At 35.3% G+C, this 67,249-nt stretch overlaps 4 protein-coding genes across 4 annotated transcripts; 3 read left to right on the plus strand and 1 right to left on the minus strand.

The window, feature by feature from the left end:
• The first annotated feature begins 1,357 nt into the window (after positions 1–1,357).
• Positions 1,358–22,124, plus strand: LOC131144923 (large ribosomal RNA subunit accumulation protein YCED homolog 1, chloroplastic). The gene is made up of 3 exons (XM_058093884.1): positions 1,358–1,592; positions 4,592–5,338; positions 21,504–22,124. The coding sequence occupies exons 2-3, from the start codon at positions 4,761–4,763 to the stop codon at positions 21,913–21,915; spliced, it is 990 nt and encodes a 329-aa protein (XP_057949867.1). The 5' UTR covers positions 1,358–1,592; positions 4,592–4,760; the 3' UTR covers positions 21,916–22,124.
• A 3,102-nt stretch (positions 22,125–25,226) lies between these two features.
• Positions 25,227–30,604, plus strand: LOC131144924 (ATP-citrate synthase alpha chain protein 1). The gene is made up of 13 exons (XM_058093885.1): positions 25,227–25,538; positions 25,770–25,876; positions 26,289–26,465; positions 26,600–26,761; positions 26,897–26,977; positions 27,144–27,195; positions 27,335–27,449; positions 27,550–27,631; positions 28,822–28,917; positions 29,025–29,126; positions 29,383–29,499; positions 29,968–30,084; positions 30,232–30,604. Exons 2-13 carry the CDS (start codon positions 25,778–25,780, stop codon positions 30,301–30,303), a joined length of 1,272 nt encoding a protein of 423 aa, XP_057949868.1. The 5' UTR covers positions 25,227–25,538; positions 25,770–25,777; the 3' UTR covers positions 30,304–30,604.
• Positions 30,605–32,960: 2,356 nt separating this feature from the next.
• On the plus strand, positions 32,961–34,433 carry LOC131144925 (F-box/kelch-repeat protein At1g23390). Its single transcript, XM_058093886.1, has one exon. It carries the CDS (start codon positions 33,209–33,211, stop codon positions 34,361–34,363), a length of 1,155 nt encoding a protein of 384 aa, XP_057949869.1. The 5' UTR covers positions 32,961–33,208; the 3' UTR covers positions 34,364–34,433.
• Positions 34,434–62,369: 27,936 nt separating this feature from the next.
• On the minus strand, positions 62,370–62,738 carry LOC131144018 (egg cell-secreted protein 1.2-like). Its single transcript, XM_058092360.1, has one exon. The coding sequence runs from the start codon at positions 62,736–62,738 to the stop codon at positions 62,370–62,372; it is 369 nt and encodes a 122-aa protein (XP_057948343.1).
• Positions 62,739–67,249: the final 4,511 nt, after the last annotated feature.

The raw sequence follows: 67,249 nt of genomic DNA on the forward strand, positions 1-67,249 counted from the left end.
AATCATCGAGATATCACTTTTTTTTTTTCACTTAACCATTAAAGCTTATTATGTTTAGTTTATTAAATGTTAATTTTTAAAAATATACTGAAATAAGATGGAATGTAATAAAAATAATATATAAATAAAATAATTAAAAAAAACACTTGTGTAATTGCGTGTATTATTTTATCTAACATGAAATAGGTTGTAAGTGAAAAAAAAAAAAAATCTAGCATGGAATAGACTAATAATAAACATTCCCATGGTTTATTTTTTCATTATACTGTCATAAAAATTTGTACATTATTATTTATTTTATTAGGACAATATAATTTTTTTTATAAGCTATCACATTCTTATATTATCATCGTTACATTATAGGAAAATAACACTCCTATAACTAATTGTAACTTAATTACTCCATTTCAAAGGAGTTAAAGTCGAGGTTTTGGTGAGATTTAACAAAAGAGGTGGCATTTATAAAATTATTAATTATTTTTTTTTTATGAAACTTTCTAAGATCAAGCAACAAAATTTAATAATATTTTTTTATGAAAATTTCTAAGACCAAGCAACAAAATTTAATAATAATGATAAAGCACGATGCTTTTCCCCATGATTGAAAAATCAAAAGCTATACAATTAGTCAATAAGTATTGCTTAACAATCAATACAAATTATTTTTTAATATATTAAACTTTCTTATCATTTCAAAAATACTAACATAAATCTATCATAGTCTCAAATACGCTCAAATAATTACTATTGAACCTTTCAGAATTAGTGCAAAAAAATTTATCATATTTTTTCTATTTGCACATGCCTCGGACAATTGGCTAAATAATGAAAATTAAAGCATATATATGTTTAATTTATCTGAATTATTTGAAAAATTATGCTAAATTAACAATGGAAACTTATTTTCAACCCAACTCAAACACTATGTTTGGAATTATATTCAAATAAAATTCAATTCATCCTAATGAATTTAGAAATTGTTAAATAGGATGGATAGAATTAAAGTAAATTTTATCATTTTTTTGGCACAATTGGTTTGTTTTGTTTTTTTTTTTTGCTTAGTTTATTTTTTGTTTAAAAGAATATTTAAAGAAAAATTTATAAACCAGGATTTATAGGATATTTTTAAAATTTCACCGATATTTTTTAATTATATCCCGGATTTTCATAAAATGATTTTAAAGAAATATATATATTTAAACTAACTTTTTATTTTTTTGGTGCTCCAAAGTCCAAACAAAAATTTAACCAGAATAAAAAATTACAAATAATGTGATTTGTAAATCCAGTAATTCCCAAATTGATGACTAGTAATATTTACACGTGGCAACAAAACATGCATTGATGCACTGATAATGAAAATTAAAGTGTTACACTTCGCATGAGATAAATCAGATTGTCTAATGGAGAAACCATCAACACTCTCAAGCAGAGTCCAGCCACCCCTACTTCTCTTCATTCCTTCCTCTCTTTTCCATCAAATTGCTTTCAAATTAAGGGCGCTGACCGCTGAGCTCTCAATTCCACGCGTAAGTGATTCATCCTCAAAAGGATTCACTCGTGAAGACGACATTTCGCTCGTATTTCTCTCTGTGAGTACCGTTTGTGTTAGTCTTGTCTACCCTATATGATTGCTAAAAATTGGTTGTTTCTCCAAAACAATTGTTGGGTATGCTCTACAGTTCGTGTTTTTTGTTTCCCTTTCTTTCTGTGTGTTCTGTGTGCGTGTGGGCGGGGGCTGAAGTGGGGGTATTCGAATGCCGGGAATGCTCTAAACTGCTTTAACAATAGAATACGTGCCATTCCATTTTTATAATATCAATTCTCACTTACCCAAGAGATATAGAAGTGGGTTCTGTCTCAAACCCATTGTGAAAATGAATGGAATGAATGAGTTTCAATTGTTAACCGAATGTTAGGTGTTTGTAGAAATGCCTGACTCAGAAGTTGCTCTGTTTCTTCCATGATGTATGGTGGATTTTTGTCCTTCCTCCAGTAGAATGAATTTGTGCTTTAGTGAGGTGGATATCTCCTTGTCTATCGGTACCAACACCATTGAGGAAATGGTTCAAAGATCATATAGAATGAAAGTGCGAGTTTGTTTTGGAGCAAGTTGGTAAAAAAACGTAGTTAGTGAATTGTAGTGTAGGCTACCAAAAGAATAACAAATGAAAATCTTCATATTATCCCTCCTGCTCGTGTTTAACCATTAATATTTTGCTTTGAGGCAAAAGTTCAGATGCACTCCCTTCTCCAAGGCAAAAAATCTCTCTCATGACTTGAATTACCAAGATCAAATGCGAGGTGATCAGGCTGCAGGATGGGCTGGTGCAAGGAAGAAAAATTAGGGCAATAGAAACTAACCTCTTCTAAGACTTACCCAAAGAATTGACCTCCCTGCGGTTGAAAGGATCCCATGAACCTCCTTTGACATTTGATTTCTAGTACACTTACACCCACTCCATAAATTTATCACCAAGAAACCGAGTAAAGTTTCCAAAAAAAAAGAAAAGAGAGAGGCTATTTAGCTCCTTCTCCCCCTTGACACACATAAATTGCCATAATTATGGCTTGAAAGTAATCTCTAATAATGGACTTTGCCTTTTTGTTTTTTTTTTGGGAAAGGGGGGGGGGGGGGGTTGTGGTGGGTGGATGGGTGACGGGTGATTACACTGTTTTCTGTACATTTGAACAATGCTTGTGCTATTACCTATCTGTCAAGGCAAAAGAGTCATTTTAAAAAAAATTTACATGGCTCCTTGACGGTAACTTGATAGAGGGGGTCTAGCTGCCCTAGAAATCAAGTGTCGAAGAAGGTTTGTGAGCTTTTTGAGACACTTTTTGAAACTTGGTTGGTCTTATACGACTACTTGAAAAATGTTTCAAAGTGAAGTTCTTGGCTTTGTTCTCGAAAATCTAAGAGGAGAAAGGCACTAAAAAAGGGTTTTTCTATTAGATGATTGGAAATTTATCTAAAAGATGTTATCAGGGAGAAAGCTGCTTGTTCAAATTTGAGGGCACCATTTGGTGACGAGCACTTCAAGAAGATTATGAAGATAAGCCCAATTTTTTGTCTCCTTGGTTTGCATAAGCTAGGTGTTATGAGTCAAGCTTGTTCATGGTATTATGCTTGCCAGTGATCACTTCTATTGTGTGCATTAGATGGTCGCCATAATGTAAATAGTAGTATAGGTTTTGTTAATTGAGCATGTCAACGCCTTAGTGTATAATGGGAGTATGACTCGGTCATTTTGATGTTTCCTCGTACTAGAGCTAAAATAGCATATAAAAGCTCTTTAGGAGAGAGTGTTCATCAATCTTGTAAAACTCTTTTGCATTTGTTAAACGTGTTTAGCCTACCTGCCTTCTTTTCTAAACACACGTTACTTACGAAGGTATTGTTATTGAATTACGTTGCTACAATGTTTACAACATGCTTGTCATTTGCTTTCATGAATTGCTTTACTGCTTCCACTTACTTTTTATTCAAGTGTCATAAATGTGTTCTTGTGGTAAACTGTATTATACTTTGGCTGACTAGTTAAGCAAGAGTGCTTTTGCTAGTGCCCCATTGTCCATCACAAGGTGTGAAGTGTTCGGCCTGTGGTAGTTGGTATTTGAGCTTGGTTAATTGCTACATGAATTGGTAAGAGACCATGTCGACCAATAGGCAATAGAGGCACAAATTGAGACATCATACTAGACCTGACAAAACGGATCGGGTCGGATAATCCGTGGTGTATTAGGCAGATTATTGGGTAAGGAAATTGCAATACATACTTAATTAAGTGTTGAATTTATAGGGGTTCAAATCGAATAATCCATGGCGAATGGCGAATGGTGAATAATCCATGGCGAATGGCGGATGACAAATAATCTATTATTCCCATCCCAAGTATAATTTTTTTTACCATTCGATGAACAATTTATTTTGTTACATAATAACTGAAGTTATTTTTAAAATTATAATACAGTAAATGATTAAACATTTAATAACCAATCATAAAATTTTATATATTTTTTATTTTTTAAGATCATGAATTTAAAACTTTTGTTTTGATCGTAAGAATTGATTATTTGGGCTGGAGTTTAAGTGGGGATGTGAGACAGTCCTAAATGCGCATATAGTAGTGCTAGTTCGAGAGGTAGTTTTGATGTCTAATAAGCATCGACATATGAAATTATCTATGGATTTGGGCATTATTTGTTAACAGATTGGTGGATATCCATTGGATAAAACCTTAATTCCGCCAACTGATTCGTTTAAAGGCAGATAAAAAATTTTAAAGCCATATCTAACTCATTTAATGTGCCATTTGGTTATGAGTTGGCTTAAGAGGGTCAGATTTGGTTTAGATAAACAAATTTTTATCCGTTTTGTCAGGTCTACATAGGAGTACACATCTGTTAATTTCACTTCTTTGAAGTTAATAATTTTGAGCTGAACCTCGTTAAACAAATCATTAGGATGTTGCTGAACATATTTATTTGCTTCTGTTCTTTGTGATCTGTAATAAATTTTGTATTCAAATTCATTTCCTAATTATTCATCTTTCATTACATTTTGTGCCTTTTTTTTTTTCGGCTGCAGGGGCTGGCTGTTACTTTACTTTTTTGTTGTTTTATCCTAAATTACTTGACTTTAATAACTCCCACTGCTTCACTCCAAATCCTGAATATCAGACCCCTACTCTTTCGAGAAGACCTTTATTGCTTCTCTGTCTTAAAAATTCATCTCCTGCCAAATAGAAGATATTAGGATGTCACTTTTATTCATCCCACCCTCAAGGGTCCTCTCTCCTCATATCAACCGACTTGGGGTGTGTAATTCAAAATTTCAAAGAAATTCTCCTTCAAACCTAAACTTTGATTTTGTTCTGCGCAAAATCCCATGGGAAATCTCTTCTACTTCAATGTGTATCCCCACTTTTTTCAAAACCAAAACACCACCCAGCTTGAAGCTTATATCCAAAAATCAAACAAGCACCGATTATCAGCTGACTGATGAAGAAAACGCGGCGGATTTCAATTTGGGGGACCAAAGCCAAGAAGACATTGATGACTTGGGGTCTCCATGGGAAGGGGCCATTGTGTACAAGAGGAACCCTTCAATCACCCATGTAGAGTACTGCACAACTTTAGAGAGGTTTGGTTTAGGAAGGCTTTCAACCGCAGTTTCAAAGTCTAGGGCTTCGATTATGGGGTTACGGGTCACAAAAGCTGTGAAGGATTATCCGAATGGAACACCTGTTCTGGTATCTGTTGATGTGACAAGGAAAAAGCAGAAATTGAGGCTTGATGGGATCATAAGAACTGTTCTCACTCTGGATTGCAATAGGTAATTTTAAATAGTATTTTTAATTTTATGGTTTGTCCTCTGCATTTATCTTATTGCATTGGTGTCCTTGGCTGTATTTTTATTGATTTTGCATTAGTGTTGTATTTCCCATATATTTATTTGTTAATGATTAGGGAAAGAGGAGATTGAATAGGAAGGTTCCTTGGGGCGCCATCCCAAGTAAAAATCACTTTCAATTCAAAATTTTAACCGTATCTAAAATAGTATATGAACCCATTTCACAGTTACTAGAATACCAAAAGTTAAGCTTTTTAATCATCAATCCTTGAGTCAAACAAGAGGTTTCCTTTCCTTGGACCCCCCCTCCCCCCCAAAAAAAAAAAGGAAAGTGAGCAGGATAAGCTGTGTAATTTTTCTCTTTTCTGTACGAACTCTCTACTCTCTAGTGCCAACCAAGCCCACAATTCTGGTTTAATTGGGTCAACTCTAGCACAAGAAAGATCCAAAATAGAAAGTTCCTTGGCACAAGAGCAGTGAAGAAGAAGATGCTTGCAGATTCTCCATCTGACGTGTGCAGGATCATTTTTTCCCCCCATAAATGCGAAGTACCCATGCAAACTTCAAAAAAGAGATTGAAATTATGAGGTGCACCAAAAATGTGAATCTCAAATATTTACGTACATAGAAAAGCCAAGTGTCATGGTCCCCAAGTTTCCTCCTACTCGAGAGGTTTGTGTGGCACTGGTCAAGAGCTCTCCCCTGAGCAAGTCAGCCAATGTTCGCTCGATCAAGTTTGCGAGTACAAACATCTCATAAGATACCATAGCCACGATAATAGTTGCTAAAGCTTGATATACATTGTTGGCCCACAACCTAATGGCTTAAGCTTTTAGGGAAAGTGGTAATCTGACATGGTATCAGAGCGTGATCTAGCCTAAACCCTATCATACCTAGCAGTCGCCTGAAAACACATTCCCGTTGTTGCCCTTCTTAGATCCCCCCCCCCACCCCACCCTTCATTATTTCACAAAATCAACCATATAGCCAAAAACAAAACCCTCCGCAGCCTATCCACAAAAACCCATTTCCGGAAACAGCCCCATGTGCCGGCAGTGCTGACCTCATGTGGCGGCGTGTGAGAGAGTTTCCGGCCACCTTTTTTTTTCCTCTTCCATGTTCTGATTCCTTCTTAAGACAATATTATCAAGTTGTTGGGCATGTTTTTTGCTAAAAAATCCACCCTTTTTCGACCATGCACTCGCGTTTATCCCTTAATTTTTGTTTGGTGTTTGTAAAGGCTTCTTTATGAGTTTCTTGGAGCAGTGGCAGTGTTCGTAAGTTAAGTTGTGAGGCTGTGGCAGTGCTATATCAATAGCTGAGTCGTTCATCTTGTCTGTGGTTGTGTCGGTGCTTCACATAGTTTGTGATTGTCCCAATTAGTTTTGATTGTTCTTCTTGTTTGACATTGGTGTGGCTGCAAGTTTGTGAGTGTTGGGGTAGAGTCGATGAATCCCAAAAATATGTTTCCTACATTGCTGCCATAGATAACGACTCAAAAGTTGGATGGAAAGAATTATGTTCAATGGTCTAAAGTTGTTTTGGTTTATTTAGCAGGATTATAAAAATATAACCACTTTTTTTTTTATTATAAAAATATAACCACTTGCTCCAATTAGATCCTTCTGATGAGAAGAGAAAAGAAGTGTGGATTCAAGAAGATGCCTTGATCATTTCCCTCTTGCGAAATTTGATGGAACCACAGATTGCATGGATGTGTATGCATTTAGATACGTGGAAGGAGATTTGGGATTATGCCAAGTGTCACGGACCCCCAAAATGGGACTCAAGTAAGGGTCGTGTGGCACTCGTTGAGAGCTCACCCTCGACAAATTAGCCAAGTCTCACACGTTCAAGCCTGAAATCATGAGCACATGGTGAGTCTCAATACTCAAGTAAACCAAGGAACAATAGGATATCACACGAGCAATATATTCTTATACACCGAATAAGACTATAACAATCAGAGACATCACAATCCAAGGCAACAAAACACCACAATGAAAAGGACTACTTGTATTATTCGACTACAAGAGAATAATCATACAAACGATAACACAGATAATCATATATTCATTCCAAATCCCTGGAGAATACAATTATAGCAGTATCTCTCTCCCCTTTTCCCCATTACATTGTCACTCCCTAACATCCTCCCCCACTCATTTTATCGACGTCCTCGTCGATGTGTTGTAGAAGGGCTTCGCACTCTGCTGATGTCGAAGTAGATGTCAATGACTACGAATTTCTGAAATCTTCAATCTTCTGTATGGCATGCTGAAGGTTTTCTGCCTTTTCCCAACTATTCTCTTCTTCCCCCAGCCCCAGCCACTGAACCAAAAATTGCCGTTGTTGACAACCTTCTGCATGGACGACTCTATTTGCAATGATCTCCTGGACTTCTTTGTTGACAGGCTGCCTTCTGGAAATTGTTGATTTCCTTAGCTTTTGTTGGTGCGGATTTGCTTCATCTGTGTGGAATGGCTTTAAATTGCTTACATGAAACACAGGATGGACTGGACGTCTGTGGCTTTTCATCCACTCAGGTTGCTCAAGCCGATAAAACGCATGTCCCACCTTCTCGATCACTCTAATTGGACCCTTGTAACGGCGTAACAGCCTTTTATCCTTGCCGCGAAGAAAGCGAAATGTCTCCGGCAGCACTTTTACAAGAATCAAATCTCCAGCTTCAAATTGTTGTGGTCGTCTCCCTTTGTCAGCGCATTTCTTCATGCGCTTCGATGCTTTTTCTAACTGAGCTCGAGTGAATTGGTATGCTTTTGGGCAATATCCTTTGTATGGACCATCCAGAGTGTGCGGGAGAGTCGGTTGTTGACCTGTCACGATCTCAAAAGGACTTTTATTAGTTGCAGAAGATTTCATGGAGTTAAAATAGAATTGTGCCGTGTCCAGTAAAGTAACCCAATTCTTTTGATTGGAGTTAACGAAATGTCGCAAGTATTCTTCTAGCATCCCATTAAAACGTTCGGTCTGACCATCTGTCTGTGGGTGATAGCTGGTGGATAGATTAAGGTTTGAACCCATCAAGCGAAAGAGTTCACCCCAAAATCCCCTTGTGAATCTAACATCCCTATCACTGATTAGGCTTTCTGGAACACCCCAATATTTCACCACATGCTTGAAGAATAGCTGAGCTGTCTTCTCTGTTGAACATGACTTCGAGACTGGTACAAAAGTAGCATACTTTGAGAACCGATCAATCACCACCAAAATTGTGTCATACTCCTACTTTTGGCAACGAGGAAATGAAGTCCAAAGAGACACTCTCCCATGGCCTGGCAGGAACTAGCAATGACTCCAATAAACCTGAGGTCTTCTTTCTTTCTACCTTGTCTTGTTGACAGATCAAGCAAGTTTTGGTATAACTCATCACATCATCTTGCATATTCGGCCAATAGTACCCCTGTGTAATCAATGCCTGAGTTCTTCGCCATCCCAGATGACCCGCCCACAACGTATCATGACACTCTTTTAGTAAGGTTTTCCTCAAGTTTCCAGCTTTGGGCACATAGACTCTCCTGCCTTTAGTCATAATCAGTCCATCTTCTACCCAGAATTGTCGAGTCTTCCCTTCTTCTATTAGTGTGCTCAGGGATTGCGCCTGCTGGTCTGTACTTAAATGTTCCCTGATAAGATTCTTCAAAGATGATGCCATCCTACTAATTGATAGATGACTGATGAGTTTCAATGCGGCCAATTCGGTTTTTCTACTTAAAGCATCAGCCACTTCATTCGTCTTCCCTACTTTATATTAAAAATCAAAATTAAATTCAGCTAGCTTCTCCTGCCACATGCTTGTTTTGACGTTAGTCCAAGTTGTGACAAAAAGTGAGTAACTGCCACATTATCGGTTTTTACCACAAATTTGGACCCTAAGAGATAGTGCCTCCACACCCGAAGACAGTGTACCACTGCAAGAAGCTCCTTTTCCTGTGTTGTATAGTTCCGTTTGACACCCGATAATTTTCTACTTTCAAAAGCAACTGGATGCCCTTCCTGCAAGAGAACTCCCCCTAATGCAAAGTCTGAGGCATCTACTTACACTTCAAACGGTTTTGTCACATCAGGAAGGATTAGCACAGGATCTCCTACAATCTTTTCCTTTAATTCAACGAATGCTGATTGGCACTCTTCTGACCACCCCCATGGTACCCCCTTCCTCAGTAAATTTGTTAACAATACAACTCTTCTAGAGTACCCCTCTATAAACTTTCGATAGTAGTTGGCTAGACCCAAAAAAAAATCGCAGTTCTCTAACGGATGTAGGTGCTCGCCACTCCTTGATAGTTTTTACTTTAGCTGAATCCATCCGTATCTGGCCCTCCTCAATGATATGCTCCAAGAATTTAATACACTTTTGAGCGAAAGCACAGTTCTCCCTTTTTACATATAACTGATTTTCTTTGAATTTTTGAAAAACCTTCCGAAGATGATCTTTATGTTCTTCTAAGGATGCGCTGAAAACCATTATGTCATCAAGGTAAACAACCACAAACTGATCAAGGTACTCCCGAAAAACCTGATTCATTAGAGAACAAAAGGTAGCGGGTGCATTTGTTAGCCCAAAAGGCATGACAAGGAATTCAAATGCTCCATATCGGGTGACACAAGTGGTCTTCGGTTCATCTCCCTCAACAATGCGCACTTGATGATATCTCGACCTCAAGTCCAGTTTCGTGAAATATCTAGTTGTACTTAACTAGTCAAAAATATCAGCAATCAGTGGAATGGGATGCTTGTTGCGCACCGTCACCTTATTAAGAGCCCGATAATCTACACACAAGCGCAAACTACCATCTTATTTCTTCTGAAATAACACTGGGGCCCCAAAAGGTGCTTTTGAAGGACGGATGAACCCTGCTGCAATAAGATCATTCAGTTGCCTTCTAAGTTCAGCTAACTCCGGTGGCGCCATTCGATAAGGAGCACATGCTGGTGGCTTTACTCCTGGAAAAAGTTCAATTTCGTGGTCAATCTGTCGTCGAGGTGGTAAAACTCTCGGTAGCTGTTCTGGGATCACCTCCTTGAACTCTTCTAAAACTTCCTTAATCTCAAGTGGATATTTCCCTACCTCTGCATCTTCTGAGACTATCGGTAGAACCACAAAAGAAGATTCTCCCCTTTTTACTCCCTTTTTGAATTGGAGGGCTGAAAGCAACTTCCTCTCATCGAAATTGTTGTAGGCTGTGGGGACCGCACAAGGTGCACTTCCCATTATCATAAGACAATCCACAGCTGGGATTGGCATTGAGCTGTCACTTTAAGAAAATTCATCCCCAATACCACATCAAAGTCGTCAAGGGGTGCCACAGTGAAATCAATTGTTCCAGACCATGATCCCATTTGGCATGCCACTTTAGGTGCCACCCCCACCGTGGTTAACGCTTGAGAGTTCACTGCTTTTAACTTGCCCACATCCTTGTCTACTTGCAATTCTCCGTTGAGCTTCAGAATTAGCAATGAAATTATGGGTGACCCTTGTATCAATCATGGCCTTGATTTTCTTTTCATTCAAAAGTAGATCAACGTACATTAGTCCCTTCTCCTAAGACTTGTTGTTAATTACTTGACGCTCTAATGCCCCCAAAAATCTCAATGCTCCCACCATATTTGGTTGTTCTTTTGGGGTTGCTGTCGGGGTTTCGGTTTCCCCTCAAAGGGCCTTTATAGCAATTCAAAGCCTTACGTTCAGGGCACTCCGCCACTCGATGTGGTCCCATGCAAAGAAAACAAGAGATCGGTCGACGCTCTCCATCCCCCGTTCGTCCGCCCCTCCACTCCTTAACCATGGGCGCTCTTTTATCTTTCCAAGAACTATTTGTCTCCCTATCCCTTCCCCCATTTGTGGGCTTATGCACTTTACTGGGTCTGGAATCATTATTGGCGGACGTAGGGAAATTTTGCTTCCCAGAATTATCTGAAAAATAATCCAACTGTTCGGCAGCAGCGAGGGCCGAAGAGAGATCACCAGCACCCTGTCGACGCAATTCATTCCTTGGCCATGTCTTCAAACCCCGAAGAAAATGAATTAGTTTGTCTAATTCGGTCATGTCTATAATGTCCAATATCAAGGCTTGGTATTCTCGTACATAGCTCCTTATTGAACCGGTCTGTTGCAATTCCATTACTTTGCACTTTGCTATGTACTCCACATTTTCGGGATAGAATTGAGTCTTCAACGCCTGTTTCAACCCCTCCCATGTGTTGATAACACATCTATTGTGCTGAATATCATTCCATTTAGTTCTCCACCACACTTTTGCATCCCCTACCAGGTATATCGTTGCCAGATATACCCGGTCCACTTCTAGATCTACTCGTGAGCACGTGAAGTAGTGCTCCATATCAAAGAAAAAATTATCCAGCTCCTTGGCATCTCGTGTACCCCCAAAACTTTTAGGTTCTGGTACCTTCAATTGAAAACTCTCAATGGGATCTGCAACCGGCCTTCGGGCTATCTGTGCCACTGCATTCACTTTCACAGTGATCTTTTGTAAATCCCTCTGGACTTGGACCACCGCACTTTGGGTATTACACATCTCCTTCAAATCTTCTTTCAAAGCAGTAATGAACTCCTTAACATCTTCTGCAAGAAAATCAAAATTATCCGTTAGCTCCCGTAAGGAGGCTTCAAGCTCTATTGGCTCTCCCCGTTGGGACGAAAGAGATGGCAATATGCCCTCAATATGTTCCAGCCTACTCTCAAAGGCTTCCAACTGCTCGATACTCTTCTGGAAGGCCTCAAGCTCTCTTGGCCGTTTCTCTAGGGATTTCACACGTGGAATGAATTTTTCAAGTTCCTCAAATCTCTCTACAACTTTTGATACCCCATAGAGATTTTCTCTAGGGTTTTCTTCAGCGGCCTCAAGCTCTGTTGGCACGCTTTTCTTTTTTATCAATGTTGCCACAAACCCTTGGAGTTCACCACACGTTCTCTCTAGGGTTACAAGTTTTGTCTCAAGCGCCTCAATGCGCTCCACTTTTCCTGACTTGTTTCTCATATTACCACTCATGGTGCTCGCATACACTGTGCTCTGATACCAACTATCATGGACCCCCAAAATGGGACTCAAGTAAGGGCCGTGTGGCACTCGTTGAGAGCTCACCCTCGACAAGTCAGCCAAGTCTCACACGTTTAAGCCTGAAATCATAAGCACCTGGTGAGTCTCAATACTCAAGGAAACCAAGGAACAATAGGATATCACACGAGCAATATATTCTTATACACCGAATAAGACTATAACAATCAGAGACATCACAATCCAAGGCAACAAAACACCACAATGAAAAGGACTACTTGTATTATTCAACTACAAGAGAATAATCATACAAACGATAACACAGATAATCATATATTCATTCCAAATCCCTGGAGAATACAATTATAGCAGTATCTCTCTCCCCTTTTCCCCATTACATTGTCACTCCCTAACACCAAGCTTCTATACTCTAGTAACATTACATGTATGTATGATTTATCCTAGGAGTACTTTCAGTTACAACAAGGAGATAGGAGCATTGCAAATTGTTTTGGAGCGATGAAGCGTATGCATGAGGAGCTGAACATCGTGCAACGTATAACTGCCGATGTTCATAAGATGCAGAAGCAGAGGGAGCAGATAACAGTCCTTCGGGTTTTAGTAGGCTTGAGACCCTAGTTTGAGGCAGTCTGGTCCCAGATACTTAGTAATGCTGTGTTTCCATCATTTGCCGATTTCTATTCTTGTGTCATTTGTGCTTCTTTTAGCATACATTCTCTTGCCCTTACATTTGACTTTGAGAGGACAACCTTTGCTACACAGGGTGATTCTAGTTCTCTACCAAACAACTACAGAAGTTATTGAGGTGGTTCGAGTAGTCTTGATTGTAAAGATGGACGAGGTAGAGACACTCCTCGCAAGTACACTTATTGTGGACAGAGTAATCATACTATTGAGTAGTGTTGGGATCTCCACACCTTTGGTGGCAGCTAATGTAGCCACCACCGACTCCACACCTGTGGGGCCAAGTGGGGAGCAACGTACTGTATCCATGTCTGAGGAAGAATATTCCAAGTTTCAGTAGTATCAAGCGTCACAACAAGCTTCTCTTCCCATTGCATCTCTTTCCCAAATAGGTAATCCCACAATACACATGTCATCTAGTACTTCTTGTCCTAGTCCTTGGGTCATAGACTCCATTGCCACTGATTATATCACATGTATACCTAATTTCTTCTTTACTCTTCAATATCCTGCAAATTTTCCTTGTGTTACTCTTGTTGATGGATCCACCATTGCAATCAAGGGAATTGGGACTATAAATCCCACTCCCTCTATTTCTCTTCCTTCGGTTTTTTATATTCTCAGGTTTCCTTTCAATCTTATGTCTGTTAGCAAGATTACTAAATCCATGACTTGTTTAGTAACATTCTTCCATGATTTTGTGGCTATTTAGGATTTGAAGACGAGGAAGACAATTAGCGGAGGGCGTGAAGCTGGTGGACTTTTCACTTTGAGCCATTATCTCCTTCTATAGCCTGCCCTGCGCCCACACCTCTCTAAATTTATTGTCGTCTTGGTCTTCTTTCACTAGACAAGTTGAAACGTCTTGTTCTTGATTTGAGTTCTATGTCTAGTCTTGATTGTGAATCTTGTGGGAAGCACTATCGTGTCCCTTTTGCTTCCCGAGTCAATAAACGGGCTGCAAGCCCTTTCATGTTAGTCCATTTTGATGTTTGGGATCTTAGTTTAGTTATGTCCAAGCTGGGTTTCCAGTACTTTGTAACCTTTGTGGATGATTATTTAAGAATGACCTGGCTATATTAAATAAAAGATTGTTTTGAGTTATTTCATTTATTTTATGCCTTTTGTTATAAAATAAAGACTCAATTTGGTTTGCTAGTTCGAATACTTGGAAGTGATAATGGTAAAGAGTGTTTTAGTTCTCAATTTGCTACATAGATGACTCAGTTTGGTATTATCCATCAATCATCCTGTGCCCACACGCCTCAACAAAATGGGGTTGCAGAGAAGAAAAATAGCCATTGAAATCACTCGCACCTTACTTTATCAAATGCATGTATCTAAAGTGTTTGGGAGTGATGCTATACTTACTGCTTGCTATCTGATCAACAGGATGTCATCCTCCGTTCTTAGTGGTAAAATTCCCTACTCCATTCTCTTTCTTAATTTACCTTTATTCTCTCTCCCTCTTTGTATATTTGGGTGTGTATCCTTTGTTCATCAACTAACTCGTAGGGTGGATAAGTGGGATTTTGATGCTATAAAATGTGTCTTTTTGGGCTACTCATATACTCAAAAGGGATATCATTGTTATAGTCCTGTGCTGTGCTGCATCGCTTCTTTGTTTCTGCAATTGCTACCTTCTTTGAGTCTGCTTCTTACTACACCTAGTCCCTAAGTGCTTCTGAGCTCAATGAGTCTCTTTCTCTGCATAATCTTCTAGATTCTACTTTGTTATCCTTGCCCAACCAACCATTTGAGTCTCCATGTAGTTTGAGTTGTTCTCATCATCTTGATCATCCTAATTTGCAAGTGTATTCACGATAGTGGCTCCAAGGCAAAGAGTCTCCTCTAGCTTCTACTACCACTCGTTTGGTTTCCTCGTTTGATGATCATATTTCCCATGACGTTGATCCTCCCATTGCTATTCGGAAAGGTAAACGCACATGTACCTAACATTCCATTTCCAACTATGTGTGTTATGACTTCTTATCACCCTCCTTTATTGTTCTGTTACTGCTCTATCATCAATTACCCTTCCTAAATCTGTTTCTGAAGCCTTAGCCCACTAGGTGGATGAATGCTATGGTTGAAGAGATGAATTCTTTGCAAGACAATGGCACTTAGGACTTGGTATCTCTTCCTCTTGACAAGTCTATGGTTGGTTGTCGCTGGGTATACACTGTGAAAGTCAACCTTGATGGTTCTGTGGCTCGTCTAAAGGCCCGTCTTGTTGATAAGGGTTATACTCAAGTTTATGGTTTGGATTATTCTGACACCTCTTCTTCGGTTGCCAAACTTACATTAGTACGTTTGTTCATCTCCTTGGCTACTACTTGCCACTGGCCTCAGCATTAGTAAGATGTGAAGATTGTCTTCTTACATGGTGATCTTGAGGAGGAGGTCTATATGGTGCAACCACCTGAGTTTGTTGCTTAAGAGGAGTCAGGCTTAGTATGCGACTCAATAAGGCACTATAAGGTTTAAAACAGTCTCCCAGGGCATGGTTTAGTCATTTCAATGCTATAGTACTTGAGTTTTGTTTTCAACGGTGTGCAGTGGATCGTTCTGTGTTTTATCGTCATACTTCATCGGGTAGGATCCTTATTGTTGTTTATTTGGATGATATTGTTATTATAGGTGATGATGATAAAGTATTCAGAGTCTCAAACTTTTTCTACGAACAAAGTTTCAAACTAAAGATTTGGGAACGTTGAAATATTTTGTATAGAAGTATCTAGATCTCATACGAGAACTATATTGTCACAGAGGAAGTATGTTCTTGATCTGTTGGATGAAATTGAATTGTTGGGATCCAAGCCAGTTGATACACCCATGGATCCTAACAGCAAGTTAATGTTGGATATGGGTGATTTACTGCCTAATCCTAGACAATACTAGAGACTTGTTGGAAAGTTGAATTATCTTACATTCATTTGGCTGGATATATCTTTTGCAACAAGTGTAGTGAGTTAATTTCTAGATTCTCTGAGGACAAGTCATTGGGATGCAATCATTCACATCTTGAGATATCTCAAAGGGGCACCTGGGAGAGGTCTTTTATATTGTGATTAGGGTCACACTCATATTCATGGATATACAAATGCAATTGGGTACTGTATCTTGGTTGGTGGTAATTTGATTTGTTGGAAGAGTAAGAAACAAACTATGGTGGCTAGGTCAAGTGTTGAATTAGAATATAAAGCTATGACTCACACTACTTGTTAACTTGCTTGGTTGAAGAACATGTTGGAAGAACTGAGTTTTTCACATTCTCAGCCTAAAGTTGATGTGTGATAATCAAGCTACTCTTCATATTGCCTTCAATCCGATCTCACATGAGCGGACGAAACACCTTGAAGTTGATTGCCACTCGGGAGAAACTTGTGCAGAAGCTCATTTCTACCGCTTATGTGAAGTCTGATATGCAGCTTGCTGATTTGTGTACCAAAGCTTTAGGGGGGTGGGGGGTGGGGGTTGTAACAAGCTAGGAACATATGACATTTATGCTCCATCTTGAGGGGGAGTGTTAGAGGTTATTTATGTCTTTTAGTATTATTATTATTAAGTGTGTTAGTATGTTAATTAGTGAGAGTTATCAAGGGTATTCTTGTCATTAGAATATATTTGATTTGTATTATAAATAAAGGAAGAGACCAATCTTCAATTTAGGTCATTCATTTTAATCAAAATCTCAACATGGTATTAGAGCTGGTAATCAGGAGGTCTTGGGTTCTAGTCTTGTTGCCCGCATATATTGTGTGGTATTTGAAAAAAACTATTGTATTCCCTACAATGAGTGTTATTATTGTGTATTTATCTCTCTACGTGCTGTCGGGCTGCGCATGCAGGGGAGTGTTAAAGCTTGATATACATTGTCAGCCTACAACCTAACAGCTTAAACTTTTAGGTAAAGTGGTAATCTAACAATAGTAAATGGACGTTGCATTCATCCCACAACACAAGAGGACAAAAGTCACATCCAAATAAGACATTCATCATACAATAGCATCGATAGCAAATAAACATCACAGCACATATGATAGAGAAAGGATCTACTCATATTATTTCAATAACGAGGCAATAGTACATTAATGCTCAATGATAATGTTTACAATAGAAATCCCTGGAGGGGAGATTTTGGGGCACATATTCTTGGAGTTAACATATTGGGTTATTGTTCTGCTCATGTCATCTCCTTACATTGTCACCCACTAACACCAAGCATATACTTCCAGAATGCCAGCTGATAGGGCATATTTGTCTATCTGACAGCTGGCAACTGCACCTTTGTCCATCAATAAGATATTCATTGATCCCAATTGAACCAGAATCTACAGAACTATGGCATTATCCTTCATCTATAGATTCTACTGTTTTCTTTTTGCTGCTGGTGCCTTTAAGGAATTAGTGGTTTATAAGCACTAGCTTGCATATTTCGATAAGTTTGGTTTGTATTCCTGGACAAATTAATTCATTAATTTTCATTAATTTGTCAATGTGATTGTTCACAAAGACTTAAGCTCTTTGCCCTTGATGAATGGGGGTATCGAAGGAAAATTCTCCATTTGAGACAGGAACTTGTTATTGAAAATTATGTATACTTGTCTTTGCTGAATTAATAAAATCTCCCTTCTAATTAAAAAAAAATTGTCACTGAGACTGTTATTGAGCATGAGTTAGAACACTATAGATAATAAAAGTAATATTTCCATCAACAGAGCCTTTGGGTACTGATGCAGAGCAGCATCAAGGTTCTGCAGCCATGGGAGAGATTAGAAGAAATAGAAGAGAGGAAGGAAGGGAAAGGGAGGCGAGAAGAGACACTAGGGGGAAACTCATGTTCAATCCCAATTCAAATTCAAAAATAACTGCCTACATCATGTCTTTCACACACTATTTATAAGAAAGCCTAAACACATAAAATTACACACATACCCCTAAAACTATATTAATTACAAACAAACTCCTATGTTTCACAAATTTTACAAACAACCCCCAAATATACATAATCCTATACTAATTAATGCTAAACACACAATAAACTACTAACTGAACTCAACAATCATCGATCCAATTTTTCTTAAGTATTCCTCAACAAGGATCTTCCCAAGGCCATGCTTCTTGTCCTAATCAACTCTCCCCCAAGTAGAAAAAATTGGGGCTTGAATTTTGAAATGTTGGAGGATTAGGAGCAAGAAGCAAACTTTGAAATCTTTGGAAGCCAACACTTGAGTGAAACAAGGAACCATGTTCCGTTGGCAATATCATAGACTTGAATTGAGAGTTAGCATCAATGAACATATTAGGAATGACAAACTCAACAATTGGTATGTGTGAAAGACTTTGGATGCCTTCAAACACATTCATTTCCTTCCTTGTTGTGTCTTCAAGTTGAGTAATTGTGCCTGATTCCTTGTCTTGGTTGATTGGTAGAGCGGCTTCAAAATGATCTTCTTATTATTATACTGGAAGACTTGTGTTCCCACGTCCTTGAGTAACCTAAATCATCCTATCAAGGAGAACCAAGGAGTACATGGCCAATCTTCATAGGTATGTTATCACGCCAAACATTATCAAAGTAAGCACCCATTTGGTTGGGAACCAAACATCTTACATAAACATGTTAGGTACTGCGATCAATCCAAGACATCTCATAAGGCTCTGCATGAGGTTCTGGACTCCATTTTTAGAAACCATATTCATAGGGCATTGTCCATCAATGATGAATTTGAAAGCAAGTGTGATAATTTGCTATGAGTAGCATCAAGGTTCTGCAGCCATGGGAGAGATTAGAAGAAATTGAAGAGTGGAAGGGGAAGGGAGGAGAGAGGAGATTCCAAGGGGAAACTCACGTTCAGTTCAGATTCAAATTCAACAATGACTGCCTACAACATTGCTTTTTTCACACACTATTTGTAAGAAAGCCTAAACACATAAAATTATGCACATACCCCTAAAACTATGTGAATTACAAAAAAAAACCCTACATTACACAAATATTACAAACGACCTCGAATGCACATAGTCCTATACTAAATAATACTAAACAGGCAATAACTTCTCAAGTAGTCTCCAACAAGGATCTTCCCAAGGCCTTGCTTCTTGTCCTAGATTAGGCACTTCATTCTACTTTTGTGTTTCTTGATTGTAACTATAAGTATAGATAATTAATTCGTCCTTATTCTAACCTAACCATTTACTTGTCAAGCCAAAGGAATCAAGAAGTGTCAATAGAAAAGCTTGGAATTTGCCAAAATAACATTGTGTTCCTATTTCTTTGTTTATGTATCAAATAAAATACTCTAAATACAAGGTTTTAAGTGTTTTGTTTTTTGGAAGGGGAGAGGAGTAAGTTGGGGACAAAAAAAAAGAAGAAGCTAAAAACTAATGGTGGAGTACACACCGAAATCTAGGGCTATACACGGTTCGGTGCGGTTCGGTTTTGGCCAGAACCGAAAACCGAACCGAAATTTTCGGTTTTGAGATTTCCAAACCGAAACCAAAACCGAACCAAAATTATGCTTTAATTGAAAACCGAAAATGTGGCGGTTCGGTTGCGGTTTTTCGGTTTTAAACCGATTTTTTTTACAAAAAAAAAAAAACCTTTATTTTTCATGAAGTTGTTGAAAATTTATTGAGCATTTTAAATTTTTATAGGGACTCATAATTTTAACAAAATAAAATATATTGGGCACTTTTAACAAAAATAACCTTTATTTTTCATAAAGTTCTTAAAAATTTATTGAGGATTTTTATTTTCTATAGTGATTATATGGCTATTCTGCATGCTATCTTATATAAATCGGGTTTTTTTTTTTTCGGTTTCAACATAAAACCGAAAACCAAAAAACCGAACCGTTTATGGTTTCGGTTCGGTTTCAGTCCGGTTTTCGGTTTTTCGGTAATTTTTGTACACCCCTACCCAAATCCTTGAGTGTGCCCTACATACTTTTTTCCATATCCAGGTCACAAGTCCTGACTTCATCTCTTTTATATATATATATATATATATATATATATATATATGTATATATATATATAGAGAGAGAGAGAGAGAGTAAATTCATCTCTTATATATGTAAATATATATATATATATATATATATGTAGAGAGAGAGAGACTCGAATCTTTGGAAAATGTGGAAACTTTAACATGTAAAAACTTGATTTAGAACTGCTAAAAAAAGACACACACACACATACATACAGCACATGCAGCATGAGTGTGCATACACACAAACATACAAGACACAGTAAACTCTTATGAAACTTGGACTCCAGGATTATAATATTTTGAAAAAAAATGACACTTTGACGTGTCAATGCATGCTCAGAACTATAGAAGGTCGCATATTTATGCCAATTTACACAGCTAAGCCTAATTACAAGACAATGCCAATTAGCCAGCTATCGCAGTCCATGATCTTTAAGAAAGGATAATTAGACTTCAACCAAATGTCACTGAGGTTGGTCAAAAGTGTCTTGCAACATGTGTTAAATCAAGCCATCTTTACGTCATTTTATGCTCCTGTAATGGTGCTGCCATTAATCTCAACCAATAGCCCAATTTATGGTCAAACTTTGTGAAGATAAATATAGCATAATCATTCACCCTTTTTCTCCCCTGTAGCCAACCGACGGACATGCATCAGATGAGTAAATTAAGAACACTTGGTACTTTCAGCTTTTCGAGTAGTTGCAGTACATAGAAAGAGACTAGGTGGTCTTCCGACCAGCAGATCTTTGTAAAAGGGAATAATGTTATTGCATTTGAACTGAAAGTTTCCCAGTCTAGCAGATGGAGAAGGGATTGGATGCATCTAGTTTCTCACGCATAATTATTTCCTGATCTTGAAATTGATTGGACTACCGATTGAAAACCTATGCATGTTGAGGCTCTTTATGATAAATTGGAAATTGGTATACTTTATTATCACAGAATTTAAGCTGATATTACCAGTCTAGCAAAGAAGAGAAGAAATAAATGAAATGAGTCTGGTTTGTCACATATAGATACTTGTTTTCCCAAAATTTCAGAAAATGATGGCTGACCTCAATGCCGATCTTTTTTTGGGTTCTGCTGCCCCTGCAGAAGGGTGTGTGTGGAAGGAGGAGGTGACCTTTTGCATGCAAATGGGAGCTGGGAAAACAGTTTTGAATTTTTCCATTTCTAGTTTCCCAAAGAATTACCAAAAAAGCTGCAATGTTTTCCAGTTTTCCAGCATTTGTATAGGAAGCATATTTGATACTCTGAAAACCTGAAAATGGAAAATTAAAACTGTCATGCACAATTGAATTGAAGATTGAAGATTGCTAAACACATTTGTGTGGTTTGTTATGCTGCTTTTAAATTTTGTTTGCCTTGTGTAATCTCACCCAGTTTTCATTTGACATCCAAGGTGTTGTGAACCAGCTGCTGAATGCGTGTTTTCTAGCTTCTCACTTCTACTAACTGAAGAACCTGTGGAAGAACCAGAGTTTATTAATATGGGAGTATTTGGCGAAGGAAGAAACAAGACTTATACTAGGAGGGTTGAGGAGGAAGACAAGGATGATGACGCCTCAATTGATTTTGACGATCGCCTATATTTTCCTCCTGAGGAGAAAGAGATTGACATCTCAAAGAACATCAGAGACACGATTCATGTGGAGATCACCATGAATGCCCTGTGCGATCCATCGTGCAAAGGTATATGTCCTGATTGCGGTGTAAATCTGAACAACAAAAGATGCTGTTGTGTCAAAGACGCGGTTAAGGAGAAAGGTTATGGCCCTTTTGGAAATTTAAGGAAGCAAGTGCGGAAAAATTAAAAATGCAAGCTAACAGACAAGGAGCCTAGTATTTACTTCTCGTAACAGGGTGCTATTGTAGCAATATTTATGCAGCAAGATATTGCTCTTACGCCTCTTTGGTATTTTATTTACCACAAGAGTTTTTATGTCCTTGAGACATTTTGTGTAGTTCCTCCTTTCTTTTTGATTAAAAGCTCTTAAGTGAGATTAAGTGTTGAGATTTAAAATTTTCTGGCTGATTATAAACCCTCTCCCGGAGGGGCAATTGTATTTATTGGTTTTTTTTTTTTAGGAGTTTACTGATTTCAAATTTCCATCACAAAACCTAGAACCCCATTTATTCTAATTCCTCTTCAAGCCTTTTGCATTCTTTAGCTCTCTCTCTTTTTTTGTTTTGTCCGGGATTAACCCAATTCTCATCTCATACACCTTTTCACCAATGACGTTTCAAAAATTCCTCCTAGAGATGGAAATTCGAAATCAGTAAACTCAAAAAATGCATGCGCCTTCCACAAGTAAAATAGCTTTGCTTCCTTCAGTGAATTGAGACACTCAAAAACTCTTCAAAGTTTGCATACGGACATCCGCTAATGACTTTTAAAATTCCCCCACGCTTTCCACGATTTGCTGTTCTTTACTCCCTCTCTCTCTGCGCCACCCCTTTTTCTTGTCCTTTTACGATGCCCAGCCAAAATAAATAAGGAGAATGCGACTCGCGAGTCGCACGCAGCTCATCTTTCCAAATCCGCACGCACCAATTATTTAATTTGATACTAGTACCGAATAACTCCATATAAAATCAACGATCTAATGAGCCGTCCCTTTAAAATAAATTAGAGTTTAAGGAGTGATTCATTGATAAATGGGGTCATTTCAAATCCAATCTAATTAAGAAATGGATTAGTTAGGTTCAGGTTGAGGATCCTTCGTTTTACTTTTTATGAAAAAATATGGAGTCTCCATGTACGTATAAATCATGATATTTGATGCATATATGATGTATCATGTATTTTTTTTAAATAAATAGATATAAGATGTAGTTATATAGTTATATTTTTAAACAAATATTTAGGAGGAAAAATGATAAATGGGTCGTAAGTGCTATTTTTTTAATTTCAAACCACCTTTTCTTAAAAAAAATATTTAAAATGAAAAATAAATTAAATAATAAATAATTGTTATTACTTGAAATATATTGAGTTATTAATGAGAAAAGAATAAACGAGTGTTGTTTTTTTTATAAAAAAAAAAATATTTTACTCATATTTGGTGAAATTTTATGGAAAAAATTAAAATAAATATGTTATATACTTCTTAACGGGTTTTAATTGGTACATTTTTATAACCATTGAGCGAATTTGAATTTATGATCTACTCACCCATTTTTAATTGGATCAAATTAAAGCCAACCTATTTTAGTTTTACTTGTTTATGACCCGTTCCATTGGCCCGTTTTGTCACCCCTAGTTAAATGTCCTTCCAAAAAATCAGATACATATAAAAACTTTTTTTTTTTTTTAGTCTAATATCAAAATATATTTATCATATATTTGTAAGCATAGATTTTGAGTTTGAATTTGAACAAACTGTAATACAACATTATATCGAATTTTTTTCAAATTAAATATGCATAAATTTGAATCTTTGTCTCAAAATTCATACTCCTAAACCCTATCTTAAGATATATTTTCTTTATTATTGATTAAAGGAAGAGATGTAATTTTTAGTATATTGACAATACCCTAAAAATGTCTTTTCATTTTTAGAAATTCTAAATGGTGAAGATTACACGTAGTGGATAACATGCTCTAGGGAAAACAAAGTCTCATACGGGACGGCTCTGCTGCACAGTATTGACTGGAGGGAGGCTGCTTGGGAATATTGAGGCTGACTGCTTGAGTGAACCATTTTTTACTTTGACTGCGTTGCTCATCCCATCTGTTTCTTTCAAATTTCATTTCTTGATTTCTTCTTCTTCTTCTTCTTCTTTTGAGGCTAAATTCTCCTTTCAAAACATTTGTTAACACATGATTCAAAGTTCAAAAAATTGAAACAAACAAACAACTTGACCATTGAGGTTTTGAAATATTTCCAGCAACGACTTTGGAGTTTTAGTGCATGAAGAGGTTGCTTAAAAATGTGGTCATTTGCCCTCACAAATATGAAAAGGCATCAGCATGTAAAAAGGAAGATAATATTTTTGATTCCCGATTAACACACTCGACAAGTTAGCAGTTGATGCGGAACATCATGTCCCGTGGATGGTAAATTGAGATAGGTCACGGGTCTTGGATTTGACGAAATTCCAACTGATAAACGGACACCGTGTCCGCATCTAGACCTTATCCTGAAGCGAGATCTAGGAAAGGCAGAGACGTTGTTTCGTGGGTTTGGTGTCGCACCGGAGACCCAAAGGGCTCGTTGGTGGCTGGAGTTTCCGCGTCATAAAAAAAAAATGGTGGTTATTAGGGGTAGCGGCCCAATTCTCCTAAACTTATATATAAAAGTAATGCTGGTTTTTTACATAGAATTGAATTGAATGCATGTCTTAGTCCCACGTAACAATTAAGGGTCATGAGAGATTGTGACTTCTCCTCTCAGCTCTGAAGGCTTCAACTAAGGAGGCTGCGGACTCTCAATTTCATATACTTATATATATATATATATATATATATATATATGATTACGATGGTATGTTATAGGAGATGAACTGTTTTCTGTCATATAATTTTTATTAATTAAATGAATCACGAAAAAAATAAATCAATATATGAATTGTTAAATTATCACTTTATCGTTATTAAGTTGTGGACTAACAATGTATATCAAGGTTTAAAACTTCCCGTGCAATTTAACAACATGTGGAGAGACAAACATATAGTAAATTTTTAAATATCATAGAATAAATGCGAGCGAGACTAAAACCCAAGGTCTCCTGATAACCAATTTTGATACCATATTAAATTACTATTTTATTTAAAAATTTAAACTACTAGATTGTGAACTAACAATGTATATTAAACTTTAACATGAACAATCATATGTTCAAGTTTAATTTTAGAAAAATATTTTGCATTCTTTTAAAAATTATTAATTTTATGTTTGAAAAAATAAATTTTGTATCTTGTATTCAAATTTAAGTAAATTTAGATAAATTTTTATATAATTTTATATATCATCTTATCCAATTGTTCAACCATGGGATAAGAGTTTAAGTTAACAAAGTTGTTGATAGCATTCTGTTTTACTTATTAGTAAAATCATTAAATTACAGCAATTAATAATACAACTTTAATAATAAAACAAAGGCCGGGTTGGAAAATGAGAGAGAGAGAGAGAGAGAGAGAGAGGAAGCAAGGAAGGGTGCATCGTAGCCTCCAAATGAGGAAAAAAGAAAAAAAGACAATTTGAAGAAAAGGTTTAGGAAACGTTGGTGGTGTGCGTGGGTGAGGTATGGTTAGGTGCGGCATGTGTCCTGGGGTTCCCCCCCGCCGGTAACTCCAACAAAGCCCACCTATAAATAGAGCAACGGACGGATCCACCCTCTCTATTCTGTGTTCAATCTCACTTCCCAATCTCTCTCTCAAGCCTCTGCATCCAACCCCACTTCTGTCGCCTCTCTCTCTCTCTCTCTCTCGCCGGTAATTTCATTTCTTCATCTGCGGAATTCGCTCGAGCTTCGATGTTTGCTTTTTCGTTTTGCATTGGGAGGTTTTGTGGTTCTGATTTCTGATCTGATTGGTGTCTGCATTGGCATTGCTGTTTTTGTTTTTTGCTTTTTTTTTTTTTGGCGAACTGGGTAGATCTGTTTCTTAATGTGAATCTGTGTGTATTGGGGTTCATTTCTTGGTGGGTTTTTTTGGTGGAAACAGGTGGTGAAATGGCGCGCAAGAAGATCAGAGAGTATGATTCCAAGAGGTTGCTGAAGGAGCATTTCAAAAGGCTCTCTGCTTCCGATTTGGCTATCAAATCAGCCCAAGTAAGTGTGGTTTATTGTGGATTCTGGCTTTCCGTTCTCGGATTGAGCTCGTTGATCTCCAGTAATGACCCTTTTTGAATTAGATGCGATTCCATGAAATAAGGATTATGGAAATTGTTTATTGCCCTTTTTTTGGGAGGGGGCGAGGGGTATTGTTTTTTAAATTTTCCTGAAATTGCAACAACTTTTACAAACTTGAACAATCAATTTATGAATCTGATGGAGTTGAATTGCTCTTGGGAGGTAGGATTGAAATTGCTTTTTGTTATTTAAATTTTTTTTTTTTTTTTTTTATGTTTAATATTCGAAAGCAGAATTACTTATTGGAGGTAGTTCATTCTTAATTGAGCTTCAATAATGTTTTTCTTCTCTTTTCTTTTCTTTTCTCTTTTCTTTTGGTTTCATTTCTTAGGTTACGGAATCAACTGATTTCAATGAGCTAGTAGAGAAGGAACCTTGGCTCTTATCTGGGAAACTGGTTGTTAAGCCTGACATGTTGTTTGGTAAGCGTGGGAAGAGTGGCTTGGTTGCCTTAAATTTGGATTTGGCTCAGGTTGCCAATTTTGTAAAGGAGCGTCTTGGCAAAGAGGTAGTTGGTCTCTTCCATTGTTTTGTACCACTCATTCCAATACTTTAATGAGCGATCAATTGCTAAATTTCTTTTACGTGGTTTTTCTGAAAGTTTTGATTTGTTTGCTCACATTTGTCTTTCTGGGTTTATAGGTTGAGATGGGAGGATGTAAAGGGCCTATTACAACATTCATTGTTGAGCCCTTTGTTCCACACAACGAAGAGTTTTACCTTAATATTGTTTCAGAGCGGCTTGGGAATAGCATTAGCTTTTCAGAATGTGGAGGAATTGAAATTGAAGAGAACTGGGACAAGGTACTCAAAAAGTGGAAATTGCTGTTTATCTAGTCATGAATCCAATTTGTAAATCTAGGGTCTTTCTCCGCAGCAGTGTTTCTTTCAATTATTTATAAGATCAATGTTTAATGAAGAGATTTTCCCCTTATTCAGGTTAAGACTATATTTGTCCCAACGGGGGCATCTTTAATGCCTGAAGTTTGTGCTCCACTTGTTGCAACCCTTCCATTGGAGGTAAATTTTGTGCAAAAAATAGCCTAGTGAATTATTTTTGTTCCCCTTTGGTGTGCCTTCCCCTAGAGATTGCAAGATGAAAACAGTGCTGTAGCTTGAGGGTTCTTTTTGTTCTTCGCAGATATTTAGATTTCAAATTTCTAACAGAGTTTGTTTGCTCATTCAGATCAAAGCAGTGATTGAGGAATTTATCAGGGTAATCTTTGCTCTATTTATAGGTAAGTTACAGATCTTTTATAACTACTACTTCTTCTAAAGTTACATTAACTACTAGATTTTGTCTAGAAAAGGGAAGAAAAACACTAGATTTTAATTTACTGTTAGGTTTTAATTCAATTTCTTGCTTTCATTTATCAGATTTGGACTTTACCTTCCTAGAGATGAATCCATTTACATTAGTTGATGGAAAGCCTTATCCTTTGGATATGAGGGGAGAGCTGGATGATACTGCTGCTTTCAAGAACTTCAAGAAGTACATTCTATTTCCTTTACCGATTGTTATAAACAAAATGATTTAAAAAATTAGTTGCTTCCACATCTCAATTTTTTCCTATATGATTTTCTCTGTACAGGTGGGGAAACATTGAATTTCCAATGCCATTTGGAAGAGTTATGAGTGCTACAGAAAGCTTTATTCATGGGCTAGATGAGAAGGTAAACACTAATGCTTTAGACCTGTATCTAAATTTTTTTTTTTTTTTTTTTTAATTTTCCATGCATAATCATCATGCCTAGAGGGAAAAAATAAGCCTTAAATGTCGAAATGCATCCTTACAAAATACTACTTCCATATTTTTCTTTTCTTGTTTTTTTTTTTTTTTAAATATTGTTCTGTTCTTTAGGTTTTTAATTTAATGTAAACTGAAAAAAGTAGAGTTTTATAATTTGTTCATTCTTGGTAGAATCGTTGTTTTTTGGCAAATAATCAATTTACTAGAGCAAGAACAGAAGATCAACACAAACAGACATAAAACTTGCAATAGAACAAGACTAACAGAGGCTTCCCCTGCCCAAAACATTCCATCAGCATTATCACCCTAATCTAGCCCTTGCATCATGTATCTCTTCTTTAACAATCTCAGAACTGCCAAGACTCTGTTTTTAAGCATCCTGTTAGTTCTTTTCCTCCTGTGGGAACTGCAGCAGCAAAACTAACTCTTATCTTTACCTAATATTCTCCTATCCCAAAGCAATTGAGCCCCCTGGCCAGTTAACTTCAACATCCCACCCAACAATTCTTCGTCCATTAATACCCAACCAACTAAGAATAGATATCCAAACCAGCCGTCTCAGGTGGATCACTCAAAGAATAGATGAGACACATCTTCAATAGAACAATTACAAAAAACACAGGAAGAGGATCTAAGAATTCCCTTACTCGCCAAAATATTCTGAATGAGCAGATGATCGCGTAAATAATAGTTCTATCTCATACCAACTCTTTCCAAACCGCCTTTTAACAATTGAATGTCACTGAATTTTATCATCATCTAAATTGAGAAAAGGTAAAAGTAAGAATGAACTGCCAAAGTTCTAGCTGGTCTGGAGTAGCAGCTTCAGGAAGTATCCATCCTTTCATACTGAAAACACATGATCATCGTTTCCTAGCCCAGAATCAACAATATGCCTTCTCTACTGTCAATAATGGGACCAAAAGTCAGCAGAACCTCTTTTGAGTATTGAATTATTCGATATATAGATATCTCTGTCTAGTTTATTTGTGCATTTGTGCTAGTTCCAAGTTCCAACCATGTAGGGCCTTGGTGATTCCTAAATTGTTGTTTGCTGATTATTTTGATTAATGAGGATCTTAGTTATCTCTTTTATATTGTCTTTTTCTGCAGACAAGTGCATCTTTGAAATTCACAGTTCTGAACCCTAAGGGAAGAATCTGGACTATGGTAGCAGGAGGGGGTGCAAGTGTCATCTACGCAGATACGGTGCTGTTCTCATATTTGAGATTTTTAATTTTGGATTATAATAAACTTGTAATCTCTGTGTTCATTTTTTCCCATCAGCATTGACTTATTATGAACTAATAAATCAGGTTGGAGATCTTGGATATGCTTCTGAGCTTGGGAACTATGCAGAATATAGTGGAGCACCCAATGAAGAGGAGGTATTGCAGTATGCCAGAGTTGTGATTGATGTAAGGATGACTCCATTTCACTCCTAGAACCATATTTCTGCATGACAATGGTGATGAAACATTATTTCTATGCTTAACTAGCTAAATCCATCATTTGGAGCTTTATTTTCTGCTAGCATATTTCATGGTTAACATAACTTTAATTGGTCTATCCAATATCACGACATATTATGGCTTTAAATGCTTGCTTAAACAATCCCAATTTTGTTGTATTTGTCCTCTTCTCTGTTTTAAGTAATCTCATGAATCTGTGCAGTGTGCAACTGCAAACCCTGATGGCCATAAAAGAGCCCTTGTAATTGGAGGAGGAATAGCGAACTTTACCGATGTTGCTGCTACTTTTAATGGCATAATTCGTGCCTTGAAGGAGAAGGTGAATTTATGGTTACTTTGTGTATGGTTGATTACATTGTCTTCCATCTGTTTTAAACAAATACCAGTAATGAATACTGAATCCGCAATCTAGGTGTAATCCTGCAATAAACCAGATGGTTCAGCCAACCCCAATTCATCTGGTTTGTTGCAGGTTTCATGAATTGTGAGCTTTAACATCAAATCAGGAATCAAATTATCAATTCACAATAAGGACTTTCTTGAATTAAATTTGAAAGGGTTGATCTTTTGAGTTATTTTGCACATTTCTCAGACTTCTGTCTAGTCCGCGAGAACTTGCATTGCTTATTGCTATTGGGGGTGAAGCTACTATGAAATTGCTCTCGTCATCCTATTTTTGGCTTGTTTAATTAATATAATTTATTGCGTCTTTTGTGTTTGTGGTATTTTCTTTTCAAGATCCCGATTATTTGATGTTTACATGTATCCCTTTACATTGTCTAAACAGGAATCAATGCTCAAAGCTGCAAGAATGCACATATATGTCAGGAGGGGAGGCCCAAATTACCAGAGGGGTCTGGCAAAAATGCGGAGCCTTGGGGAAGAAATCGGCATCCCTTTTGAGGTACACATAAATAATACTGGAATATAAACACTTCTCCTTGATTTTGTTGAAACAGCCCTTAGCATCTGAGACAAAATTTCATTCTTCATTTCAAATCCCAATTCCTAAGAACTGTGAATTGATGCATGTTTTCTTAATGTTCTCCAGGTTTATGGGCCGGAGGCAACAATGACCGGCATTTGCAAACAGGCGATCGAATGCATCACTGCAGCTGCATGAGTGCTTCAAATCATGCAAAAAAAAAAAAAAAAGAAGGAAAAAAACCCTTGTTCCTGTTTCGATTGGAAATTTCAAGACTTGTTTTAAAATTTTGTGCCAGTTTAGTTGTACTAGAAACCCTAGTAAATGAAATTATTGTGTGATGTATGTGTAAATGGGCTGTAAACAGTGGCCCTGGGGAATCAGATGAGTGATCACAAGGGTTCTGCTGTTGCACCCTTTAGGAATCAGATGAGAGATCACAAGGGTTCTGCTGCTGCACCTAGCACCACCATAATAAAAGGCTTACCATTCTTATTCACTTGGTGATCTCTGGGACCAAATATTCTGAAAATGTATTTGATACTTCCTCTGCAAATTATCCATTGATGTTGTTCTGGTAACCAAACCAAGCACCATCCAGTCCAAATGAAGCGTTGGGCTTTTGTTGGGCTCATGGGCTCCCAGATGGACCCAATCAAAACATGTTAGGCCCAACCCCCAAGGCTTCCAACCCTGCAATTTTTCGTAGGACTTTATCCTCCTTTTTTTCTATTATTTATTTTTTAGCTTTTATTTTCATTACGATTGCCTAATGGAAATGGAATAAAATAAAATGAAAAAGTGAAAAAAAGAAGAAGAAAGAATAGATATTGGATGATACGTGGAATTATAGCCAAGATAGAAATTGAGAGAGAAAAGGGAAGGAGGGGAAGAACAAAAAGGAAGAAGGGGAAGGTGAAAAGAGCATATAAGTTCGATTCTTAATTTAGATTCATCAAAAACTATAATGTTATATGAATTTTAGACCTTAAATTTGAAATATAAAAATTATATATAAATTTTTATTTTATAAAATACATGAAATTTCAAATTCTTAAAATATATAAATATTACAACGAACCCCTCTAATTATGCACATAATAAACTAATTAATTAGTCACAACAATCCATTGATTCAAAAAAAATTTGAATGTATTCTATTTTTATATGTTAGGATTAGACTTGTACAATATAAACTTATATATGGCTATTGGTATGAGTAGTGGGTTGGTGGGCAGTCTCGCTCCTAATCCTACTTGTCCATTTGTTTCTTCTTTCCTTTTCCCCTTTTAATGGTGTTTTAGCCAACTGATTTCTAGCTAGAGTCTACGCTATCCACCTCTCCCCCCACGCCACCCCAAGAAAAAAAAAAAAAGGGTCGTTACCTGTTACTCCCCAAAAAGATATGGTCTTGGCTCCTTTATTTTTTTAGGTCAACAAATGAAGTCTTGTCATCATCATTATTCATGGCTTCATGCTTTGTTTTTTGTTTTGGCTTTTGGGGTTGGTTTGGATGGGAAGGGTGTGGAGGCACCAACCAAAAAGGGATGCCGTGACTTTCAATGCTGACATAATACGTTTTGAAGAAACATATTTCTCTGCTTTGCTTTGCTGCAGTTTTTATCAGTCTTTTACTTACCTACCCTAATGGCCAAAGGTGATGGATTCACCTCAGACGCTTCCTCTCATCATCAATGTTGCCTTCCCATTTAATTAGGCATTTCGCCTCATCCAAACTCCAATTATGCATCCAGTCTTCACTTTCACTTATTATATTAGTAAGTGGTAGGTTCTCGACTCTCTTCTTCTTCTTCTTTGAAAAAATCAGGTTCTAACACCTTACCAAATCATTGAATTTGTATGACGAAAATTCCAAATACCCACTTACTACAAAAAATGTAAGAGTTTGTAAGAAAAAGAAAGTACATAATAAAAACGGTATTATAACATAAATAGTTGTCATAATGATAATTTTAATTTAATGGAATATTTAAATTGAATATCATTTCGTAACGTATTACATATCGAGTCATAACCATTTCATCCAAACAAATTAATTGACAAAAAAAATTAAAAAAAAATGGTTGGTGAGATAGTGTGCATCTTAGTACTCCTCTTGCATGCAAATCGCATTTAGGGAAAGAAGTTGTTGGGTTGTTGCGTTGGGCCGTTTGATTAAATCATTGAAAGAAAACATACGAGTAATTTTAAGAAAAATAATTTATGAAAACATTAATTTATCATCTACTATCAAATCATATATGTCCATGTTAGCCCTCTATTAATTAGTTAATTAATGTATTTATTCCACCCACATGATTGGTTTTCTTAATTCAAGTAACTAGTTCAACATATATAACATTAAAGACCAAACATGCTTCCCATTTTGTTTATGTTTAGATGATAGATTTTATGTGAGTTTAGATTAAAATGAAAAGCAGTAATTATATCTTTAAATTCTTTAAACATTTAAAAGCTAATTATTTGTTAACATAATACATCATCATTATTGCTAACATTGTCATAACAGTTAATACTTTTATTACGAGGGATGATAATAATAATAATAACAATAGACTTAGTAGTGATGTTGATAATGATAAAATACATTGATGATAAGTTGCTCATAACCGTTATGATGTGGTCTTTGAAGAAATGAGATTGGGCAATATATTTCATTAGCTTGTGCATTAATTTCGAATTGACACTTATTCTTCAAGGGACAAATATCAGCTATAACTATTTTTTTTAATAAATAAATATCTCATATGATTATCAATATCTTTTATTTTTTATTTAAAAAAAAAAAAAAGCAATTTCTGTGTTCCTTATGTTTATAAGGATAATTTGTCAAAAAATATTATTAATTATTTATGTGTTATGCATATAATATACTGTCAAATTCAACTATTTTTGGCTAAAAAAGGGTCTTAAGGTTTAACATATTTATTATTGAAAACCTAAAAAGCAATTAAAAATATTAATTAAAATTTTAAAAACTCGTGCGATAGTTCCGGAGGCGCTCGCAGACACCGCGATCGACGTCTTCCCTCTATATAAAGGTCTCAGCATCCAAGTCTGCACAAACCAGAATCTCTTGAGAATGGATATGGATAAAATTTTGGATGAATTTCAAGAAGAAGAAGAAGAAGAAGAAGCTCCAATCCATGGAGACGTTTTGGAAGCCATTCTTGCGCGGGTGCCGCTCGTCGATCTTGTCCCCGCGAATCGCGTTTCCAGGTCATGGGAGCGCGCCGTTACGTCGTCCCTCTCGCGTGTCAATGCGCCAAAGCCCTGGCTCTTCGTTCACGCGCAGAATCCTCGCTCCGGGGTCCCGATCACGCACGCGTACGACCCTCGCTCGCGAGCGTGGCTCCAGATCGATCGGCCGTCGATTAAGCACGCCTCTGCCATTCGATCGAACAACTCCAATCTCCTCTACGAGCTCTCGCCGTCGCACCTGGCCTTCTCCGTCGATCCTCTCCACCTGGAATGGCACCGCACGGACGCTCCTCGCGTGTGGCGGACGGACCCGATTGTCGCGACCATTGGCTCTCGCATCGTCGTCGCGGGCGGTGCTTGCGACTTCGAGGACGATCCCCTATCGGTCGAGATGTACGACATCAGGACCGGCGCGCGTGACTCGTGCCAGTCGATGCCGGCGATGTTCAAGTACTCCGCCGCCGCCACGTGGCTCTCGGTCGCCGCGGACGGTCGCGAGCTCTTCGCCACGGAGAAAGCCTCCGGCGTAACGCACTCATTCGATCCGGAGACGAAATCGTGGTGCGGTCCGTACGATCTGCGGCCGGACCCGAGCGTCTTCTTCTGCGCCGTCGGATTCGCCGGCGACCGCCTGATCCTGGTGGCTCTGGCGGGAGACGCGGAGAGGCTGGGAGGCGTAAAGATATTCGAAGTGAACCGCGAGAGCTTCGAGAGGGACGAGATTGGGGAAATGCCGGAGGAGATCCTGGAGAAGCTGAGGAGCGATGATTCGCCGGTGTCGTCGGTCGATGTTTGTATGGCGGAGGGTTACGTGTACGTGATAAATCCTTGCGAACCTAAGGAGGTGGTGTTCTGCGAATTGGGCGGTGTGAGATGCAGGTGGGGGAGTGTGAGAAACCGGGTGGTGGAAGATGAAGGGAAGAGGATGGAGAGGGTGGTGTACAGTTGCTCGAAGGTGGTGATGGACGATCTGCAGAAGGCGTTGAGGTCTGATCGCATCGGAAGATTTGTGGTGAAGTGGATAGATGAAAGTTGACTCGTATGCTTTTACCTATGTAACTAAAAAGGAGATAATGTTTGAAGGGAGACTGTTTTCATAAAGCAAACTTAAATGTGAAGTATATATATAATTTTTATAGTTAAAAAAAAAAAAAAACCCTTGTGTGCAATTTTAAATTTCATTAATTAAATTTTCTTTAATAAAAAAAGAGAGAAAAAGAAATTGCAAAAATTTTAAAAAGGTGCCCTGGGATGAAAGGCTTAATTTCAACATTTACTCTTCTTGGGATAAACTAAATGAATATATACTTGTAACTTTAATAGCAACTAGTAGCTTTAATTTAGACATTTAACTTCAATTTTTAGCATCATTCACTGAACTTTATATATTGTTTCAATGTTATTTAATATGTAATATTATTTCTTTTATTACTAAACTTGATTATTTTTTTATATCTATTTTAATAAATTATTATATTTCAACCTTCACCCATTTAAAAAAAGGATTCTTTGAACCTCTTTCACGCTCACGCCATGTCGAGGAGATGTGGTGGTGGAGGAGCATGAGATCAGTTCAAGGAAAAATGGCAAAATAAAGTCCATCAATATTGTATGGTTCAAAACAAAGATTTAAGCAAATGAGATTTATATGAAAAGACCCAATTAATTCATTGCGAAAAATAAATCGATTATGAAGAAAACTCATTATCAAATAAAAAAAAGATGATTATTCATTTATTTCTACAAGAAATCGAAGAATTTCTTGAGAATCCTACAAGATCCATTCACTCTTAAGAAGATTATTTTTTCTGTATTTTATTTGATTGAATCAGAAAGAAACTTTAGGATTGCTAAATTTGAAAAAAGAAAAATAAAGCATCTTGTCGATGTCTTTACTAAGGATTTTTCAGGTGATCTCATGGTTGTTCAAAGATCTTGTTGAAATTATGTGTTTGGAAATTTCGTCATTTGAATAAAGGATTTTGATGAGAAGAGGAAAGAAGACGAAAATGAGAAATAAACTCATTTGTTATTGCATTTTTCTCTTTATATGACATACTACTAAAAATAAAAGTCTGCTCTAATATTATTAAAAATTAAGACAAATTACATATATTTAATTTCCTTAATAAAACATGAGAAATTGGGTTTCTCTCACTCTATGTTTTCCTTTCCTTTCTCTCATATTTTCCAAGTTCCAAACTAGCCCTCAGGATTTTCTTAGTACAATAAAAATTTCTAATGCTTTTTATGAACCTTTAATGATTGAAGGGTGACTGGGGATGTTAAGATAGTATTTATGCATATTAAAATTATGTGCTGAATTTAGTGCATAATTTGTTATATAAATTAAAGTTCAAACTGAAGTTCGGTGACAATTTGAAACTATTAATGAAATTTGGTAACCATTTATTCATTCATTTATTAAGTCTAAAAATCCTTCAAGAGTCAATAAATTAATAAATTTGAGACTTTCTTGGTTGGACACTAACAATTTCTTAAAAAACTACGATTGTTCTATTTTGTGATGAAGTCAATAGATGGAAGTTGACAAGCATTTTTTTTCAACTTTGTCTATGTAAGGACGGGTGCGAAAAAATTAAAGGATATGATGTTTAAGAGGGGCTGTTTTCATAATTCCAACTTTACTTTGAAGTATTGTTTTTAGTATAAAGTATTTGTATTATAGTTTTTTTTTTTTTTTTTTTTAAAAAAAAACACTTGTGTGCAATTTTAAATTTCACGAGTTTAACTATGTTTTTTTTTAAAAAATAATAATAAAAAAAAAGTGAAAAAGAAATTACAAAAATTTAAAAAGGGGCTTTGGAATGAAAGGCTTAATTTCAACATTTACTCTTCTTGGGATAAACTTAATGAATATATACTTATAATTTTAATAGCAACAAGTTGCTTTATTAGACATTGAATTACAATTTTAGCATCATACACTGAACTTTATATATTGTTTAATGTCATTTAATATATAATAATTATTTCTTATTATTGCACTTTATTATTATTATTTTTATAACTATTTCAGTAAATTATAAAAAATCCGACCTTCACCCATTAATGACTTTATTAAAAAATTACGATTTTTCTGTTGAGATTGAGCTTTATGCACAGTGCATAGAACATTGAGAAGTCAATGCAGATTAATAGTAGGCCCATAAACACAATACATCCATGGGTTAATGCTGCTCACTGGGCCTCCGCGGAATATTGCCCAGCTTTATTGCCTTAGGCCCACTCTATCCAACGTTTTTGTCTCAATTTTAAAATGTCAATATTCAATGAGCCCCTTCAGCCCAAGCCCAAACTCCCATTGTGATCTGAATTGTGATCTGAATTACAACGCTCCATATCTGTTCTAAATAGATATTTTAACTGTTATTATAATTTTTATTATTATAAAAAGGTATATTATGTGCTATATCTATTATAAAATAGTAAATAATGGCAATAAATGATGATACGTAAACACTTCTAATTTTTTAGGCACCTATCAATTCTCACAATTAAATATTTGAGTTGGAGATATAAATGAGTTAAATCGACTCGCAATTTGTTTGAGCTTAACTCGTTCTATAACTTGACTTTAGTCGAATTCAGGTGGACTTAATTGAGTCAATTTCAAGCTTTGAATCAAGTTTGAGTTCAAAAAATTTTGATATTAATCGAACTTAAGTTGAATTGTGTTTCAGCATTATACTGTCCAACTAATAAATTTTTTTCTTTGTATTCTATAGTTCATCCTATTTATTATAAATAGCTCATCTTATTTATTTTTTTTAATATTTATTATTCATTTAATGCATTGAGATCACCACATTCAATGTCAAGCCAAGACATGGAATGTAAAATATTTTTTCAAAAGAACACATATGTGAATAAGGGAATTAATGAATGTGAATAAACAAATGAATGAAAAGTTGAGGGTGATTGATGTTTAAATGTGAGGTTAATTGATGGAACATTATCATTTTATCTAGAGAAAAGCTTATCCAATCTAAGGAAGACCTCACTAGTACTTGTGCTTTAAAATCCACTCAATGTTTGTTAAGTTTCTTCAATATTTTAGAACCATTTGAAGTTGCAAAAAATTCGAACTCTTTCTTTTCGTAAGCATTTAGCTTATCAAGTATAACATAATTCTTGAACATAAAATAAATTTGTATGACATGGAGAAATTATATAGATGATTTTTCCGTCTACATATCTGTGTGAATATATTTTAAATATTAAATACGTGACCTCAGTAGTACTCTTGTGCTAAAATCTACTCAATGTTTGTTAAGTTTCTTTGATATTTTAGAACCATTTGAAGTTGCAAAAAATTCGAAACTCTTTCTTTTCGTGAGCATTTGGCTTCATCAACCAGAACGTACTTCTTGAGTATAAAATGGATTTGTATGACACAGAGAAATTATATAGATGATTTTTCCACCCACGTAATTGTGTGAATATATTTTAAACATTGAATACGTGACAAATTAATCCTACATTTCTCCTCGTTATTTTTAGGAAAAAAAATTTTTTTGAAGAGTTGTGCAACCTAGAATTCTTCAATTTTTTTTAAGTTGGGTCATGTTGCAGTAAAAAATTAGCCAGATTATCGACAACAACCTCAGCCACTTACTATGAATCAAGAAAAAAAGAGGTTCTGAGGACCCGAGATGAAATCTGGGGAATCACTCTGATACCTAAATTAGGGAATCTAAAAGGGTCGTGCGATTAGAACGATAAGATAATAGATGAGAATGAGATATCTTTCCTCTTCCTGGAGTGCTATTTTTATAATTATTATTAATTACCTCACTAAAGAGGGGTTATAAGGGAATTATGGACTTTAATTAGATTAATAAATTTTATTCTAAATTTTATTAGGTTTTATGATCACATTTAATTATCTTTTAATTTTCATGCCTTAATTGATTTATTGACCTTGTTCAATGATCTTATCGCTACCCGGATATACATTTTATGATTCATTAGATGGTTCAACATATTGTGGCATATATAAAGTTTTGGGACAAATTTTCCATGAATCACCTTGACGAAAGCTCACACGTCAACAAGGAGCATAAGCAAGATCATGAAATCTTAAATCCATTGCAAGAACTTGCATGATCTGAATGTTAGTCAACAACTCGTTTCCCTTTACGCTACACCAAGTTTTGATGTCTACCGACAACAAACCTCCCTAAAATAAGTAATATTGGTAAAAATTCAATAATTTCTTACTCCAACAAATATATTCTTATTAGCACGGAAATGGTCCATAAGTATGCTTGATGCACATGAGTGAACGGCAACTTGACCCAAAAGCTTAAGCCTATTAGGTTTTGGGTCTTACCATAAATATAAGCATTCATCATCGACTCAATTTTTTCATTGTCACTCGTGAGTTCCAACTGTTCTCCCTTGAACGAAAATCATCTCCTTTATGGGAGTAAGCCCAACGATTAATTACTATTGCTATAAAACAAGCTCGTATTTTATTCTTGAAAGAGCTGAGTCGACCATGGTATTCCTCCGCAACAGTTGCTCAAGTGAGTTTTACCACTAGCGTCTTACATATCTCAGATTGCATTCATGTCTCGACTTTTACTGATACCACTTGTTAGCATCGGAAGAGTCCATAGGTGTGCTTGATATACACGGTTCAACACCAACTTGACTTAAAAGCTTAAGTTTATTTGGTCTTGAGCCCAATCATATATATAAGTATCCACCATCTACTCAATTTTTTTCAATGTGAGACAAGCTCACAAGTGAAATTCTCAACAATTCTTTCATATTTTTATGTCATTTTAATATTAATTAATTTATTCTATTTGATTTTAATTGAACCCAATCCTTCGTTAAAAGAGAGAGAGAGAGAGAGAGAGAGAGAGAGAGAGAGAGGTTGCAGCTTCCACCCCACACCAGTGCATGCTGGTAGAAAGTAGGAGGACAGGGAGAAAAGGCAGAGGAGGCCTAGTGCAGGGTAGGTTTGAGGAATGAGGACATGAATAGATCTCTTCAAATCCATGTGTCAAACCACTCCCACCACTTTTGCTGATTTGTCCTAGACAAATTGCCATCTCTGAATTTCTCCTGCTGCTTGACCCTCTAAAATCTAGGAAAATGTTTTTCTTCATCAGCTGCGTGGAAAGTATTTTCTTCTGTTTGGACATCCAGCTGTAAAACAAGAAAAATACCTCTGCTTAATTTACACTGAAAAGTGAAAAGGGCTGTGAAAACGTTTTCCCTTCATCAAGGAGAGGAGAGAGCTTGAAACATTGAATCCGTTTATTTTGATTATAGGGCTGAGGCTCTTATACATGCATAATGCATTCTTCTTCTTCTTCTTCTTCTTCTTTTTTGAATTTGGTTTTGATGATTTGGAACTCTAATATATCTAAGCTAGTCTTAAAGTATTAATCAAAAAATCAATTCATTCCTAAGCCAACCACCATCCTCTCTTATTCAATTTTGAAACAATCCCTTAAATTTGTTAGCAAGCCCATGCAACTCTGCACCCAAAGCCCAAGCCCCTTTATAAATGAGACATCTTGGACTTAATAACAGTGGCCCATTTTACGAATAAAGATTTTTCAAAATTTGGATCCCACGTTCTTCCTCATAAGCACATTTATCCTGGAGAATATTATTACTATTTAATTACAAAAATAGTACAAAATCATTTTTTTAATAAATAATGAAAGAGCACTTTATCTCTGTTTTTAATTTGCGTATAAACTACTAAAAAAATAATAATAATTTCCAGTAACTTTTTAAAAATAAAATTTTAAAATTTATTTTTTTGGCAAGGCCAGTGCCGGCAGGTGAGCTGACGAAGACAAGAAAACGAGGAGTAGATAATTATGACTGATGCAATGACGCGTCAGCAACTCATTGGATTAGTTGCTAAAATTATTTTCTAAAAGTCCCATAAATAAATAAATAAATATATATATATATATATATATATATATATATTAATAAAGCAACAATATTGGTAGGGGGGAATTTTCCCAATTGGAATAGTGGAGGCAGAGTGGGCCCAGTAACCTAGAGCGTAGGCCCATGTGCAGCAGCCAGTGGGCCCAACAAAAATCATTTTAATATCTTTTTTTTTTTATGTAAAAATATTCGGAATTTATCTTTTTGGTTGTGATGCATGTAAATAATGAGTGGGAAAAAGGCAAAAAGCAAAAAGAAGCCACAAGTGACCATCGATTGCACTCCTCACTTCTTTCTCATCCTACCCTCCCTTTGAATTTGATGCTCTTCTCTTCTTCCTCCTTTACTCAATATTTCTTTATCTTAATTTTGGCATCTTACCTCTATTCCATTCCATAAATTTTTCAAAAATCTCAAAATCCATTCCTAAGGTTTCAAAAATATCATAATTCCTTAGATTTTGTTTTCTAATGACTTATTTTTAACCAAAAAAGAGAGAAGATTTATGTTTTTTTTTACAAACTTCAAAAGAGATTCTTAAAATTTTTGAAATTTTAGAAAAGTTTTTTAGGGTTTTTGAAAACTCAAAAGAGGCAGATCAACGTCTTTTATCCTTTTAATTTTTATGTGAGAGATGTGGAAGCGGTATCCAAACATGGTGTGATAGACTGGACGGACATTCCGAAAGTCTTTTACTCGTAGGAGGTGAGAAGGGCCCTTATTCCATCCCGCATAGTGTACTACAAACGGCCCTACTAAAAGTAAGTCGGGCCCTTGAACTTTGAGTTCCTTCCTTCGTAGTCATATCGGATGAAGGAAAACATCTGTTACACTACTCCTCCCACCCCCACCCCCCATCACACATCACACATCACCCCATTAGCACCACATATTTTTTATCAACCTTTAACCCCTTTTGTTTAACAATAATGCTATTAGGAACTCACGGGAATTTTTTTCTTTGATATGATGTTTTCATTTGAGTTCGTAATAATTATGAACTTGTAGTCTTAAAAAAAATGAGATTTTAAAATTATTGTTTATGATATGGATTAGCATTTGAATTTTTTAAAATGATATAAGATTTATATTATTTGGACTTCAAAACAAATAACACCTCTCACTTTGTATAGATCCAAACGCTTGCATGATATTGTATGATTAATGAATTTCAAATTTTATATTAAAAAAAATCATTTCTTGGAGGTCTTTATATGTATAATCGGCATGACGCTTAATTGATTAAAAAATATGTTCTTTCTTTATACTTTGGTCACCTTACATGAGAAAAGATTTGTAACAACTTACATAATATTTTATTTGATTTAAATTTGGGAAGATTGTAAGATGTTTGATTGTGAATTTAGGGTATCAAATCTCATTAGTGCTAGTTGAGACTATTATTAAGTGAAATTTAATGGTTATTTTGTTATCATTGTGATATTTTACTAGACTTTTTTTGTAATGCAATGATTTTTTGCTAGTAATTAATCTTTTAACTTTTTCTCGAGGGAGGTGACCATGTTACAATCTTTTCTCTAGCAACTAACTCATGATATAAGTAGTTAGAAAGAAGAAGAATTTAGTTGAATAAAATTTTTAAATGGTATAAGCTTTATGTACTAAACCGTGAGATACTCTCAAGATTTCAATCAAGAAAGCATAATTTCTAAAGAAATTGAAGTGTTCATTATTATTTCATAAAACTTCAAGATAAGGACAGACTCACTTGTAGGAAAATATTTATATTTATATTTTTTTATAATTAGAAAAATGCTGCTTTAATTAATACTTTAAATAGAAACAAATTTAAAATTGTCATAAGCTATAGTTTAAGTTTTGTATATGAATGTTAAAAAAAAAGGGTAAGAGAAATAACATTACAAAATTTTCAAAACTATTTTAAAATAAAATTATAAAAAAGAGTTTTTCACATAAACCTCAATTACTTTCTACCTTATCTTTTAATAAATATATCGGGTGGGACCCCCATATTGCACCATCATCGCCACACCTTTATTCTCACCGAACACTGACATTTGTTGGAAATTTAGTTATCTTTAATTGGGAAAAGAATGAGCACTGAGCCAACACCCAATAAAAATATTTTATTTTATTATTACTAAAAATATAATTAGAGGTGAGCATAATTCAATTAAAATCAAATTAATCGGGAAAATTCGTTCGTTTCGGCTGGGTTATAAATTTATTCAGTTCGTTTCTATTTTTATTTTTGTTGAATTTCGATTTTTGGGTTCAGTTAAATTGAATAGTATACATTAATAATAAATAATTATATATTAAAGTATTTATATATATTATATATATACAAAAAATTTATTATTTTTTTATATTAAATATTGTATGTATATATATATATATATATTAAAATATAAAATTAGTTAAAATCGGTGAACGAATTTAATTGAAATTCGGTTTAATCGGTTTTGAGTTCAGTTAAATATGAAATTTCAGTCAATTCAATTAATGGGATCTTTTAACCGAAATTTTTCGGTTAATTAACTGAATTTACCAAACCGATTAAATGCTCACTCCAATATTATTTTTTTATTACATAGGAACTCCAGCCACCAACAAGCCCTTCGGATCGCCTAGTGCGGCACTAAACCTACGGATCAACGTCCTCCCTCTAGGTCTCACTAATCAGGTAAAGTTCGGAATGCGGACACAACTTTCGTGCATCAATTGGACGTTTGACCAATCCGACTTCCGGGACACATCTTCATTAACATTCATGGTCCCCGCTGGCTTATAGAATAAATTCTCACCATCCACAGGTATTGTTGGTTCCGTGAGTGTATCTAACTAGAATTGAACCTCATATGCTCCTTACGTGCTGATATCTTTCCACTGCGCCATACCCGTGGAGACTCACTCCAATATTTATAACTATGTATTTGGGTATCACTCCCAGAGTCCTGACTTTGAGAAAACTATAAAACAACTAATCACAACCAACCTAACATAATTAAATTCAAATATATAACAGCATGGTGATAAAAAATAAATAAAACTACACTGGTCTTCCTTTTTTAAAATGTAACAGAAATAATAAGAGACAGATGGTCAAACTTATATACATGTTGGTGGTGTAAATCACTAAATTGCCGATGGTTGCCTAACCAAGGGCCCATGTGCAGGAGATTTGCAAGCACTCTCAAATTAAGTCGGACTCACATTTTGACCTAATCTTGCCAAATGCGCATTTAAATTTTCAAATGTACATAATTTGTGCGACACAAAATAAGTTGTGTTCTCATTTTGTATTTATATCTAATGTTGACACTCAATAACAATTAAAATTATATAAAATTAGAAATAAGGATGAGCATAATTTAGTTGAACCAAATTAATCGAGTAAATTCTATCAAGTTCCGTTCGATTAAAAATTTATTCAAGTTTTGGTTTTAATTTTTTGTTTATTTTGGTTTCGATTTTTGATTCGATTTTTGGGTTTGTTTAATTCGGTTAACCAAATAGTATAAACTAATAATAAATAATTATATATTATAATTAAAATATATTTTATATATTATATATATATACTAAAATTTTATTTATAATATACATATATATATATTGAAATATTAAATCGGTTAAAATTGGTTAACCAATTTAACCGAAATTTGGTTTGCTCAATTTGGAATTCGGTTAAGTATGAAATTTTGGTCGGTTCAATTAATGAGATTTTTTAACCGAAATTAACTGAATTAAACTAATCGAGTGAATGCTCACCCCTAATTATAAAGTAGCAAATGCCCATAAAGATAAAGTATAGATAAAAAAAAAATTAAAATATAAGGATTTTACAATAATGAAAATTCGGCTAATATAATTTAATAATTGTTTATGTGTATGAATGGGGATGGTATTTTCTTTAATCAAGGCAACCAAAAAGGGTTGATGCATGGTCCCAAGTGCGGAGCATGGGTCTGGGAATAATTTGGTAATAAATATGGGGAGGAAAGCATAAATAATATATAATAATAGTATAAATAAAGGATTAAGGGGAAATTATAGTTTAGAGAATATTCAGTTTTCCCAACGCGACAAAAATGCCCCTAGGCTTTGGTTTCCACGTTTGAGCACGTCAAGGAGTGCGCGCCTCCCTAGTTTTAAATTCCTTAATTCTGTGGGTAGACCCTCTCACTACCTAATCTCTCATTCTTTCTTTTTCCACTTTACTCCATATTTTCCCTCAAAATTACCAATCCAATTTCTACACCTTATTATTATTATTATTATTATTATTATTATTATTATTTGTAGATTATTTACTAATTGTGATTGTATAAATAATTTTCTTTGAAAAATTAAATAAATAAAAAGGAATTTTACTCACTTTTTTTATAATTAAACATAAAAAAAGTAAAATCATTCTTATTTTCTTTTACTTTTTTTGATATTTTTTTATGAAATTACGATTTCTTTCATGTGCATTTAAGTGTATGTTCTTATTAGCGTTTTAAAATAGTTTTACAAATCATAACTAATATTTTTTAATGGTTTTAAGTGTTTGATTAAGTTTACTTTTTGTCATTGATAAATGTAAGAAGTTTTTATTTTTAAAAAAAGATTAAGATTGGGCAACAACTCTAATTGCACATTTAGTTCATACAAATAAAATAGAATCAAAGAGAATATTATGGTATTTATGTTTGTCATATAATCTTTTTAAATTTTCATTTCATTCATTTATTATCCACTTCTATTTCTCAAACTAAATGTCTCCTAAATGTAACTTTTTTTAGCCACATCTTATTGCTTATATGAACTATAAATATTAATATTTACCCGTAATAAAAATTACAACCGTGAATCAAAATAGTAGCCACCAATAAAAATTGTGTGTTAATTTGTTCTTTCACGAGTTTTTAGTACAATCTCATTTTTGTAACAACTTGTTCAATATTACAAGCATAATTTTATATGATAATTGTAATTTGTAAGTAATGTTTGATTTTAAAAAATATCAAACATAAAAGTTAAAATGTTCAAAAGTATTTCATAAAAAATAAAATTTAAAAATTGCTAATCCTAAACTATCAAAAAATACAAACCATTCTTCAATAGGAGTGACAAAACAGGTCGAAACCCGGCGGGTGATTCGTGACTCGCCCATTTAAAACAGATTTAGATTTAATACAAGTTGATCCGTTTATAAACATGTCAACCCGAACCTAACGTGTTTATTAAATGGGTTAGGCGGGTTTGAGTCAGGTTACCGTTTATGACCTGTTTAAAAATAAAATGGAATGTTTTTTTTTTAATGTCATTTTATATGAAATATTTTAAAAATTTTAATTAAATAAATTATATTTTTTAAAAATGTGACCCGTTTATTTAACATGTGAGTTTGGATTTACATAATAGTCACATATTAATAAATCAGTCAATCTGAACCTGAACTCATTTAACTCCAACCCGTTTATGATCTGTTCGAACCCGGCCCGTTAACTCATTTTCTGCTCATATTCTCCGAGTACATACATCAAACATGAACTTAAAAAAAAAAAAAAAAAAATGCTATATTGTTCTAATTTTTAATTATTTATATCCTTGGGGGTAAAGATGTATTTTACTCACTTTATATTGTGGTTCACGTAAAGTTGTAAGAATAATTTATGGTTGAGGCGGACATGGGGAATGGCGGAATCTTTTAGTAGTAAATTATTTTTTATTTTAAGGATTTGAGGTTTGTGGGGCCATGGTAATTCCGGAATTATCCATGTGATTGATTGTAGCCATGTGGCTTGTGTTCCCGTGCGCACTTTAGAGATTCTCTCTCGCTATCCAACAAACAATTCGCTCAGCACCAAAACCCATCTCCACCCCGGCGCATTTTAGTGCTTTCACATTCGAACCCTAAAAATAAGCCCATTTGGATTTACGCATGTTCTGATCATCTGCGCTCATGTCCACCATAATTGCCATAGTCGCGCGGGCCCATCTCCCTCGGTGCAGGCTATTCGCGTAATTCAGTTTTAAGTTTTCGCTTTATTTTTTTGGTTACAAAGAAAAATCTAATTTTAAAACACTGGGCATTAAAGAGTTGCATATTTTAAATTTTAAAAGATAAAATTAAATATAAAACTTACATATTGATATTTATATTTTATAAATTTAAATATTAAGTTTAAAATAATTTTAAAAGAATATGTCAACTTAATAAATTGTTTATTCTCTTTACACGACAAAATGGATTTTACTTTCAATAATTTTATGTAATACCCCTCAATATATTACTTACTAATATAGCACAAAAAATGAAAGTAGGAAAGGAGTCTTCCTTTTTTTTTAAAAAAATAAAAAATAAAATAAAAGATATTAAAATTTGAAAAATATTAAAACAACATGATTTTAATTTTATAAAAAGAAGAGATTTTTTTAAAAAATATTAATTTACGTTTGCAAAAAGTTCATAGCTTATGGTTAAAAAAAAATAGTTATAAATGATTAGTATGCCAATGCAAGTTTTTGAATTTTTTTGGAGCTGCCTTTGTCAAATTATAAAAAGAAATATAATATTTTGATTGCAGAAAATTGGTGAATAAATTCTTGTTAGAGATCGAGTGTGGGATAAAATTCAATATTTAGATAAAGGGCGAGAGGCAAGAGCTTACTCCGCCATGTGAATATATCAAATAAAATTAATTAAATTAGGGTAACAGATAGACAAATGAAGCTTTCATTATTATGATATTTTCTAAATGTTTAGGCTAAGTTTGGTCCCCTTTGTATTAATTTGTGCGAAATCATTCTAAATGATTTTTTTTTTTTTCTAAAAGATGACAGCACCTCCATTTATTTATTAATATATCCTTACTTTTGACGGAAGAATACCGTGATTACAAGATAAAACAAAAGGAAGAGTACAGAAAAATTCTCAAAAAAAAAAAAAAAACCAATACCAACAATTAACCAAATTAGGACAACAAAACAAAACATAACTAACAAATAAGATAAAAATATAAACACAACTAAACTCAAAACAAAATACACCAAACGAAACTCTAGAGTTGAACTAACGACGAACGAAAACGATACCCCACCTATTCATCCGAGGAATACCTTTCAGATAACGTGAGAGAAGATGTTGTTCTTCATAAATTACATTATTTCTTATTTCTCCTTCTTTAACAAGAAAATCAGTTGCACAATTACCTTCCCTATATTGATGCATCACCATAACGTTCACTCTTTCTAACTCTACCATGAGCTCCTCCCAAAATTTTCAAAGATACCACAAAGTATATCTCCCTTTCCGAAACCAATTAACTACAATTCACGAGTCACTTTCAATAATCACATTAAAATAATGCAAACGTTTACACAAACGAATTTTTTTCTTGATTGTTTTTAATTCCGCATTATTATTTGTACCATTGCCAAAATAATTTGAAAAAGCTATTTTTACCATACCATGATAATCTCGAATAATTCCTCTACCTCCTGAAGTCCCCGAATTGCCCCTACAACTACCATCACAATTAAGTTTTATCCATCATATTGGAGGTTTAACCCACGAAATAATTTTTCCAGGCCTGTCCCAAACTCTCTAATGCTTAATTTGAAACTCATTCAAAATCTTAATGTCCAACTTCTTCAATTTTTGAAAAGAGTTAGTGCTCTCAGTAATAAAACTAACCCATAATCAAATACTTCTCCACATCTGATTTGCACTTTGATAAACTCCTTCAATTTTCGCTTTACATCTTCGATTCCAGGGACACCACGTAATCAAACATGGAATCAACCCGATTAAAATACCTTTAATAGATGATTTTTAAGCATAGTGGAACCAATTTGCCATTTTTTTTTTTAAGGGAAGGGATCTTTGGAAAGAAATCCCCAACGCCACACTAACCCGATGCCAAACCTATGAAACGACCTCACCTAAAGAAAGAATATGATCAATGTTTTTCTGACTTCTTTGAACGCAACAATCACAAGCCGAAGCCATCGATATTCCTTTGACCTGAATTCTATCATCTACAGCCAAACATTTAAACCATGCTCTTCATAAACACATTGAGATTCTTTTGGGTAATAAAGAATGCCAAAACCAGTTATTCCACACAAAATTGTCACTTCTTCTCCTCACTGCCTCTCAAGCCGTTTTTGTAGAAAAATTATCGTCAGGGGCAGGCTTCTAAACAAAAATATCTTGCCCACTTTTACCCGCCGACACCTGGTGCAAAATTTTCCTTGTTTTATCGGTACCAGCCAATTCTAATACTAAATTTGTCACGACCCGCTCATTTTCACACACACACACACACACACACACACACATATATATATATATATATATATATTTTTATATAATAATATCAACATTACACATCTCACATTCCAGTTCAGCAGGTCACAATCCACCTGGACCAGTGGGTACTAGGGATACATCAGAACATACAACAGAAGCCTACGCAACAGAAAGTATAAAATCATATACATCTCATCATAATGTGCAATACAACATACCAGAGTACTACAATCACTATCTCTTCGTATATACATACCGAAAATGGAATCTAGGGACAATTCCCACATAAACCCAACAGTCTCTACAAAAAACTTACCCTTCCAAAAAGGGCTGATAATCCACACTTTGTCAGCGGGGCTTTTCCCGCTCTCCTATCTGGGGCTCCTGAAAAGTTAATGAGATTTAGGGATGAGACACCTCTCAGTAAGGGAAATAAACTAATACTAGTGTATGGCAACATGAGTATTTTGTGTTCTACATAACCACACATAACATATTCAATACTGTTTATCAAATCTAGAAAAACATAAGTACATCAAAACATGACAAAACATACTGCATTTTATAAACATATCTCATCTCATATCATAATAATAATATCATAAAACAATCCAGATAGGTTAGCTGGCTGTTGTCATGTATTACCCCCACATGACTGGGTTGTGTGGTCCGAAGGCGGGACCTGACAATGGTTGGCCGACCACTGCCAAGTCAATAGTCTAGTTTGTAGGTCCGATGAGTCTACCTAGGCTGATCCGTACACTAGGGGCGATAACAGCATACTTCTTGAAAATAACCACATCGACCATCCAATCTTACACCACTCTGTACAGCGGTGTTAACACAAATATCATGATCACGAAGATCATGGACACATAGCAACGGTACCGTGCAAGTGCTAGCCTAAACCAAACCAACCAGGTTCTGATATCATATACATATACTAAAATCGTGATACATAGATATCTCATATCATTCATTTTCACATCAATCATATCATTTGCATATATATATATATATATATATATATATATATATATATATATATATACGTGTATCATGAAAATCATCGACCCGTACGCTGGTATTACACATTTTATCATAGCTCGGCCCGTACATCGGCAACCATATCCATATAGCATGGCTCATACGCCGGTAAATCATATATATATATATATATAATATCTCAGCCTATACGTCGGTTTTCCCATCATAAAAACCCATATCATCCACATTCCCAGAAAACAGTATTTCACAACATTTTATACTCATGCCACACAATCGGATTTTCACATATTCAATATATCATCATTTAAACAGTATTTTCCAAATATAAATCATATATATATACATTTTCCGCAAATGAGATTCTATATAAATATATACATACATTTTCTCAAAACAAATTAGCTTAGTTTATCCCCTTACCTGATTCCTAAACAGCCCCTAAGAAACTCTTCCCTGCACCCGCAGGGTTTCTGACTCAATACCCGGAAAATAAAATTCACCAGAACTAAAGTTCAGTATTTTCGTGCGTACAACATTTTCTATAACCATCACTAAGTCAAATTAGGCTTAAAAGCCTTACCTCAACTCAGGGAGGATTCCCAACGTTCCCAATCAACACCATTGGAAACGAAAACTCCCAGTATTGAACTTTAATATTTTAATGCTTACAACACTTCTCTCAACTATCACATATCCAAAAGTTGAGTAAAAAACCTTACCCTAGATTTGGAATGGTTTCCTCCTTACTTTCATCGATGATCCGCTCCAGCAGATTCGGAGAGAACTCCGCTAGGAGCGTCGTGGTGACTTCGGATCGTCGATCCGGCGTAAAAATAGCCCAAAAACGAAGAGAGAGAGAGCCGAAGGGGGAGAGAGAGAGAGAGAGAGAGAGAGTTAGCTTCTTAAAGAAGCCCTAAAAATTCGGATTTTCGTATATATTAAACAGGGGATTTCGTTGACGAACCCATTCTTCGTCGACGAGTCCTTCACCAATTTCGTCGACCAGACCCTGTATTCGTCGACAAAATTCAGGCTGTCTCAGAACCCCTCTTAGTATTTTCTCGTCGACGAAACCCTGTGTTCGTCGACGAATTCTCTTAAGCCTTCGTCGACGAATACAGGAACCCCCTGTATTCGTCGACGAAGTCCTGCTAATCCCTTTTTCCGTTTTCCCTCCCAAAGTTCAATGTCGTCGACGAAGTGGACGTGTAAAGACCAGAAAATTTAAAAAGATTAAAATAATTTGAAAAATATAAATAAATAAAATAATAGATAAATAAATAAAAGAAATTGCGTGGAAAAAATAATAATGATAATAATAATAATTAAAGAAATTAAATTAAATTAAATTAAGATGAATTAAATAATTAGTTATTAAATTAAATATTTTTACATTGGATTTAAAAATAATTAATTAATTAATTAATTAAAATAATATATATAAGTAAGTTATTATAATATATATATATGATAATTATAAGTTAAAATAATATATATATATATATATATATATATATATATATATATATATATAAAGTTAAGAAAAGTTAAAAGAAGAAGGAAGAAGAAGAAAGAACAGAGAAGGATGTCAGGCGCAGACCACCCCCCTGAAACTTATTTCCTGCGTGCGGCCGCTCTATCTCCGTCTCTCTTCTTCTCTCAATTACTCGGCGAGTTTGCGACGAATCGGGAAACAGAAGGTGCCGTTGGAATCCTGGTTCCACTGCCGACATTTCTATTAGAGCATATTTTTCATGGGAATGGCTTAAGTACTGTTCTTGGGGAAAGGTAATTTTTTCCCATTTTCTCAATTTCACCGTTAATATGTGATTAAATCAACGAATGGACACCACCACGGGATTCTAGTCTTCATTATCGTCATTTTGACGTAGGTAATTTTCAATTGGGGTTTTCTAAGCTCTACTCCAAAGCGAAAGTGAGATTTGAGAATTTGACAAAATTTAAGGGTATTATGATTTATTTAGGAATTATGGCCCTAGGAAGTATTAAATTAATATTTTATTCAGGAATAATTTATTGGAACTAGGAATTTAATTTCAGGATCTGGGTGAGCGCCGCAGGTATTTTTCGGAGTCCTTGTTGGCGTAGTTCAAGAAACCAGGTAAGGGGAAAAATATATATTAAATCAGAATTTTTATGAATTTAATGGAAAAATAAATTGTGTTATGTACGTGTATATGTTTCAATATGGGTAAAATGTCAACTGTTTAAATTATATTTTTTTCCGAGTTTAGGGCTGTTTATTAGATATGTATATGCGAAAATGAACTGATGAAAGTGGGAAATATTTTCAGGATAATTAAGTAAGAAATGAAAGGTATTTTCAGTATATAAACATTAAATGTTGGTTGGCTTATTTTACAGGTAGTGTATGAATTTTATTACTAAATTGTATGGCATGAGATTTTGTGCAAATATATGTTCAATGTATGAAATGCAGGCTAAGAAAGTAAAGTAATGAAAATAAAATATGATATGGATAATGTTGTCTGTGTATGTTAAATGCAACCATGTAAATGTAAGACAGCTGAAAGACAATCATGTTAGCAGATCTAGCACACTTCTGTGTAGACTAACTGATGACAGCTAAAAGGAACTGTGTTAGCAGATCTAGTACGTTTCTACGTAGACTAACTGATGATGGCTAAAGACCAGCTGCAGTACGAAGTAATGAAATGAAATGTTATGCAATGAAGTGACGATGAAATGACAAAGGTAAATGATGTAAATGGGAAAGAGTCACTTAAAGTGAAACGAAATGCAAAGTTAAGTTATGAATAGGAATGAATGTGCATGAATGTATAATGATAGAAAAGAATGATGTATTATGATAATAAAAGTATGTATGTACGTAGAACATGTTACGATTAGGCGAGGCGTACCTTTCGCCTGAGGGCTTGCTGAGTAAGGCGAGTGTACTAGTAGCTACGGATGTGGCAGTAGTCGCATAACGTACTAGGGCAGAGGGAGCTTACTTGTATGGACGGGTAGATTTCCTTATCCTTAGGGCCCTTGCCGGTAAGCTATTGTTGAACAGTGTGAGTACGAGATTAATTTATCAGTTGAGGGCTTACTGAGTAAGGTGAGTGCCCTGGTATGCTTTAGCTGCGACCTTTGGGTTGTCAAAAATATCATAGCAGAGGGGTGCTACTTGTACGGGCGGGTAATCACCCCTATCCCCGAGTAATCTAGTGGGTTAAACATTTGCATGTGTTTGATTAGAATCAGGGAATGATTTCGAAAATTATGTTAAGAATTTTTAAATGTTAAATATTATGTTATATATAAACTCATGTTGGCCACACACTGTTTTAATATATGGTTTCTTCCCTTACTGAGATGTGTCTCACCCGAATATAAATTTATTTTTTTTCAGGATTTCTTCGAGATCGAGCTTAGAGAGCTCGAGGTTCTATAACATTTTTGGGAAATAGTAAAAGAAAATGGTATATTTCTATGTTAATTTTGGGATGTAGAATATTTATGTTTTATGCCTTTATGTTTTAAGACTATTGAATAAGAAATGATTGTAAAAATATTGAATTGTTTTAGGAGTTATGTAGATTTATGGAAATGCAGGTGATGAATGGATAATATGGATTATAGTTAGAATTAGTAAACTCTGGTATTATGTTATATGGAGATTATGATTATATTTTTCGCTGCGTATTTTATGGATTATGATTTATCAGAATATGATCAGGAATAATGCATCGGACCCGGATTTAAGGGTTAGAGGCGTTACAATTTTGGTATCAGAGCAATGTCTCACCGGAAATGTGATTAATTTCACATCGCCTGGATATGGAAATGTTAGAATATTAGGTTAGAGATGATTTATACCAGAGTATAGGAAACAATTAGGATAAGGATGCTAGATGAATGAGTTAGGTTAGATGTTGAGAAGTAGGTATGATGTAGGAAAGTATAAGATTTTGTCTTATAACTTGGAGGCGGAAATCCCTTGGCGGACTTCTGTGATTTTCTGATTCATTTGAAAGTTTCCGAAAACCACGGTAAATCCATCGACGGTGATGTTTCTTAGCCGTGAAACTGATCCTTATATGGAGAACTTGGATGTGTATTGGATTTAAAATATATAATTGTGTTGTTGAGATTATGGTGTGGGATATGGTGAATCGTAGAATTATGGAATGAAAGACCGGGTAACAAATTTCGAGGACGAAATTTTTTAAGGAGGGGAGAATGTAAAGACCAGAAAATTTAAAAAGATTAAAATAATTTGAAAAATATAAATAAATAAAATAACAGATAAATAAATAAAAGAAATTGCGTAGGAAAAATAATAATGATAATAATAATAATTAAAGAAATTAAGATGAATTAAATAATTAAATAATTAGTTATTAAATTAAATATTTTTACATTGGATTTAAAAAAAAAATTAATTAATTAATTAAAATAATATATATAAGTAAGTTATTATAATATATATATATATATGATAAGTATAAGTTAAAATAATATATATATATATATATATATATATATATATATATATATATATATAAAGTTAAGAAAAGTTAAAAGAAGCAGAAGGAAGATGAAGAAAGAACAGAGAAGGATGTCAGGCACAGACCACCCCCCTGAAACTTATTTCCAGCATGTGGCCGCTCCATCTCCGTCTCTCTTCTTCTCTCAATTACTCGGCGAGTTTGCGACGAATCGGGAAACAGAAGGTGCCGTTGGAATCCTGGTTCCACTGCCGACATTTCTATTGGAGCAGATTTTTCATGGGAACGGCTTAGGTACTGTTCCTGGGGAAAGGTAATTTTTTCCCATTTTCTCAATTTCGCGGTTAATATGTGGTTAAATCGATGAACGGACACCACCACGGGGTCCTAGTCGTCGTTATTGTCATTTTGACGTAGGTAATTTTTCAATTGGGGTTTTTTAGGCCCTACTCCAAAGTGAGAGTGAGATTTGAGAATTTGACTAAATTTAAGGGTATTATTATTTATTTAGGAATTATGGCCCTAGGAAATGTTAAATTAATATTTTATTCAGGAATAATTTATTGGAACTAGGAATTTAATTTCAGTATCTGGGTGAGCGCCGCAGATATTTTTCGGAGTCCCTGTTGGCGTAGTTCAAGAAACCAGGTAAGAGGAAAAATATATATTAAATCAGAATTTTTATGAATTTAATGTAAAAATAAATTGTGTTATATGTACGTGTATATGTTTCAGTATGGGTAAAATACCAACTGTTTAAATTATATTTTTTTTCCGAGTTTAGGGCTATTTATTAGATATGTATATGCGAAAATGAACTGATGAAAGTGGGAAATATTTTCAGGATAATTAAGTAAGAAATGAAAGGTATTTTCAGTATATAAACATTAAATGTTGGTTGACTTATTTTACAGGCAGTGTATGAATTTTATTACTAAATTGTGTGGCATGAGATTCTGTGCAAATATATGTTCAATGTATGAGATGCAGGCTAAGTAAGTAAAGTAATGAAAATAAAATATGATATGGACAATGTTGCCTGTGTATGTTAAATGCAACCATGTAAATGTAAGACAGTTGAAAGATAGCCATGTTAGCAGATCTAACACACTTCTGTGTAGACTAATTAATGACAGCTAAAAGGAGCTGTGTTAGCAGATCTAGCACGTTTCTACGTAGACTAACTGATGATGGCTAAAGACTAGCTGTAGTACGAAGTAATGAAATGAAATGTTATGCAATGAAATGACGATGAAATGACAAAGGTAAATGATGTAAATGAAAAAGAGTCACTTAAAGTGAAACGAAATGCAAAGTTAAGCTATGAACAGGAATGAATGTGCATGAATGTATAATGACAAAAAAGAATGATGTATTATGATAATAGAAGTATGTATGTACGTAGAACATGTTATGATTGGGCGAGACGTACCTTTCGCCTGAGGGCTTGCTGAGTAAGGCAAGTGCATTAGGAGCTACAGATGTAGCAGTAGTCGCATAACGTACTAGGGCAGAGGAAACCTACTTGTATGGGCGGGTAGATTTCCTTATCCTTAGGGCCCTTGCCGGTAAGCTATTATTGAACAATGTGAGTACGAGACTAATTTATCAGTTGAGAGCTTACTGAGTAAGGTGAGTGCCCTGGTATGCTTTAGCTGCGACCTTTGGGTTGTCAAAAATATCAGAGCAGAGGGGTGCTACTTGTATGGGCGGGTAATCACCCCTATCCCCGAGTAATCTCGTGGGTTAAACATTTACATGTGTTTGATTAGGATCAGAGAATGATTTCAAAAATTATGTTAAGGATTTTTAAATATTAAATATTATGTTATATATAAACTCATGTTGGCCACACACTGTTTTAATGTATGGTTTCTTCCCTTACTGAGATGTGTTTCACCCGAATATGAATTTATTTTTTTTCAAGATTTCTTCGAGATCGAGCTTAGAGAGCTCGAGGTTCTATAACATTATTGTGAAATAGTAAAAGAAAATGGTATATTTTTATGTTAATTTTGGGATATAGAATATTTATGTTTTATGCCTTTATGTTTTAAGGCTATTGAGTAAGAAATGATTGTGAAAATACTGAATTATTTTGGGAGTTATGTAGATTTATGGAAATGCAGGTGATGAATGGATAATATGGATTATAGTTAGAATTAGTAAACTCTGATATTATGTTATATGGAGATTATGATTATATTTTCCGCTGCGTATTTTATGGATTATGATTTATCAGGATATGATCAGGAATAACGCATCGGACCCGGATTTAAGGGTTCGGGGTGTTACACGACGGCCTCCTTCTGTTTTCGGTTTCCATTTCCCTTTCTTTATTATTTAAATTTCATTTTAAATTCGGGTCGTTACATCCTCCCATCCTTATAAAAATTTCGTCCTCGAAATATGTCATTCACATAACTTGTCATTCCTTAATAAGGAAAAAAGGTCTACTCATTTTATTACCTACCCTCACTTATGGCGGAAGAATACCATGGTTACATTCTAAGTCCTGAAAAATTACATGCACAAAAGAAAACTTCCCCCAGAACTAAAATACTATACTAATTAAACCATTACATGTACCTGCAAAAGAAACTACCTAACTACTTACATTTCGTCTAATCAATCCTCTTGGAATAGATGCGGGTACTTCTGCTTCATCTGTTCCTCGGACTTCCAAGAAGCCTCTTCTACCGTATGATTCTTCTACAAAACTTTTACTTGAGGAATCTTCTTGTTACGTAACTCTTGTACTTTTCTGTCCGGAATCTGTACTGGTACCTCCTCATATCCCAGTGAATCACTAAGCTTCAACTCATCATAACTGATGATATGAGAAGGATTTGGAACGTACTTCCTTAACCTAGGAACATGAAATACGTCGTGGATCCTGGATAACGCAGGTGGCAAAGCTAGCCTATAGGCTACCGGTCCCACTTTATCTCGAATTTCAAATGGACCGATAAACCTAGCACTAAGTTTACCCCTCTTCCCAAATCGCATAACCCCTTTCATCGGAGCTATCTTCAAAAACACATGATCACCCACGTCAAACTCTAAATTCCCGCGGCGATGGTTAGCTTAACTTTTCTGTTGGCTCTGAGCTGCACTGATCCTGTCCCTGACAAGCCGAATCTTATCACACGTTTGCTGCACAAGCTCTGGCCTCACAACTCGCCGCTCTCCCACTTCATCCCAAAACAAAGGAGATCGACATCTCCTACCATACAGAGTCTCAAATGGTGCCATGCCAATACTGGACTGGTAACTATTATTATATGCGAACTCTACCAGTGACATGAACTAAGTCCAACTACCCCCAAAGTCTAGTACGCACGCACGAAACATGTCTTCTAGTATCTGTATCGTCCTCTCAGTTTGCCCATCTGACTGCGAATGGAATGCCGTGCTAAACGATAATTGAGACCCCGTAGCCTCCTACAAGCTCCTCCAAAATCGTGATGTAAATCGCGGGTCTCTATCCGACACAATCGATACTGACACCCCATGAGAACAAACTATCTCCTGAACGTAAATCTCCGCTAAACGGTTGAGGGAGTAGCTGATCTTGATAGGAATAAAGTGGGCGGTCTTCGTCAATTGATCAACAATCACCCAGATGGCATTCTGACCATGCAACGCCGTCGGCAGTTCTGACACGAAGTCCATGGATATATGATCCCACTTCTACTCCGGGATAAATAACGGCTACAACTGCCCTGCCGGCCTTTGGTGCTCAGTCTTTACCTGCTGGCACGTCAAACATTGGGTTACATACTCGGTGATCTCTCTCTTCATGCCACTTCACCAGTACGACTCTCACAGATCCTTGTACATCTTCATACTACTAGGATGAACTATGTATAAGGATCTGTGAGCCTCCTCTAGAATGGTCTTCCCCATCTCCTGAACATTTCTCGGTCTAGCACAATTCACTACCGCCTTAATTTTGCTAGGATCCACAGAAATACCGTCTCCAGATGTAACATGCCCTAAGAACACGACCTTCTCAAGTCAAAATTCACATTTATTGAACTTGACGTACAACTTCTTTTCCCGAAGTGTCTGCAAAACCTGCCTCAGGTGCGTCTCATGATCCTCATAACTCCTCGAGTAGACCAATACATCATCAATAAACACAACAACAAACTGGTCTAGGTATCGGTGGAAAACTCTGTTCATCAAGTCTATAAATACTGGGGAGTATTCGTCAAACCAAACGGCATAAAAAGAAACTCGTAATGCTCGTACCTGGTATTGAAGGCCGTCTTCAAGACGTCTTATGTTTTTACCTTCACCCGGTGGTAGACAGATCTGAGGTCAATCTTAGAATACACCCGTGTACCCTAGAGCTGATCAAACAAATCATCAATACAGGGTAGATGATATTTGTTCTTGATGGTCACTTTATTAATCTCCCTGTAGTCTATACACATCCTCATAGTCCCGTCTTTCTTCTTCACAAATAAAACTGGTGCTCCCCATAGAGATACATTGGGTTGTATAAAGCCTTTATCAAGAAGATCTTGCAACTGGTTCTTTAATTCCGCCAACTCAGCGGGCGCCATCCGGTGTGGTACTTTAGAAATCGGCGCTGTACCAGGAAGTAGATCAATAGAGAAATCTACCTCACGATCAAGTGGCAAGCCTGGTAACTCATTTGGGAAAACATCTATAAACTCCTTCACTACAAGCTTGCTAGCAAGTTTCGATTCATTTTCTGACATCTCTTTCATAACAGCCACAAACCCCTGACACCCACTCAGTAATAGTCTTCTAGCCTGAACAACTGAAACTAGCTGAGGCGGGGATTGCACTCGCGACCCTACGAACTTGAATTCTGCTTTTCCCAGAGATCTGAATATCACCTCTCATGCACGGCAATCTATGCTAGTAAAATTAGCTGCTAGCCAATCCATACCAAATATAACGTCAAACCCGTACATGTCTAATACTATCAAATCAGCAGACAATATTTTCTGCTGAATCTCTACTAAACAGTCGCGGAGTACCCTACTACATCTCATTACCGACCCAGTCGGTGTAGATACCAATAATTCAACATCTAATGACTGTGTTTCAGCCCCACATAATTTAATACATCCCGAGGACGCAAACGAGTGTGTAGCTCCTGAATCAAATAATGCAATAACTTTAAAAAAAAACATAATCACCATACCTGTTTTCGGATTCCATTTCCTTTTCTTTATTATTTAAATTTCATTTTAAATTCGGATCGTTACAAAATCAGAGTTCTAATTATTATTTAGCTAGCAATCCTTAATACATAGTTTCTTGTTCAAAATATCCTCAGTGCTCATAGATAACGGGCCTGATGACAGCCACCTATTGAACCACAAAGAAGAGTTCCCATTTGTTCTAAATGAAATCTTTTATTTTTAATTATATATATAATAAAAACGTAACATAAAAGCATGTATTATTGCAAACGAGAGTCCAAAATTACATAAAAGTAAGGTAGCATGCATGGGTCAAAGCTTTCCTTATACAAGGTGCATAAAATCATCAAACTCTTTTTGACTCGAATTAAACAATACTTAATTGTACAATGCATATATACTTCACAAATGTTTTGGCGCAATTTTATTAAAAAAAATTAAATATAAAAATTTGAATGCTAAATAAAGAAAATCCTAAGCATATTATATTTAAATCTAAGTATGTTCAAGTTAATTTTTGCATGTTTTTAGTTTACATTTGCAAAATGAGCATAACCTTATCTATGAAAATGTATAGTTATAAATGTTATTATATTTATACAAGTTTTTGAATTCTTTTGTGCTGCGTTTGGAAGTATAAATTTTAAATCTTGGATTTCGACTCATCCTCTAACTCGACTCGACTCGATTCTACTTAAGTTCAAATCAAGGTTGAACTATTCGAGTATTCAAACAAGTCAAGTTCAAGTTCAATAACTAAAACCAAGTCGAGTTTCAAGGCTAATCAAGTTTATTAGTTTTATTATTTGTATGTTGTATATGTTATATAGTATTTATTTGTAAATGTATTTAATATTATATATTTAATATTAATTTAAAATCAAGTTAAATTTAATAGAGTCAAACTCGAGCTTTATGAACTTGTAGTTAAGTTGAGGTCAAGTTTAACAATTTTATAAAAGCTATCGAGTTTGAGTCAAATTTCAAGTTTAATATTTTCAAATTAAGTGAGCCAAATTTTGAATTTAACGATTTCTCAGTAAATAATTAACTCAAGGCCTATTTCAAGGAATTGACCAGCATTCATAATGTCAATGAGTGTCTCTCACGAGGTCAGGTGTTCAAACCTTCTCGGGTTCATTTCCGCCCATGAATTCCCGAAATTTACCTCCCTTTGGAATTGTGGGGTCGGCTTCAAGGGATGCAGGATTAGTTACGTGGACCGTAAAATGGACACGTAGAAATCCGGTGCGTAATCCAAAAAAAAAAGTGCAGCTACGCAGGGGGAAGTAACTGATTTCCCATTTTATTGAAATTAACTTTCTACTGCTAATGCTAAAACATATAATAGAAACTTAGATTGGAACTTGGCCGGCAAGCGGAGGCGGCGGCAGGTTGCACTGGCCTCGCATTTCTTCTCCATCCTTACGCCTCGCGCCAATGGGCAATGGCTTTGAGCATCTTAATCCTGCAGTCGTACTTCACGGCCTCTACTGCAAGACAACACGTCTGGCTCACCAGGCGGAATTTCCCAATATGGAAGAAATTATTAATCTCCATATGTGAAGTTAGCAAGATTAGTTAAGAAGTTATTTTATTTTTTTACTTGCATAGAATTCAGTTGTATTTTCTGTATTGTATTTGCATCATCAATGAAGAGTAATTTCTTTTCTTTCTTTTCTCTATCTTCTTTCTCCTCCCTCTACTTGATTGATCTCAGTTTATTTTATTAATTACTTGCTGCCATCTAAGCCATCAGCATATGCTGTAGTTGATGTTTTTGTTTCCAGTGTATTTTGTGCTTCTAATTTTCCTGATACAATTGTTTCCAATCCTCCATACATATGGCATTATCGTTTAGGTCATCCATCATATGCTAGACATTGTTTGTTGAATAAACAAGATTCTGTTATCAATTCCCCTTGTGCAAATATTTGTGATATATGTCATTATGCAAAACAAAATTTGTGTCCTTCATAATTGTGCCCTTCATTTTTTTTTTTTTTTTTTTTGAGAACAGTCTTTTGTCATATTTGGTGTCCATGATGGATTTTGTTTGATCGAAGAATGCTCCAAAAACACAAAAGAGTGAGAAAAGGAAATTAAGAATTTGAAAAATATTTAAAATGAAAAAAAAAAAAGAGAGTAAAGGATCTTGTTTAATGTGTGTGTAACTATAAAAAAAAATCCAAGAGATTTTTCCAAATAAAGTGACATTAATTATAAAAATAAAAAAAATATCTAATTAACATGAATAAGGATAAATAGAATTAAAGTAATTCTAATCAATAGGTAAATATAACATAAGATAAATATGAGAACTATAAATTTAAATATTGTCAATACTGCAGATGGTGAAGTTTCGACATATGATTCAATGAGCTTTTAAATGTTGAAGTTGATAAAAAAGTTATTCTCTCTCTCTCTCTCTCTCTCTCTCTCTCTCTCTCTATATATATATATATATATATATATATATATATAAAAGATAACGTTATTTGAATAAATTATATACTACGATTCCAACTCAAAAATAGAAATATAAGTTTTTTTATCATCAAAATAAACCCTTGAATTTGGGGTGAAAAATGAGTTTCAAATATTACTAAATATTTAATTTCATGTTTTGAAAGCACTTGAATTTGAATTTGTATTGGATTTGAATGAGATGTAATATAAAATTGTATTGAAATTTATCCAAATCCACCCAAATCCAAATTTAATATCCGAAATTCATCTACCCAAATGCAACATAATGGGTTTGTTTGTTTATTCTTTTCCACTTAAATACCTGGGTATTATTTCAAATGAAAAGTCGTAATCCCAAAACCCGAATCCTAATCATTTAATCGAGGAGGCTTGAATTTACCACCCAAGTCATTCTTTATGGACAAATATATAGCATTCAATTATTAGACCTGAGCTAATAAGGACATCCAATATTTATGAGTAAACGAATAATTAAGGATCTATTTCATTGGACTAGCATTCATATATATATAATCTCTTGGCTTACTTCCCATCTTATTGAACAAACAAACTTAAAATACATATTTGCGAACGAAGCAAATATATATATATATATATATATATAACAAAACAAACAGGGAAGTAATTTTAGGATGCACCGGCGGCGGGGGCGGGGGCGGGAGCAGGAGGCAGCGGCAGGTGGCACTGGTCTCGCATTCCGTTTCCATCCTTGGGCTGTAAACCAATGGCTTTCAGCACCTTAATCCAGCACTCGTACTCCACCTTACCCGCCGCAGCACAACACCCCTTGCTCACCACATGGAATTTCCCAGCGTGGAAGAAATTACGAATCTCCTGCTTACACCTTTTCTTTATATCTGGCAGTGCCTTAAAACAAGCTACCACCCCTTTGCTGTCTCCTTTATCATCACCGTCTGCCCTAATTGTAGTTGCAGACATCACCAAGAAGCTGCATGCCGCCACAGTTAACACGAGCAAAGCAGTTTTGAGAGGCATGGTTTTGAAAAAAATAATGGAAGGAAGAGATTACTGATTGTATTAACACTATGTTTATATATGTGTGTGTTAATGTGTATTTTGTTTTCGATATGAATTAAGTTGAAGGGTGGTGGGATTGAAGATCGTATTTATAGCTTCTATCCAGGAGCAAATTGAAATTTTTTTATTTTTTTTATTTTTCCTTAGATTTGACCTAACCAGACAGTCTAACTTAATAATTATTTTGATTTGAAGCTCGACATGCTCCTTTTGCATGTCCTTAATTAATTACTATTTCAGATTTATATCACAATATCAATGTGTGTGGAATCATTTTTAAAGGAGATATTTTATTTCAATTATATATGATAAAATCTCAACATGCAAGGTCAAGGTCAAGGTCAAGGTCAAGGTCAAGGTCAAGGTCAAGGTCAAAGCAGATAAGAGTTTAAAATTAATATTTCATTCAAAGTCCACTCATGTAAACGCCAACAGTCAAAATGTTTGCATGTAGTAGTAGTGAGGCATGCATATTAATTGACTTAAAATTCTTAACATTGTGCACAATCCATTCTTGACATAGTAAAATTATATTTATATAAATTTTTTTGATCTATATTTAAATCTAGCATGTCCAAATTTTTTACTATTTTTAATTTACATTTTACAAAACGACCATAACCTTGTTGGTCAAGATATTTAGTTATAAATTATTGGTACTTTTTTTTTTAATTTTATAAATTCTTAAATTTTTTTTGAGCTGTCTTCGTCAAATTAAAAAAATGATGCATTGTTTCTGGTACTATTAAGTATTAGGTTTGTTTTCTTCTTTTATTTGGTTTGATGCATGAGATGTTTTTTATTTGGTTATTGTGTAAGGTCCTTTTGTTTTTACGGTATTCTTCCGTTATAAGTGAGGGTTATTAATAAAATTAATAAAGGAGGTGCCACCCCTTTTACTAAAAAAAAAAAAAAGCGAATGAATTCTTGTTAAAGATATGGAGGATGAAATTCAACATTTTGGTGAAGACGAGAGGGATAGCATCTTTTTTTTTTTTTTTATAACTCGGGGACTCCAGCCCACCATTGCGCTACTTTGGACACTATGGTGTGGCACCAAATTCGAGGGAAATGAAAGCTGCTTGTAAGATACAATTAAATTGAACGTAATTACAACAATTGACACATTTTACATACAAAATGGAGATTTTTTTATTTTATGATTTCCTAAAAATTTATGAGTTTTTTATCTTAAATACCATTCTTCTTTCAAAGAGCCTAATAAATATGTTTCCTTTTATTTTCTTTAAAAAAATTTAACAAAGTCAATTCAAATAAATATAAATACCGAGGTACATGGACCTCTTATGTTAAACGTTTATTAAATATCAAAATAAGAGACATATAATTTATTAAAAGAGATTTTACTAATTTTTCTTTCCTAAAATTAAACACCCGCTCACTAAATACGTTTCCCTCATTTTAGAAAGTCAAACTAATTGATTTTCTAATTCAAATCCTTTTAAGGAATGTAGTTCTAGCTTTAAAAAAAAAAAAGAGTCCCATAAACATGTTTTTGAGATTGAGATATTCATAATATAAATAATTAATAAAAATTTATAGAAAAATATACTTACGCCCCTAAACTACTTACCATGTATGTCTGACCCCTTAGCTTTTTTAAAAAAGTGATCCAATATTATCAAAATTTTTAATATATTTTATCTTATTTTTAAAAATAGTAGTCTGTGAATCAAATAAACTATTAATCTATGTAAATATAATTTAAACTTTATATTTTAAAATATGAACATATCTCAAAAGGACTTCAAATCATTAGTAATGATGGAGGCAAAAATACTTTCCTAGACAAGGATTGAGTGTTATTCAATAGGGAATCAAAATTGAATGCCACCTTTTTGCACGTACAAGTTGCATGCTTTTATTTTTTTATTGGATACGCCAAGTGTCTTGAGCTTACACGCGAGACTAATCTCACGCCTACGCCAATCGTGCCCTCAGCCAACATGTAGGAGTTAAATCGTGGATGTGCGCTGCAGGCGACATGATTTAAGCCCCAGACTTTACCTTTGTGTAAGATCGTTTGGTAAACCTCCTAATCACCTGAACTTATTGATGGGTGGAGAGGAACACTCAGTCACTGGTTGTGACTGAAACTCAATGAGGATAAATTCAAGAACAATTTATTTCAATAAGAAACAATACACAGAGGAAGCAACTCTCATTTCTTTCTCTCTCACTGGCTTTACACTCTCAACACACCACACTTATAATGCACACACACTCACCTATTTATAGCAATTACAGAAACCAAATAATCAACAATGGTGGGAATTTAAACTTCAACGATTGTGGCTGGTTTGGTAAAGTTGGTGGCCAAATCTTGCTTAACTTCAATGGAGGTGGGCTACCAGTTGATGAAGCTGCTGCAGTCAAATTTTTGCTGCCACCGTCCCACTGTTCTCAAGTTTAATCTTCAACATCCCCCCTTAAACTTGACTCTCCTAACTTTGTCATTCCGAGCATTGTCTTCAATCTTGCAAAAATATCATGCCTGAGTGGTTTTGTGAAAATGTCAGCAATCTGATCATACGTTCTGCAAGATATCAATTCCACTTCTTTATTTTTGACATGCTCCCTGATAAAATGATACCGAGTATCAATATGTTTGCTTCTTTCATGATAAACTGGATTTTTCGCAAGGGCAATCGCTGATCGATTGTCGATGTAGACTTCTGTGGGGTTATCTTACAGAAATTCCAGATACTTCATTACATTCCTAATCCATATACCATGACAAACAGCTGAGCTGGCAGCAACATACTCAGCTTCACATGATGATAGCGTTATGATGGGTTGCTTCTTCGAAGACCATGTAAACGATGTATCTCCCATAAAAAATGTGAATCCTGTCGTACTTTTTCTTTCATCAAGATCTCTTCCCCAATCGCTATCTGAATAGCCGATAAGTTTGCAATCACCTCTTGATGAATAAAACATACCATCGGTGATGGTACCCTTGACATATCGGAGTATCCTTTTCGCTGCATTCAGGTGGGACTGGTCAGGAGTCTCCATGTACCTGCTAACAAGTCCAACTCCATAGAGTATATCTGGTCTGGTACACGTCAAATACCTTAAGCTTCCAACCAGACTCTTAAAATATGTGGGGTCAACATCTCCTTGCTCATTCTTTCTCAACTCCAATCCTGTTTCAACTGGAGTTGTCACTGGGTTGTATTTGTCCATCCCAAACTTCTTCAATACTTCTTTTACATAGTGGCTCTGGGAGATGAAAATTCCTTTCTCGCTTTGCACGACTTCTATGCCAAGGAAGTGAGCCATCTGGCCAATATCCGTCATTTCAAATTCTTTAACCATGCTCCTCTTGAAAACGGTAAACATCTCTGGATTGTTGCCGGTGAAGATCAGATCATCAACATATAGGCAAGCTATCAGCATGCTTCCATCTGTCTCCATCTTTATGTATAGCGCATGCTCGTAGGGACACTTCTCAAATCCATTCTTCTGGAAGTAGTCGTCAATCCTCATGTTCCACGCACGAGGTGCCTACTTCAAGCCATAGAGTGCTTTCTTCAACTTGTACACTCTATATTCTTTGCCCTTCTTTACATATCCAGGTGGTTGATCGATATAAATCTCTTCTTCCAGAAAACCGTTTAGAAAAGCTGATTTCACGTCCAGCTGGTAAATCTTCCATCCATTTTGTGCTGAAAGTGAAATAAGTAATCTAATGGTTTCAAGTCTAGCAACCGGGGCAAAGATTTCTCCATAATCAATCCCTTCTTTTTGTTTGTAGCCTTCGGCGACAAGTCTTGCTTTATATCTCTGAACTTCTCCTTGAGCATTCTTTTTGGTCTTGTAGACCCATTTCACACCAATGGTTTTGCGGCCCTTCGGGAGATTTGTCAACTCCCAAGTTTTGTTCTTCTCGATGGATTGAATCTCCTCATCCATCGTTTTTCTCCATTTGTCTTCTTCGTTAGCTTCCTCAAAGCTAACCGGGTCGCTGGTTAACAATAGACAGTAAAGAGTAACATACTCTTCAATTGGTTCTGTAGTTTCATACAGGTCGGCTAGATTTCGAGCTCCTCTAGGTCTCATGTCTGAGATTTCACGCTCTATTGGTGATGGAGCTTCATTTGTCTGTGGTGAACCATATGGAGGTGTCTGCAGCTCAGAAATTTGTGGCTCGATAGCCACTTCTCTTGTCTGTGTAGGTTCTTCTCCTTCAAGTGTCAATTCCGCATCTTTGGAACATTCAGCCTGGTCCCATTTCCAGGATTCATTTTCTTCAAAGATGACATCCCGACTGTGAAAGACTTTCTTGTTGATGGGATTGTAAAGTCGATATCCCATGGTGCTGTCACCGTATCCTACAAGGATACACTTCTCTCCTTTATCATCCAGCTTTGTCCTTCTTGCTTCTGGGATCTTGGCGTAGGCTATGGAGCCAAACACCCTAAGATGACTCACACTGGGCTTGT

This window comes from Malania oleifera, chromosome 12 (assembly GCF_029873635.1).
Source record: "Malania oleifera isolate guangnan ecotype guangnan chromosome 12, ASM2987363v1, whole genome shotgun sequence".
NCBI classification, from domain to species: Eukaryota; Viridiplantae; Streptophyta; class Magnoliopsida; order Santalales; family Ximeniaceae; genus Malania; species Malania oleifera.

What these genes read in the sequence shown, in the direction of transcription:
- LOC131144923 (XM_058093884.1), top strand. Translation starts at nt 4,761, where the DNA reads ATGTCACTTTTATTCATCCCACCCTCAAGGGTCCTCTCTCCTCATATC. An exon ending in CTCACTCTGGATTGCAATAG is followed by an intron (nt 5,339 to 21,503) that starts GTAATTTTAAAT and finishes TTGACATCCAAG; the next exon opens with GTGTTGTGAACCAGCTGCTG.
- LOC131144924 (XM_058093885.1), top strand. Translation starts at nt 25,778, where the DNA reads ATGGCGCGCAAGAAGATCAGAGAGTATGATTCCAAGAGGTTGCTGAAG. An exon ending in GTGTCATCTACGCAGATACG is followed by an intron (nt 28,918 to 29,024) that starts GTGCTGTTCTCA and finishes CTAATAAATCAG; the next exon opens with GTTGGAGATCTTGGATATGC. An exon ending in ATGCCAGAGTTGTGATTGAT is followed by an intron (nt 29,127 to 29,382) that starts GTAAGGATGACT and finishes GAATCTGTGCAG; the next exon opens with TGTGCAACTGCAAACCCTGA.
- LOC131144925 (XM_058093886.1), top strand. Translation starts at nt 33,209, where the DNA reads ATGGATATGGATAAAATTTTGGATGAATTTCAAGAAGAAGAAGAAGAA.
- LOC131144018 (XM_058092360.1), bottom strand. Translation starts at nt 62,738, where the DNA reads ATGCCTCTCAAAACTGCTTTGCTCGTGTTAACTGTGGCGGCATGCAGC.